The sequence below is a fragment of the Macaca mulatta genome, chromosome 10 (assembly GCF_049350105.2).
Source record: "Macaca mulatta isolate MMU2019108-1 chromosome 10, T2T-MMU8v2.0, whole genome shotgun sequence".
Lineage (NCBI taxonomy): Eukaryota > Metazoa > Chordata > Mammalia > Primates > Cercopithecidae > Macaca > Macaca mulatta.
Window position 1 is genome coordinate 66,249,640 of NC_133415.1, and position 60,948 is coordinate 66,310,587.

Sequence of the window (60,948 nt, forward strand, 5' to 3'; positions counted from 1 at the left end):
CCCAGGCTTGTTCCCATCCTTCCCACACTGACTTAATATATCTCAGAAATGACTGTTTCTGACAAATGCCCCCTCTGGACCAGGCAAGCTCCAAACGCATTTCTGTGATACCACACCAAGAATTCCAACTAAACTCTATCCACCAAACCCAAATATTTTTGGAGTATCTACTATGTACAATACAATGGGGTCAGCTTTTGTGACTTTGAGAGGGGCTGTGGGAAAGGATGCCCAAGGAAGATATTGAAGGGATGGGAACTGACAACTGGGCTAGGAGCCTCTGTTTACCATCAGAAAATGGGGAATGGAATAGAGAGAGAGAGGATAAATCTTATCCACAGGCCTCTGCTTAAGGACACCAGAAAGTCTTCCTGCTCCCTCCTCTCTTCCTGGCCATCCTCACTGACCTGAGGGTGATTTAGACTCACAATCATCTCCTGAACCCTAGGGCAAAATGTCCTGACTGTGGCAGCCTCACTGGAAGAAGACAGAGAGACTAGAAATGTGAAGGTTTGTAGGATACGTATCTATTAGAATTGTGTATGTTGTTTTGCTTTTTAAAAACAAAGCTCAGAAACGAACAGATATTTAACCAAAGAGGATATACAGATGGCAAATGAGCACATGAAAAAATGCTCAATATTTTTAGCTATTAGACAAATGCAAATTAAAGTCACGAGAAGATATTATACACCTATCAGAAAGGCTAAAACAGAAATTAGTGACAAACACCAAATGCTGGTGAGGATGCAAAAACCTTGATCACTCACTCATGATTAGTAGTCTTTACAATGGTACAACCACTGTGGAAAATAAGTTGGCAATTTCTTTAGAAAACCAAACATGCAACTACCATGTGACTCAGCAATTGCACTCCTAGGCATTTATTCCAGAGAAATGGAAACTTATGCTCACACAAAAACCTGGACACGAATGTTCATAGCAGCTTTATTTATAGTAGCCAAAAGCTGAAATCAGCCCAGAGGGACCTCATCCAGTGAGTGGTTAAACTGTGGCACATCCATGCCATGAAATAAAGGAAAGAACCATTGATACATGCAACTTCAATGAATCTCCAGGAGATCATGCTAAGAAAAAAGCAACAACAGAAATTCCCCCAAAGGTTACATACTGTATGATTCCATTTACATAACATTTTTGAAATAATAAAGTTTTATAAATGGATAACTTATTAGTGGTTACAAGGAGTTAAAGGAAGAGTAATGTGGAAGGAAAGAGGGTGTGGCTGTGGAAGGGCAACATGAGGGGTCCCTGTGGAGATGGAAGTGTTCTGTATCTGGACTGTGTCAGTGTCAATATCCTGTGGTGATGTCGTACTATAGTTTGGCAAGATGTTGCCAATGGGCGAAACGAGTGAAGAGTACAGGGAGTATCTCTGTGTTACTTCTTACAATTGCATGTGATTATGTAATTATCTCAAAATAAAAATAACAACTGCCCAAAGGCATTACAGAGTGAACAAAAGCAGGCAGAAACAGGAGGAGGCTCTGCACTTGGAAGAAAGGAATGGCGTAGAAAGAGGTTGCTGGTTTTGTTTTTATGACTTTTAGCCTAAAAGCAGTTCTCAGCCTGAACTATGCAGGGTGGTCAAAATTCCTATAGAAAACCTGCCGTCTGCTGGGCTCAGTGGCTCTCATATGTAATCCCAGTACTTTGGGATGCTGAGGCCAGCAGACCACTTGAGGTCAGGTGTTCGAGACCAGCCTGGCCAACATGGCGAAACCCTGTCTCTACTAAAAATATGAAAACTAGCTGGGCGTGGTGGCAGGTGCTTGTAATTCGAGCTACATGGGAGGCTGAGGCAGGAAAATTGCTTAAACCCAGGAGGTGGAGGTTACAGTGAGCCAAGACCACACCATTGCACTCCAACCTGAGCAACAAGAACGGAACTCCGTCTTCAAAAAAAAAAAAAAAAAAAAGAAAAGAAAAGAAAAGAAAAAAAAGAAAACTTGCCATCTTTCTGGCTTGGACAGCCAAAAGTTAGAGTCTGGGCAAACCCAGCTGCTAGAAAGTAAGAGGGGAGCCCCAGAAAGGTGAGGACCAGTGAGGAGAAGCCCTGAATTCTGTGTGTTTTCTCTGTACAAATCTCTGGCTGATCCCTCAACTGTGTATGTGTGTGGAAGACTTCCAACAGCCCAGTCAAGACTAAGAGAACTGAGCTGAGGTTCAACTTGCTGCCCGAGAGGCAGAGTTGGCAGCTGGAGTGGAGAGAGCCAAGTTTACAGCTTTATAAAACAAGTAAGCAGACAAACAAGCATCAATGCTCTTCAGAAATATAATAGAATCCAGAGTCACTGCTAAATAACATCCACAATGCCTAGAATACAATTCAAAATTATTAGACATGGGAAAACCTAGGAGCTCTCCTTGATTCTTCTCTGTCTCTTGCTTTCTGCAGTCAATCCATTCATGAGAGCTGTCAGTTCAACCTCAATACACAGCGTCACTTCATCTTCTTCCTGTCTCTACTATGACCTTTTGTCCAGTCACCACTGTCTGTGACCTGGATTACTATAGGAGGCTCCTTACCAGTGACCCTGCTTCCACCCTCACTCATCCCCCGCACATCAGCCAGGGCCGTCTCTTTAAAGTACAGGCTTCCTTCCCTGGCCCACAGGCCCTGCAGGGTAGCCCACCTGCCTCCCCAGCTTCATCTCATTTCACTCAGGCCCTTCCTCACCACTCTGTACTTTCCCCAACTGCTGTCTGCTCCTCCAGCCTCCTTAGCACCTTTGTTCTTGCTGTTCTGTCTGATCCTCCTGCTCTTGTTAAGGTTTCAGCCCAAATATCACCTCCTGAGATAGACTTCCTTGATTCTACCACTCCCCAAGTTGTCCAACAGTCACTCTCATGGTCCCTGGTTTTATTTTTCTAAAGCATTGAGTCACTGCTTCAGTGCTTGTTTTCATTATCTGTCTTCCTCAGTGACAGTGTTAGCCCCACAAAGCGAGGGACTGTTCTACCTTGCTTATTGCTTATCTGCAGGGCCTGGAGTAGCACCTAATGACAGTAGGTTCTTATTTCAGCCATCTATTATGCATAACGGCCTTTTCAAATGTAGAGGTCTAAAACAACAAGCATTTTATTATGCCTGCAGATTCGGGCAGGGCCCAGGAGGAATAGCGTGTTTCTGTTTCATGATGTCTGAGACCTCATGAAAACTGGACTGGCTGGGGGTGACTTGAAGAGCTGGGACTGGAGGGTCTACTTCCAAGAGGTCTACCTCCCTCTCTTGGCTGGGCCCTGGGCTGGAATGGCTGAGACACTGGGCTCAGTTGGGAATGTGGACTGGGACCTGCAGGTGGCCCCAGCCTGGCAACCTCACGACAGTCAGATGGCTTACCTCTCAGGGAACTAGGCTAAAGCTGTGTAGCCCTGAACACAAAGCAGAACTTCCACAATCCTCTGTTGGCCACAGTAGTTACTAGGGAATCTACACCTCAGTTACTGATGGAAAGACTGTCAAATAATTTGTAGCCACTGAAAAAAGTCTGCAATAGATCTCACAAAGATTTGTTGGATGAATGAATGAATCTGTGTGAAGATATCCCTAGATAATTGGTTTCAAGTATCAGCTACTGAAGTACTGAGGACTATCCCAAAAGGACGGACTTAGATAAATCCACTTTCCCCCTATACCAGCCTGATTAGAGGGTCCTGCCTGTCATCGGCTCTACTTCTTGTTTTTCCTATACGCAGGAACAAAATAGCGAATGACAGGAGTCACTGCATTACATTTTCTAACACCTTAGCTTCCTTCTCAAGCCAATGACAGTGGCTGCTGGGTCACACGTGAGCAGTGCAGCAGGTGGTGGCGACCTCTCCCAGACCGGATGTGGAGGTCTCCTGTCAATCTTGTGATGCAGTCTACGATAGAGGACGGCAAGGCAAGGCTCCATGACTCTAGCAGGTGGGTACTGATGATCAGTGCGCACGTGCCACTCTAGGTTACTTATCTGAAGGGAGAAGCAGAAAGATATGGATCCTGCCCACCCCCTCACCTCTAATGAAGGTTTAAAATCATCTAAGGACTCAAAGGGATCAAGAGCAGACACTCACTTCGTAAGCAGGTGTAAGCACTTTCCAAGAGAGAAAAAGTAAAAGAAGAGTAAAAGAGTAAAAGAAGGAGAGAAGGTGTTCTCCCAAAACTTAGCCAAGCAGAGGAAGTTGTTGACACACAAACACAAATTTTCTTTTCCCTTTTTTTTTTTTTTTTGTTTACCTGCTGGAATTAGAAAGCAGAAATACACGTTTTTAAATACCCATTGCACACGCAGCATTGCACAAGTGAACTGAAGGCTGAACAGCCTCTCGCTTTGGAGCCTACCTAGGTCTCTCCCTGGGTGAGGCAGCCTATAGAATCATTTCTACTTTCACCGTCTCCCCAGCCCCGCCTCCTGTTCACTCCTTACCCCACCCCAATCTGCCTCTGTCCCCACTGAAGTAATGCTTGCTAAGGTCACCAATGGCTTCCTTGTTGCCAAATCTCATGGACACTTTCAGTCATTTTCTTGCTTGACCTCGGAAGAATTTGATGCTGCCTTTTGGGAACTCTCCTCTCTCAGTGGCCCATGGAACTGCTCTCTTCTGGTCCCCTTCTGCTTCTCTGGCTCTTACTTTTTGGTGTTCTTTGTGCCTTCTTCTATATCCTTTCGCCCTGAAACCTTGGAGGTCCCCAGGATTCTGTCTCAGTGACTTTCCGCTTCCCACCTTCCCTGATGGAAACATCACCCACAGCCATGTCTTCTGCCTGTGTCCTAATGACTCCAAGTCTCTTCCTGCCTTCCAGACCCATAGAACCATCTGCTTACAGAGTGCTGACCCTGAGATGCTGCAGAGGTACCTCCAGCTCTATGTGTCCAAAATAGAACATATTAGTGTCCCCTGCACCTGAATCTCTCTCCTTTATTTCACGCCCCAACACCGACTTAGCTGAGACCCCACCATTTCTGACTTTGATTCATGCAATCGCCCCCCAATTCTGCCTCCCACCCTCTGCCTTCCCCCTGCTGTGGTCATAGTGACGTTACCCTCCCTGCTTAAATTCTGCGAGGTCTCCCCACCATGGTTGGAATAAAATGTAAAGATCTGAGAGTAATACGTGAGGTGTTGAATGAGCTGGCCCCATTCCACCTAAGCATAAGAAGGCTCTGATCCAGCCCAGGTTCCTCCATTGACTGACTGTGTGACCTTGAGCAAATAACCTCTCTATGTCTCAATTTCTCCATATGTAAAGTGAACAATAATAATTTCAACTTCTGTTAGGAAGATGCAATGAAAAATGCACACAAGTGCTTAATACCATGCCTGGCATCTAGTGGACTGTTACTCATCTCTCTCATCTTTCTGAACAATCCATGGTCTCTCTCCCCATCCCCCAGTGCTCCAAGCCCCTTTTTAATTCTCCCCACATTGCTTATGCCATTTTCTCTTCCCTGCCTGATGTTCCCTTCCTGCCCTTTCCCATCTTCTTCCCCTAGCTGTCTCCTTCTCAAGACCCCACTCAAAGATCACACCCTTCAGGAAGCTTCCCTTACCTACTCTCGGGCTGGGCAGGGCTAGGTTGGAGTCACCATGATCCCTCTACACATCTCAATTGAGCTCACCAGGGGCAGCAAATTTATGGTCTATATGGCAGATTATAGCTATTGATGTGCTTTATTTGCCCTGTATAGTATTTTACATTTATTCTGAATTTATTATGACTTTAAAAAGTTGAGAGATATCACGTGAAAATCTGGATGCAACTCTTGAAAAACGGAAGGAGATGGCAACCTGGCCACCACCAGCCAGGAGCTGAGTGTCAACTGCTACCTTTCAGGGAGCACAGAAGTTCACCACAGTCCCCACCATTCCCTATTGTATGACACCCAGCTGCTTCACACTGCCTTAGTGTGAATTCCCCCCAAACCAGACCCTGAGATGAGAACTTGGGTACAGGTAGTTTATTTAGGAGGTGAATCCAGGAAGCACAGGGGAGGGATTGGAGAAGGGAGACAGGGAGGAGAGAAAGCCTGTAAACAGGGTGCTAATGGACCAGTTATCCCATAGGAAAATGGGGCTCAATGCTACTGGGCACCTCTGAGAAACATCATAGAACATGCTTCAGAATGGTCCTACTAGGGGTGCGGTGGCTGGGGTATTTATTGCCAGCTGTCATCTCTTGTTGACTGTAGGCCACCCCTGGGGTGATCCATCCCTGGTCCTCTCAGCTTGCCAAGTATGCAAAGCACAGCAAGCCCTTAGAGAAGCAGGGAGCTGCAGTGCATCTGAGGGTGTTCACTGCATCGCCGGCGAGCCCCGAGGTGGGCGAGGGGACACAGCATCTGCCTGGCCCCCACAGACACTCACGTTTGCAACCTCTGAACCCAATAGCATTGCCCTTATCTGGTTATTTTTCTTCCCCAACCCTAAACTGTGAGCATCTTCAGAATAGGGACTGTGAACTTTCTCGCTTTAACTCTGGTGCCTAGCACTGTGCCTGGCATGCAAGTACTCAACTTTTTAAAAAAGTGTGTGTCCCTCAGTTTGCTTATATCAACACAAAGGCAGTTCCAGCTCTGTGATGGACACAGACGTACTCTGCAGGAGTGGAGCAGATCCTCTCAATTTGCCTCCCAAATATGTGAGTAGGGACAGCTCACCTTCCTGGTACTGCTATAGCTGAGGTAGGAAAAGCCAGTGGCTTGTGAGCCATGGTACGGATTCAACCGCAAGTTGTTGGAACCAGAGAAAGGGAGGAGACCCATAGGATCAGCTCCCGCCACTACTGGAAGCATGTTAGAATTCATCCAGCAAATACCTATGGGTTTCCTGCAGAATGCTGGCCACACTTAAGGGTGCTGGGGATATACCACCTTACATTCTGGAGATGGGGAGACAGACATTTTAGAAGCAAATCGAGATCTTTTTAGAGGGTGATAAGCACTATTAAGAAAATAAAGAGGGTGATATGACAGAGTAGCCACAGGAGGAGATGACTGGAAGGTGAGTGGTTAGGAAACGCCTTTTTGAAGAGACAACATTTGTACTTTATGCAGATACCAGTGGAAAAGGCATTGCAGGTGGAGAGAACAGAATATGCAAAGACACTGAGGCAGGAACTAACTGGTCTACCTCAAGGATCAGAAAGAAGTCTTGATGAAGATAAGGGGAGAGGCCAAGACAAGGTCTGAGAAAGAGACAGGCACAGGTCACATGGGACCCAGGGAAGCCCCAGAGAACTTCGATTTTACTCCAAGTGCAATGAAAGGGCATTGCAGTTTTAAAGATGTGACTGCATCATCTAATTTGGTTTTTAAATAATTCTTCTGGCTGCTGGGCAGCGGATCAAAGGCCTGGGGTAGGGAGGGGAATAGAAGGGAAGGTGTGAAAACAGGGCTGGTGGAGAAAAGTTGACATCTTCCAGCTAAAAGTAGTGTGTGGCATGAGCTATGGAAGTGGGAAGATGGGCGGTACATTCTGGAGTGGGAGTGGACAGGACTAATGTTGAACAGGACATGGGTGGGAGAGGAGGGGAGACTACACCTTTAAGGTTGACAAACATAATCACTTCTGGGCTGAGCCACTGGTAATTCCCCAAAAAGGGGCTGTTACTTGTCACCCCTTCATCCTCAATGGCCTGCCTGGGATATTAGGACAGTGCCTGGAGACCCTCCTGGGGAGGCGGCACCCTCACCATCACACAGACTTTTTGGAACAGGGGCCAAGCTTCTCTCCACGGGCATTCCAGATTCTTGAGGCTGAGGGAGAGATAGGTAGTGTGAGAGACTATTTCTAGGGATTCTGAGTGCCTGCATGAGCAGAGTACTCCATGGTCCCTCCCCAGCCCCCAGCCCCTGGAAAAGCACTGCATTCTGCAGCCCAAGTGTCTGCAAATCCTGGGAAAGGGAACTTTAACAGACCTCAGAACTGTCCTTTTTTTGTTTGTCTCTGAAAGCCCCTGGAAGATTGGAATTTTTGAAGCAAGCTTAGATGGTACAGGACTGATGTAGTAGTAGTGATATCAGACCTTCTGCTCCTGGTGCGTGGACCTGTTGGGCACTTACTGCCATGGTGCTGCCCTGATTCCAGGTACTGGGGATGTCTTTAGAGCCCCATTACAAACCCAGCACTGTAAGTAAGTACCCCCATTTTCCTAAGAGATGGTTTAAGTATTTTTTGTTTCTATGTCTTCTTTTCCCATTCCTCTGGTTTCCCACTTCCTACTTAGCCCTTTAGAAATGCAAATATATCCTTTTCCTCCCCTTCACCAGACTCCCTACAGGGCAAATTCACCTACACGCTGCAAGACAGAACTCTTGAGAGTTAACAGTCAATTTATAAACCAAAGCGTGCCCCTTAAGGAACTCTCACCCTCTAGGAGGTTGCCTCAAAAGAGAACAGCCTGCCCATTAGGGCACCAGCAGTCACCAGCTCAACCACCTGGTACCACCACCAGCTCAACCACCTAGACACCAAGCTAACACTCGGACCCCTCACTTTGCCTGCCTGCTTCCTCCTCTGCCTTTTAAATTATTTTTCTTTTTTTTTTTTTTTTTGGAGATGGGGTCTCACTCTGTCACCCAGGCTGGAGTGCCATGGTGCGATCTCCACTTACTGCAACCTCCACCTCCTAGGCTCAAGCAATCTTACAACCTCAGCCTTGCAAATAGCTGGGACTACAGGTGCACGCCACCACACCCAGCTAACTTTTTTTGTATTTTTTGTAGAGATGGGGTTTCATCATGTTGCCCAGGCTGGTCTCAGACTCAAGCAATCCGCCTGCCTCAGCATCCCAAAGTGCTGGGATTACAGGTGTGAGCCACCATGCCCAGCCCCTTCCCTGCCTTTTAAAAGTGCCCACTTTCTGCTCCAAAAATGAAGTGATACATTCAAAGACAAGGTGGACACCTGTGCTTCGTCCTGTAATCTAGCTTTGAACAGTAATCAATTTCTTTATAGTGGACCTCGCTCTTGTTCACTGGACTCTGCAGGTAGCAAGTGACTGACCCACCAGCCTTTTGGTTACAATGCGGGTGTCCCTTTCCTTCTTTTACAACCACACGTTAAGATTTTTAACAATGAAGACCATATTTCTAAATGCAAATTAAAACTGAAAACTGTGGCTGTGGTGGCACACACCTATAATCCCAGCTACTCCGGAGGCTGAGGCGGAAGAATCACTTGAGCCCAGGAATTTGAAGCTGCAGTGAGCTATAATTGCATCACTGAACTCCAGCCTGGGTCACAGAGCAAGACTCTCCCTCTAAAAAAATTTAAATTTAACTTTAAAAATCCTGAAAAATTTGTTGCTACTACACCTCCCCGAGAATTGACAAGACTAAAAAGACCGACCCACCAAGTGTTGATAAGGATTTGGGGCAAGCAGACTTCCCGTACATGGCTGACAGGAGTATAAATTGGTCCAACCATGTTGGGCATCTGTTTGGCAGTGTCCAATAAAATTAACATACCTACGCTTTGTTACCCAGCAATTCCACTTTGAAGTACGCCCAAGAAAAACGGGAGCATATGTTTACCAAAAGAGACACACAAGAATATGCTTAGTAGCACTGTCTATCATAGCCAATAAGTAGTCTATTCATACAATGGAATACTATACAGCCATGAAAAAGAGTGAATTATTACTGCACACAATATCATGGATGAATCACACCAACATAACATTGAAAGGAGCCAGGCACAGAACTGCACATGTTTTACGCACCCATTTATATAAAGTTTGAAAATAGACTAAACGATCTCTGTTGCTAGATGTCAGCTGTGGGAAGGTAGACCTGTCTGAGACAGGGCCCCAGGGGCCTGCCAGTAATGTCCTGTTCTTGACCTGGGTGGTAGTTAAGTGGCTGTGTTCACTTCTGAAAATTCATTGCACTGTTTGCTGATAATTTGTACGTCTTTCTGTGGGTATTACACTTCAACAGAGTTTTGTAAGAGACCATATTCCATAACGCAGTCACTCAACTGTTCTTCAGAAGACATGTTGAGAATAGATCAAATCGGTCGTCACCATGTTGAGACTAGTATAGAGAATCACTTTGGGGCTCTAGTGGCCATTCCAAAGGAGGAATTCCAGAATGTTCTGAGCCGGGAGTGGGTAGCCTCAGCAGTGGCTGGGTAACCCAGGGGCCTAGGTGGACAACATTCTTATGGGGAATGAGAGAGAAGCCCTTTGGCTCTAAGGAGGGGCCTGCTTGCCTATGGGTGACCCAGAGCAGCTCTGAATTTGCTTCCTTTGCTGAGGGCCCAACCCTGAGGCCATTAATTATGGGGCATTGTTTGTCCATTGACTTATGGACACTTTAAAAACATAACTGTATTAGGTTTGGGAATTTTGATCCTGTGCCTGCCCTGGAAGCCCAAGGAGCCTGGCCGGAAGTGTTACACAATGGGGAAGTTCCCGAGAGTTCCCCGCAGCTTTGCCAGACTCAGCCAGCCAAGGGATTTCCCTGCTTCCCTCAGGTTTTCCTCTCCCGCCCGGTTGCCTGGGTCACACTGTGGCTGTTCAGGAAACTGCCTGCTTTCAGGAGCACCGGGGGGCTGTCGGCTCTTGTTTGGGCATGGGAGTTTGATCCCTGGCAGGTCCTGGTGAGGTCACAGCACCTGAGTCTGCCCCATGGGCAGTCAGGGTCTGGAAGGTGGGTGGGCCACTGGGGTTCCCTGGAGGACTCTGCTCTGTGTGAGCCCTGGGAGGCTTTGCACGCCTCCCAGAAACAAACCTTTGCTCACCCCAGTCACCAGCGCATTTTTCTGTCAGGATCAACCTCTTCTAGGTTTCACCACAAGGCAGAACAAACAACCCTTGAGGCAGTTGTCTTTCTAGTTTGCTCCAGAGTTGAGTCAAGAAAGAACAGCTGACAGGACTCGGTGGAAGACCAGAGCTCCTACTGATGGCGGGGGAAGAGGGTCGGATGGCTGGGCGGGAGAGGCCCCCAGCTCTCAGTGCTGGCCATTGGCTTGATTCAACACTGACTTATTGCGTGCCTACTCATACTAGGCACAGGGCCAGGCCCTAGTGATTAATTTGAATGGGTTGACATAATAAAATAAGTACATTTTAAAATTATATTAGAAGATGATAAGGGCTGCTGTGAAGAAACAACAAAAATAAAGCTGGTGGCGGAGATAGGGGTGGTGTTTTTAATGAGAGGACCTCCTGAGAAAGTGTAAGCAGAGTCTTAAAGAGGTGAGTGAGCTGGGTGGAGGCTGGGGAAGGCTGTTCCAGGCCCAGGAGGAGCCGTGCAGAGGCTGGGAGGCCTCCATGCCGAAAAGCAGGTCTGGTGTGTTTGAGGACAAACAAGGGGCCAGTATGGCCAGGGTGGAGAGGAGATGAGAGAAGGAACAGGCCCAGATTGTGCAGGGTCTTCCAGGCCATCTTAAGAAATTTGGTTTTACTCTGAGATGGGGTAGGATGTCATCAGACTAACGTGAAGCCAGTTGCCAGGTTGGTGACTAGAAAAACCAGCTGCAGTAAGAATCAAAAGCCTTAAAAATGTCTGTGCTTTTTTATGTAGTTAAATGTATTCTTAGGCATCTTCCTTCAAAAAAGAATGGGAAATATTGCAAAGATTTCTATTTAAGAATACATTCATTCATTTTTAAAAAACACATATGTAGCTGCTCATAAAAGCTTTGTAATAGTGAAAAAAACTGAAAGCCTAAAAGTCAAAAATAGAAGGCACAAATCAACACATTATTGCACACACATTTGATGGACTGTTAATCACATAGCTGTTAAAAGCCATTTTTCAGGCTGGGCATGGTGGCTCACGCCTGTAATCCCAGCACTTTGGGAGGCCGAGGTGGGTGGATCACCTGATGTCAGGAGTTTGAGACCAGCCTGGCCAACATGGTGAAACCCCGTGTATACTAAAAATACAAAAATAAGCCTGGTGTGGTGGTGTGTGCCTGAAGTCCCAGCTACTCGGGAAGCTGAGGCAGGAGAATCACTTGAACCCGGGAGGCAGAAGTTGCAGTGAGCCGAGATCGGGCCAGTGCACTCCAGCCTGGGCTACACAGCAGGACTCTGTCTTAAAAAAAAAAAAAACAACAACCATTTTTCCAGAAAGATTTAATGAGGAGGGAAAATGTTTAAAGCATACAAATGAAAGAAACAGGATAACTTATGTTTGATATGATCATTTAAAAATTTATTTTATTTTATTTATTTATTAAATTATTTTTTGAGATATCTCTGTCCCCAAAGCTGGAGTGCAGTGGTGAGATCTCGGCTCACTGCATCCTCTGCCTCCTGGGTTCAAGTGATTCTCCTACCTCAGCCTCCTAAGTAGCTGGGATTACAGGTGTGCGCCACCAAGCCCAGCTAATTTTTTTTTTTTTTTTTGCATTTTTAGTAGAGACAGGATTTCACCATGTTGGCCAGGCTGGTCTCGAACTCCTCGCTTCACGTGATCCACCCGCCTTGGCCTCCCAAAGTGTTGGGATTATAGGCATGAGCCACCGCGCCCAGACTCTCAATTTGTTTTTGGAAATATACAGCATACATGTGACATTGATTTGCCTTGAAAACATGATGCTAAGTGAAAGAAACCAGTCACAAAAGACTACAGAGCATGGGATTCCATTTACATGAAAGGTCCAGGACAGGCAAATCCATAGAAACACAGAGTCCATTTGTGATCGCCAGGGGCTGGGTTGGGCTGGGGGAGTGGGGCAACTGCTAGGGGGATGTCTTTTTGGGGTGATGAAAATATTCTAAAATCAAATAGTGGTGAGGATTGTATCAACTCTGTGAATATACTAAAAACCACCAACTTGTACACTTTAAAAGAATAAATGTTATGGTATACAAATTTTATTGAAATAAAGCTATTATTTAAAAATGTACCTATATGCAATTGAAAAGAGACTCGAAAGAAATCTGACAAAATATTATATGGTAGGGTTTTTTCCTAATTTGTTCATTTTCTTCTATACATTCCTCTATATTTTCCAAAGTTTTCACAATGTAAATCCACTATTTATTCATCGTACCCACACACATTGGTTAAGAAACTCAGTTACTGTTGTAAATCTGTAAAAAATGAAGAAAAGGGGCAAACATTGCCTATAACAGAGCCTTCTCGGGGACTTCCTGTGACTGTCACCCCCACTCCCAAGATAGGTTCGCATGGTAGTGATTTGTGATGTTCACCCCAATTTTCCATTCTCTCCTCTCCCAGTAGACAGCACTACCTTGTCCCCTTGGGGTTGGGTGGGGCCATGTGACTGGTGCTGACCGGTGGTTTGTTAATGAAAGTGACATGTCACTTCCGAGCGAGAGCATTTAATGGATAACGTGAGACTCTTCTTTCTGCTAAAGTATCCTGCATGCATTCAAGATGAGGTTGCTGTGTCAGCTCAGGTCATGGAGGCAGGACAACACAGAGCTGTCCCAGCGGACCTGAGATGGGCACGGAATGGGCATGAGATAGAAAGCTTTGCAGTCCTAAGCCACTGAGCACCTGGAAGTGGTTGTTGTTATGACAGCACAGTGTAGCCTGCACTGACTCGTGCACACAGACGGTGAGGTCTGAAGAGCTGCCACCAATGTTAGTCATCTGCAGCTGCTGTCCAAAGTGAAATATATCGATAACTGCATGTTCCATTGCTGCACAGCACCTCACCTCCTTTGCTTTTTTTCGTTGTTGTTTTGTTTTGTTTTGAGACAGAGTCTTGCTCTGTCACCTAGGCTGGAGAGCGGTGGTGCGATCTTGGCTCACTACAGCCTCTTCCTCCTGGGTTCAAGCAATTCTGCCTTAGCCTTCTGAATAGCTGGGATTACAGGAACGTGCCACCACACCCTGCTAATATTTGTATTTTTAGTAGACATGGGGTTTCACCATGTTGGCCAGGCTGGTCTTGAACTCTTGACCTTGTGATCCACCCACCTCAGCCTCTCAAAGTGCGGGGATTACAGGTGTGAGCCACCGGACTCGGCCACCTCACCTCCTTTTCTATTTAAAATGCCTTCATGTCTACTTTTGAGCTTTCTTCAAAACAAAGCTAGGAGGTAAGAAAATCAGATATTTTTCTCATTTAACAGTCCAACAAACAGCAATGAGACAAATTAAGTGTTTTGTCATTGATCCCCCACCCACTTCGTGGCATTATCCGGCCCTCTAACTCTCTGCCCAGTGTCCTGGCTACAGTGGCTTCTCAATCTGGTCCAAGAAGAATCAATCACCAGGCCAAGCACCAAAGCAGCATAGTTTGTGCAGTTAAAGATTATCCTTAAAATAAACCAGAGACTTTACTATCCAGGGGGCACCATGTACAGCTGTGAAGAATCTTCTAGAAACAGGCATAAAGAAATGAGTCAAGGAAGACAGCCACTCTCCATTTCTCCAAGGTTACATTGGTCTTGGGAAAGTAAGCAGAGAATTAAAATTGGAAGGTGTAAGGCGATCCAAAAGTCTCCAAGACACAGAATTATAGGAGGAGCTCGCTTCGGGTTAGAAAGAGAGCTCCTGATGCGAAGCAGCAACACAGAGGGAGAAGGATGGGTGCGGGCCCACAGAAAGCTGTCCCAGGGCCTCATCCCCCTGCTCTCTACAGTTCTAATGCTTTGTGTTCCAAAATCGAACTGTCTGTCTTGCTTTTTTCTGATTTGTAAAAGTAATACTTATTGCAAAAATTTAAATGCTGGACTATTGCATAGAGTGGAGAGTGAAAGGGTCTTTTAATCACATCCCTCAAGGATAACCACTGCTGACAGTTCAGCATCTTTCTTTCCACAGTTTTTTCTATGCATGTATCATAGTACAGCCAGTATCTATGCTATGGATAATGGATATCTATCTATCTATCTATCTATCTATCTATCTATCTATCTATCTATCTATCTATCTATTTGTCTATCTATCTGTCTATCTATCTATCATCCAATCCATCTATATCTGTCTGTCTATCTATCTATCTATCTATCTATCTATCTATCTATCTATCTATCTGGCTAGCTCTTTATAAAAATGCATCCACCTTTCCACTGTCCTAGACAAGTAGCTCACACTTAATCTTTACTCCCCATTCGCATTCATAACCTGGCATCTTGCTGCCTGTTGCACTGAGAAAATGGAAGCTACCTGAAGAGAAATTCCTTAAACTCACATTACCACACCTTCTTCTCTGCATCAGGGCTGCCTGCTCTGCCTTCCCTCCTGTGGCCCACTGTGGGTGTCCTCCGAGCCAAGGTCAGTCTTTCCTTCTGTGTCCTGGATCCCAAACCTATTGTCTACTCGAGGACATGCTGCAGCAGCTCTTCCCTCTCTCCCGCATCCCCAAAGTTCCCCGCTTCACTCCCCCCACCTCAACCCGAGGATCTCTTGCATGCCCGGGGATCTCTTGCACAGCCTGCAAAAACACTGTCCTTCATCGATTCCCAGTCCTCCCCTTGTCTGACCCATCGGCAGCATTTGGCACAGTTGCTCGCTCCCTCCTCCTGGAAACACCTTCTTCGCACGGCATTCAGGAACCCCCGCTCCTCCTTGGTCATCTCTCTGCCTTTTAAACATTGGTATGTGCAGGGCTCAGGCCTTGACCTCTACTTTTTTCTTCCCACACTCACTCCAGGAGCCCTACCTTCAAAATAGATGCAGAATCTGATCACTTTCACCAGGACACAGCTCTCATCCTGGCCTAACCCACCGTCACTTCCCCCCTGGGTTCATGCCGTAGCCTCCTAACTGGTCTCTCTTCTCGTGCTTGCTCCTCCAGAGTGTTCTAAACAACATAAAGTGATCCTTCAAAAATCTATGTCTGATCTTGTGGCCCTCCAGTGAATTTCAGGCTCAGCTGGAGTAAAAGCCAATGTCTTGTCGATGACCCTCAAGGCCCCATGCAATCTCATCCCACCCATTTTCTTTTCAACTGGCTCCCTCCACTCCTTGGGCCCATCCCATCCCAGAGCCTTCGTGTGGGCTGTTCCCTCAGCCTGGAATGGTCTTCTCCCAACTACCCCACTGCTCTCAGCCTCACTGCTTACTTGACTCTAACCTTTGCAGTGAGGCCTCCTGTGACTACTCTACTTAAAACCCCCACTCTCCTTCACCTTCTTGACCTCCTTCCTTTGCTTTATTTTCCTCATAGGACCCATCATGAAACTAACATAGTATCATGTTGAACCATATGAAATGGCCTATATTCAGCTACTTTCCTTTTTTTTTTTTTTTTTTTGAGATAGAGTTTCAGTCTTGTTGCCCAGGCTAGAGTGCAATGGCGCGATCTTGGCTCACCACAACCTCTGCCTCCCGGGTTCAAGTGATTCTCCTGCTTCAGCCTCCCGAGTAGCTGAGATTACAGGCATGTGTCACCACACCCAACTAATTTTGTATTTTTAGTAGAGACGGGGTTTCTCCATGTTGGTTGGGCTGGTCTTGAACTCCCGACCTCAGGTGATTTGCCCGCCTTGGCATCCCAAAGTGTTGGGATTACAGGCATGAGCCACTGCACCCGGCCCTATTCAGCTACTTTCAACCAAAAAAGTGCCAATTTCATGATTCATATTAATATTTATTTTATTTAACCCTTCTTTTCTGCCTCATCCATAGAATGTCAGCTCCTAAGGAATGATGATTTTGTCTGCCCTATTCTCAGTTGCACCTAGAACTGTGCCAGGCACGTAGTAGGTGCTCAGTAAACATTTGTGGAGTGATTTTTAGTTAACTGCTTCCCCCTTAATGCATTCATGGTCCTCTTTCCATCACCATTGCAACGAGTCTTTCTCATTCCTTGCAATGCCTGTCTGTCCTTGGTCAGTGCTCCCTTCGAGATCCCAAGAGCGTCTCGGAATCACCAGATTGCTCCCCACCACCAATGGGGACTCTGCAGACAGCAGGCACAGCTTCAATGCCAGGCAGACCTAGAGTGAAATCACCAACCAAATCATCGTAGCTGTGTTAACCTCTTTGGTTAAGTTTCTCTGCCTTTGAGACGGAAAAAATACCCCTCATCTCAGTCCTGGGAGGCTTTGGGGGTGTTAGTAAAGTGTCAGCATCCCCAAAGCCTCCTGGGGCTAAAGTGAATAAAGCGTGGTGCTGAATAAAACCTTCACCTTCATGTAGAACACCAAATATTCAAAACTTATACATACATTTCCAGACACACTTGCTAAGGGTTTATCTCCATGAGTCAGCTTTCTTTCCGAGGTTTCCAGGAATAAATCACCCAGGCCACCCACAGCTGGTCACACCATCGATAACTCTTGTTTCACCTTCTGAGATTCAGTCACGGTTTTGTCCTACCTCCTTCTTCTGGGAGTCACGCTTTTTGAAAATGACTCTGTTCAGTGGTTAGCTTTTATTGCTCCGTCCACTCCATGCCCACTGCAGTCGCTTGGTTTCTGCCTGTGAGTAGTGGTGATCCTTCTATTATCATATGCCTGGACACCACCCAGGGTGCTCTCTAAAAGATAAAATAGGAGGTTCCCATTGATAGCAGGAGATACTCCACACTCTAAGGCTTCACATGGGACTTGTATCAGTTAGCTCTAGCTGTACAACAAAACACCCCCAAAATGTAGTGGCTTAAAACATTGGTTCATGTATATGAGTGTGTGGGTTAGTTAGATGGTTTTTCTGGTCTGTGCCAGGTTTGGCTGATCTTGGCTGGGTTCTCTCATGGATCTGAGGTCAGCTGATGTGTTGGCTGGTCTAGAATGTCCCCACTCACATATCTGGAGGTTGGATAACTGCTGGCTGAGGCCATGGAGACAACCGGGCTGTGTGTCTCCCATCCTCCAGCAAGCTGGCCCTGGCTTGTTCACATGGTTGTTACAAGGGTACAAGGCACAAGCAGGAGCCCAGGCTGACAGCTCTCACAGCGTCTCACCCACCATATTCTTTTGGCCAAAGCAAGTTGCAAGGTTAGTCCAGATTCAATAATAGGGAGTTAGACTCCTAGTTCAATGGTAGGGAGTTAGACTCTACTTCTTGGCTTGAGGAGCTGAGAAGTTGGGTAAAGGGTGTGGGTACAAGGAAGATTGAAGGATTGTGAGTATTTTTAGGATCCGTTACTACAGGATCTTTCTCAGGCATGAGGAGCAGGCCTGCCATGTTCTGGGTTGTCAGCACAGACGGAGTCCCTGATCCCCACTGACAGCTGCAGAACACAAACCTTTCCCCAGGATGGCAATCCTGCAATGACTGGCTTATCAGACTGCGCCGACTACCAGCTCACCTGCCACTGGGAGGGGAAGTGGGAAGAAGCCTCTTGGCCCTACAGGATTCAGCCCCACCCCTAACCTGTTCCTTGGTTCCCACAGCTCACTCCCTCTAGGCCAATTGGGTTTGTCTTCCCTGTCACAGACCTTTCTCTGTCCCTTCTCCTCCTCCCTCTTCTCTGTCCGCAGCTTATTCAACCCTCACCTCTCCTTGCTGTGTTGCCTAGGCTGGTGTCAAATTCCTGGCCTTAAGCAATAACCCTGCCTTGGCCTCCCACAGTGCTGGGATTACAGGCACCAGCCGTCACCCAGCCCCAGAGCTCCCCTTTTAACAGAAGCTTAAATGTCATTTCCAACAAGGAGCCTCCCCTGACCACTCTGGTCTGCACCAATTTCTCCTTTCTTTAAATAACAATACACAATCAGTGCCGTACATTTTTAAAGATTATTTTTTATTGACACATAATATACATATTTTCAGGGCATATGTGATATTTTGATACATTCATATAACGTATAATAATCAAATCCCCGATTGATAACCCTTAATTGAAATATCCATCACCTTAAACGTTTGTCTTTTGCTATGCTGGGAACATTTGAATTATTCACTACTAGCTACTTTGAAATATACAGAAGATTACTGTTTACTGTATTCACTCTACTGACTTAGGTCTCATTCCTTCTAATTGTATTTTTGTACCCATACATCAACATCTTCTCATCCCCACCTCCCCCATCCCTTTCCCAGCCTCTGGTAACCATTGTTCTATTCTCCCCTTCCATGAGATCCATGTTCTTAGCTCCCACATGTGTGAGTGAGAACATGCAGTATTTGTCATTCTATGCTTGGCTTATTTCACTTAGCATAATGACCTCCGTTTCCATCCGTGTTGCGGCAGTGACAGGATTTCATTCTTTTTGATGACTGAATAATATTTCGTGGTGTATCTATACCACGTTTTCTCTATTCATTCATCCGCTAGTGGGCACTAAGGTTGGTCCCATATTTGGCTAAAAGTAGTGCGGCACCTTTTAATACATAGGTTTTTAGATATACTGTGCATAAAGCTTTTACTGGGCGCAAGGATTTTAATCTTCCTAACACTTGAGCAGATACTATTATCACCATTCTACAGTTGGGCAGCTGGGCTGAGAGGGTGGTTTTCCAAAGGTCTCATAATGGGAGGGAAGGGATGGGTTCTGTTTTCAAAGCCAGGCCTGTCCTATTCCAAAACCCACCTGTGGCAGGGGCTGGCAGTCCCTCAGAGCCCCTTGCTACTTCAGGACAGGGGCCAGCCCACCTTCCACTGCCAAGGTCTGCATTTCTTTGCCTGAGCACTTGTTCACAGGTTCATTTCCCAGGTAGCAGGCTCCAGGAGCTGAGGAATGAACTTCCTGCAGGAGCAGCCTTCCACAAATGACTGGCAAGAGTGGTGCTTAGACATCCGAGGGTGGGGTAGCTTCCAATGCTTGTTCTACACTGGTTCCCAGAACAGCCAGCAGGACTGGACACCAGTTGCCCGCTGTGATAAGTGGTGATATCACCTTTTTTTGGCTGCCTCCCCTCTCTGCCTTACTCCCCTGCCTGCCCTTTCCTGGTAGCAGCTCCCAAATCCACCACCTTCACTCAGATCTTTGTCTCAGGGTCTGCTTCTGGGAAAGCCCAAAGGAAGACACACCTCTCAACCCCTTGGCCACGTGGCCCTGCATTCTCACAATCAGTCACCCCTGGAAGCCAGAGACTCACACTTACTACCCCTCCCTCTCCCACAGCGCCTGTGGATACTCACACACTCTGTAAATCCTAATCAAAATCATTGATTGATTCATGGATACCTCCAAACTACAGATATTAGGCCAGGAAGAGGCATCCAATCCCTCTTCCTTGAAGACATTTCATCTATAGTTTAAGAAGCTGGTCAAATCTGTGACAATCAAGAAATGTTCTCAGGCACTAACCCTTTCCCAAATAATCAATGGCCCCGAGAAGCAGAAGAGGTGCCACTGGCAGGACTGGGGGGGTGTGTGCAAGCCCACTCCTCTTGTGCACACTGCAAAATGTATTTGGGGATCAGTGGGCTAGTGGGACCCTACGAGACCACAGTCAAAATCTGAGGTAACTTGATTTTCATCTGTTGCTATTTCTTACCTGCCCATTAAAGAGTGTCTAGTCCTTAAGCTATACAGTGTCCAGTACTCACATGGTGGGACAAAATTGGAGTAGTTTGGATAAGTTGATATCTCGGCTCCCTTTCAACTCACAGCTGTGAATTCTCTCCCAAGGGCCATGAGAGGACCAAGAGTGCAAGAGGCAAGGACTGGAAGGAGAGCTCTAAGAAAACAGCCGTTAGTGGTCATTCATGATGTTCCTATTCACCTTATCTTTTATGTGCTTTCTTTTTTTTTTTTTTTTTTTTGAAACAGAGTCTCGCTTTGTCACCCAGGCTGGAGTGCAGTGGCGTGACCTTGGCTCCCTGCAACCTCCACCTCCTGGGTTCAAGTGATTCTCCTGCCTCAGCCTCCTGAGTAGCTGGGATTACAGGCATGTACCACCACACTCAGCTAATTTTTGTATTTTTAGTAGAGACAGGCCAGGCTGGTCTCGAACTCCTGGCCTCAAGTGATTCACCCACCTCGGCCTCCTAAAGTGCTGGGATTACAGGCGTGAGCCACTGTGCCTGGTCTACATGTGCATTTTTGTTGATCCACCTTGCAGGGCAGGGTTGTTACCTTCTTGACCCATTTTACAGATGAAGAGACAGAGGCTCAGCAAGGTTGAAGTAGCTCACCCAGGATAAGGTAGGGATTGGTAGAACTGGAATTCACACTCACGCCTGGCTGGCTCCAGAAGCAAAGTTTTTCACCCCACCCTAGGCTACTTCTCCATCTAAAGGTTGTGTTGGCCTTCGATGTGGCACACTTTGGCAGGGTAAGGACATTTTAGACTATAAAGAATGTATCCGTTAGCTATTGCTGCATAACCAACTGTCCCAAACATCACTGGCTTTAAATAGCAATCCTTTGTTCTCCTTCGCAAACCTATGAGTTGGCTGAGGGTTGGCTGATGGAGGCTGGGCTCAGTTGGGCGGCTTTGCATCAAGCTGCAGGGCTGGCTGGACTTGGGTCCCGGCAGCAGGTTGGCTCCGGTCAGCTTCACCTGGTTTCATTCCGAAGCCCAGGCTGAAGGGGCAGCAGTTATACAAGGGAGTAGCTCTCCTCTTGGAGGCACAAGAGAGCAAGTAGAAATGAGTGATGGGGCTCAGAACTGGCACACTTCCACTTTGGCCACATACCATTGTCCAAAGCAAGTCATATGGCCAAGTCTAAGTCAAGGAGCTGGGAGTTACACTCTACCTCTAGTGGGAGGAACTGCAAAGTCACATGACAAACATGGGGAATGCAGGGAGAAGGGAAGAATTTAGACCAATAATTATCTACAAAGATGACAAAAATCAACACAGGGAATGAAAGACTGATGGGGAAAGTTCCTAGTGCCTTTGGGAAGATGTTTACACTAAATAGGGAACAGCTACTCGTCTTCAATATCTGTGATAGGGTCCATCTTATAAAGGCTTTTCAGTCTTGGGGGCCCCATCTCTTCCAGGTTTCTCAGCTCCCTGGTCCTCCTACGTGATCCTGGACATCAGCTCGGCTAGAAGGATGAATTTCAGCAATGTTGGAGGCATGTGGAAATAGACTGAGAGATGAAGGTACCTCTCTCTTTCCTTTCCCTGGAGCCATCCAGCTTATGTCTTAGAAAATTAGTGACCTCTAAATACCATGACTATTTCAGTGAAGAATTAGTCCAAGGGTGGGCCATGCAAGAAGTAGCAAAGGAAAGCTTCTGGCTGTTGAGACCCAGAGCTCTCAGAAGATGAAGCTATTTTAATCTTTGGGCCACACTGGCTCTCCTGGAATTCTTGATTCTTTGGTTTCTCCTTGGAGAGAGCAAGAAAAGCAGAGCTAGAAAGAGCTAACAGACTCCAGTAGAAATATTCCAGTCACTTTACAAATTTAGGAAATATTTATCACCTTAAACATAACACCTGCAAGGCTTTCAGGAGAAAAATAATAACCTTTGGTTGGTTTCTGTTTTTTCAAGAAAACATTAGCAAGCAAAAAAGTTATAAACTTAATTGATGACAGTGATCTTGATTAGTGCTGCCACTAAATGTTCCGCCTTCTCCTGCATTCAGAAGGGACCTTGACCCTTTGGAGTTAGGTGTGGCCATATGATTTCCTTTGGTCAATGAAATGTGAGTGCAAATAGAATGTATTACTTTGAGACAGAGGCTTTTACAGACAGTAAGTATGTCATTCAGCATGGCTCCTTCCCACCACCGTGGTAATCATGGAAGTGTGTGTTGAGAGGGTATCTCCATTAACCAAAGCCTCAGAGTGACTACAAGAGACAGAGCTCCCTGATGACATGTACTGGACACATAGCATGAGAGAGAAGTCAACCTGTGTTGGATAAATCACTGAGACGTGGGGAAAGTTTGTTACAGAAGCAGAACCTGGCCTATTCTGACAGATAGATACACTGATGCAAGTCAACCAATAAAGACATTATCAAAATAAATAATTCAGGAATGACAAAGATATGATCTTTAAAATAAGGATACTAACAAGGATTGGTGATAAGCTCTTAGATATACAACTAGGACTAAACAATTGTGGGAAGAATGTAAATGCTATAAACCTTGACAAATTAAAAGTAATAATAAAGCCAATAAAAGTAGGAGGAAAGTAGAGAAGAATCATGAATATCAATTTCTTTTTACTTTTATAGCAGGAATTCATACCAGCTGTATTAGTCAGCGTTCTCTAGAGGGACAGAAAGGGGAGTTTATTAACTCATATCATCACAAGGTCCCACAATAGACTGTCTGCAAGCTGAGGAGCAAGGAGAGCCAGTCTGAGTCCCAAAACTGAAGAACTTGGAATCCGATGTTCGAGGGCATGAAGCCAGCATGGGATGTAGGCTGGGAGGCTAGGCCAATCTAGTCTTTTCACATTTTTCTGCCTGCTTTATATTCTAGCCTCACTGGCAGCTGATTAGATGGTGTCCACTCAAATTAAGGGTGGGCCTGCCTTTCCCAGCCCACTGACTCAAATGTTCATTTCCTTTGGCAATGCCCTCACAGACACACACAGGATCAATACTTTGCACCCTTCAGTCCAATCAAGTTGACACTCAGTATTAGCCATCACGTGATCTTTCACTGAAAACCAGAGTTTAAAATAAACCTAATGATATGAACCTCTGTTTTCCTCAATATTATTCTGAAATTCGAAGGAAATTGAATAATTTATGACTACACTCAGAGATGAAGAAAAAATTCATCAAATTTCAACAATTCTTTCAGTTTCAATTTTTTCTCTCATTAAAATAAAACTAAATTCCAACACTTTTGTCTTAGGTTGGGTTCTCCCAGAAACAGAACCTGAATCTAAAATTTGAGTATTTTCTAGGGAGTAGGAGTAGGGGGATGATCCCAGGAAACACTGGTAGTGGAGTGGGGAAATAAGACAAGGAAGGAAAGAAGTATGAGCTGTTCAAGAGCAGGTGACCACTGTGGGAAACTAGGGCTCAATACCACTAGGGAGCTCAAACAGACTGTCTCAGAGTTTGTCCTATCTGCAGGGTAAGCTAGCACATTTATCCATCATTGTTCACCCATCACTGTGGGCTCTACTGGGCATCAACTGCTTGCCACTTTCCCTCTGCCCTATGTGTGGGCTGATCCCGCTTTTGTAGCCAGAGAGACCCTCAGGCAGAAGACATTCAGGTGTTTGCTAGGGGAAGTCACTGGACTCTACCAGAACACAAATACCAAAAGGATGTGGGCCGGGCACCGATAGCATCTAATAAACCTTTTTTGAGTTTAAAAAGCCTATATAATAGACTAATCTCAGATGAATTATGCTAAGTGAGAGAAGCCCACCTGAAAAGGTTACATATTATACGATTCCATTTATATGACTTCCTGGAAAAATCTAAGCTGTAAGGATGGAAAACAGATTCATGGTTGCCAGGGGCTGGGAAGGGAGAAGCGATGACTACAGAGAGGCACGAGGGAACTTCCTGGGGTAATGACAGTGTCTTACATCTTGATTATGGTGGTGAATTTGTCAAAATTTATAGAATGCACACCTGAAAAGGGTAAGTTTTACTATATGTAAATGAGGCCTCAAGAAACTGTGATTTTAAAAATGTGCATGCATATTATTTGAAGAATGTTTCATTATCCTCCCTTGAGGACTTAGTGACTTGTTTCTAACAAATAGAATAAGGCAGAAGTGAGTATACTGCATGTGTCAGAGACAAGGTCATAAAAGGCACCGTGGCTTCCTGCTTGCTCTCTCTCTCTCTCTCTTAAGTTACCAGCTTTGGGGGAAGCCAGATGCCATGCCACGAGCAGCCCGATGGGAAGGCCCACGTGGTGAGGAACCAAGATATCTTGCCAGCAGCCATGCGAGGCAGCCATCTTGGAGGTGGGTCTTCCAGCCCTGGTCCAGCCTTCAGACTGCTGCTGGGCCAACAGTGAGTAACCTCATGAGAGACCCTGAGACAGAACCAGCTGGCAGGTTCCTGACAACTCTCAGGTTCCTGACCCTCAGAAACCCTGTGAGATAGCATCATTGTTTGTTTTGAGAAGCTGCTATATGTTGGGATTATTTGTTATGCAGCAATAGATCACTAATACACTGACTTAAAATTCAATTCCTGTTTTTAAATAAAATTATCCATTTTTTCATACAGATTTTTTGCTGAAAGATATTTGACACGATATTCATCTAAAGGGTGTGACTACGGTTTCTGGGTGGTGGGTTTGGGAGTCATATCTCTTGCATTTGTCCTGTGTTCTGTTCTTGACCCACTGTTTATAATGGGAGTGTATCATTACAATTAAAAACACAAATGAGGACTCAGAGCCTGGGCATAGGTGGAGAGGGCGTCATTTTCCCCAGGGGGTGGGGGGCAGCGATGAGGTTTGTGTCTACAGGAAGCAGGCGCACCACTCCTTGAGGCAGTTAGAACTCTGCTGGGCCTCACACTCAGTGGCACCACAACAGCAGATGAGCCACCTCTGAAACTCGGCTTCATTCTTGTGCATCAGAAGGAATTGTCCCAGCAGGATGTAGGCCTGGGGAGGGGATGAGGCAGGGAGGAAAGCGGGAAAGGTTAGCATAAGCCAGTTCAGATGCGCTCTTCCTCCCCAACCACCAGGGCTCACGTGACAATCAAAGGAGGGGGAGCAGGGCAGATTCAAGGGAGCCTGTCAGTCCCTGAAGCCCTGGCATGGGTCTTAGCCCCGGTGAGAGCTAAGGACAAGTTAAATGCCCATCTCTCAGGGCTGGTTTGCGGGCCGTTCAGCCTGGAATGAATCAGACCCTGCCCTCCTCGAACTTTAACAAGCACATGAATCATGTGGGAGCTTGTTAAAATGCAGGCTCTGGAAGTCTAAGTCCAGGGAGAGGCCTGCGTTTCTAACATGCTCCAGGCTGCTGCTGATCCAGGGACAACAGTTTGAGTAACCGGGGCCTAGCACACTCAGACCTCCAGTGAAGCATTTCTCTTAGAAACACATACACAGCCCAGACAGAGTAAGAGATGTTCCCGCCCCACTACTTCTGCAATTGTTTAGTGCGGGGTTTCTTTTCTTTTCTTTTCTTTTCTTTTCTTTTCTTTTCTTTTCTTTTCTTTTCTTTTTTAAGACAGAGTCTTGCTCTGTCACCAGGCTGGAATGCAATGGCGCCATCTCAGCTCACTGCAACCTCTGCCTTCCGGTTTCAAGCGATTCTCCTGCCTCAGCCTCCCAAGTAGCTGGGATTACAGGTGCCCGCCACCATGCCCAGCTAATTTTCATATTTTTAGTAGAGACAGGGTTTTGCTATGTTGGCCAGGCTGGTCTCGAACTCCTGACCTCAGATGATCCACTTGCCTTGGCCTCCCAAAGTGCTGGGATTACAGGCATGAGCCACTGCGCCCATAGCACAGGGTTTCTAAACCTCGGCACTATTCGTATTTTGGACAATGCTTGAAATGTTAGGGGGGGCTGTCCTGTGCATTGCAGGATGTTCAGCAGCACCCCGATCTCTACCCATGTCAGTGACACCCTCCCTCCCCCACCCAAGCAGTGACAATCATAACCATCTCCAAACATTGCCAAACGTCCCCTTGGGGGCAAAATCTCCCTGGGCTGAGAACCACTGCACATGGGGCTGACAGATGAATGGCATCTTAGCATCGATTTGTTTTTACAAACCACCTGTGTGATCTCAGGCAACACATGTAACCTGAAGTAAGAACCCACAGAACCTGGATCTCAGTTTCTGCACCTTCCTAAGGCACATGGTGTGCTCTGCAAATTAAATTAAGTGAATTAAATGGGAAGGCATTCAAAAAATGTAAATTCCTCTCTCATACTGGGAGCCATAGCCCTGCAGGAGGAGCATAGAAGGTTTAAAACATGCTAAACCTTGTCCACCTTCCCCTTCCTGAGTCTCTGTGGATGAAAAATACATGGAAGATACACACTCAATGCACCATGATTTATATTTCTGTGGCATTCTCAAGCTTTCTAGCTATTAATACTTGCCCCCGAGGCTTCTAATTCATTTTTTATAGTTTTATTACACCATTATTGACAAGGCACAAGGACCACATGGAGGAAGGGAATTCCCAAGGCCACGTAGCCAGGAACGAGCCAAGCCACTAAATGGTGGAGGCTGGAGATCTCAGGTCACATTAAACACCCATCTCGGCCGGGCGCAGCGGCTCAAGCCTGTAATCCCAGCACTTTGGGAGGCCGAGACGGGCGGATCACGAGGTCAGGAGATCGAGACCATCCTGGCTAACACGGTGAAACCCCGTCTCTACTAAAAAATACAAAAAACTAGCCGGGCGAGGCGGCGGGCGCCTGTAGTCCCAGCTACTCGGGAGGCTGAGGCAGGAGAATGGCGTGAACCCGGGAGGCGGAGCTTGCAGTGAGCTGAGATCCAGCCACTGCACCCCAGCCTGGGTGACAGAGCGAGACTCCGTCTCAAAAAAAAAAACACACCCATCTCTCAGGGCTGATTTTGGGGGCTCTCCAGCCTGGAACCAACGAGAACCAGCGTCTAGCCATGCCCGAGTTCTGGGCCCTTTCCAGGAAAACCCACTGGTGTCTGTTTACTTTTAGTTATGTAAAACTAAGTTATGCTCATCTTAACCAAAAACAACATATTTTTTAAGAAGAGAAATTAAATAAAAGCTGAATCCCAGTCATAAAATATACCCAAGCATTGAATTTGGGGGGTTTTATTTTTAGTCACGGTCCAGTTGTTGACAAGAGAAAAAAGCCAGGTTTTTGTGATGATTTTGAACTGCTACTTTAATCTTTTTTTTTAAAAAGCAATTTAGTTGCTTGGCGTGATCTCATTTTACTTTATCAGTATCCTCCCATTTTGAATGGTTCATTTTACTGAGATGTATTTAAATGAATGTTTTTGAAAAATAACATTTATTAAGTGTTAATTGAGCCAGTAGATGTAGGTGTGGGAGATGCCAAGGTGAAGGTAACAGAAACAAGAGACATAGAGCCGTGTCCAAGGAGAGAGAACATTGATAATAATTAACAATAATTAATAGTAAGTGGTTTACACAAAGCTTTCTCCATAAGGAGAAACGTTCATGATAATACTTAATAATAATGATGAATGCTAAGTAGCACTTTTTAGCACTTCTGTCGGCCACATGCTGCTAGACACCTGACATGTTTTAATCCACCTGATCCTCACATGCACTCACCCCCCTCATTCCCCAGGTAGAGGCACTAAGTCTCCTATTTTCTTCTGCACTGTTCTTGCATGTCCCAACTGTCTGCAGTCTGGCCTGGAGGCTAATGCATCCCCTGCCCATCTTAGAAGTGGCACTGCCGGCATCAGCTGGCCTGTTAGTGAGAGCCTCCACGTACCCACAGGCTCAGCAGCCAGGATGCCTGGGAACATGTGGACCCTGGGCAAACCTTCCAGGAATGCTACAGGAAGAAAGGCCCCCATCTTGCAGCCTCTGGAGCCAAGTGGCCACCTGACACTCCCTCCTCAGTTTTCCCTCCTGTCTCCTGTCTCCATCGTCCAGGAGGGAAAGTTGACTTCCCTTTTCCCTGCATCCCTGAGCACTTCACCCTGCTCCCCAGGGAAGCTGGAGTCGTGGGCTCCCATCACGGCCCTGCCAGATGCCCGCCTGCTTTCTCCCCCGGCTCCAGAAAGCCCCCTAATCAAGGAGAAAAGATGCTGCCCCTTTCCCTCCTTGGGCCACAGCTCCCCAGAATTCAGTTACTGGGGTGGGAGGGGTGACATAGAAACACAGAAACCCTGAGCAGATGTCCCTGTCCTGCCACCCTGTACAGTGGCCGTGGCCATGGCCAAGCCAGGGAATTACATTCCTTCCTGCAGCAGTAAGATGAGGGGCTCAGTTAGGCGCAGGGGCTCATGCCTGTAATCCCAGCACTGTGGGAGGCTGAGCGGGCAGATCACCTGAGGTCAGGAGTTCAAGACCAGCCTGGCCAACATAGTGAAACCCCGTCTCTACTAAAAATATAAAAATTAGCCTGGTATGGCGGCAGGCGCCTGTAATCCCAGCTACTTGGGAGGCTGGGGCAGGAGAACCCGGGAGGCGGAGGTTGCAGTGAGCCGAGATTGTGCCACTGCACTCCAGCCTGAGCAGCAGAGTGAGACTCTGTCTCGAAACAAACAAACAAAATAAAGGATGAGGGCTCAAGGGCAGGATGCCCCTCAACTCCAAGTGCAAACAGTGAGGTTCCTCCAGAGGCCAGCCCCCAAGCAGGAGAGGAATTACCCTCCAGTTTGCAGTGCCCACTCCTTGCTAAACAGCAGCAGTTTGAGCCTATGCCAGGGTTGGGTTCCCTTGCTTCTGAGCCATGTTTTCACACAGCACCTGGTGCTAAGAGCCCCCTCCCCACCTGGTTTAACACTCGGCTCTTGGCATCTTGAAATTTTTACTAAATTTCTTTTTTTTTTTTATTAAATACTTTTCTTTCTTTCTTTCTTTTTTTTAAATGGAGTCTCCCTCTGTCGCCCAGGCTGGAGTGCAGTGGCACGATCTTGGCTCACTGCAACCTCTGCCTCCCAGGTTCAAGCGACTCTCCTGCCTCAGCCTCCCAAGTAGCTGGGATACGGGTGTGTGCCACCACACTTGGTTCATTTCTAGTATTTTTAGTAGAGACGGGGTTTCACCATGTTAGCCACGATGGTCTCGATCCCCTGACCTCATGATCTGCCTGCCTCGGCCTCCGAAAGTGCTGGGATTACAGGCATGAGCTACTGCGCCCAGCCTACTTTTTTTTTTTTTTTCCTAAGAGACGGGATCTCATCACCCAGGCTAGAGTTCAGTAGCGTGCAGTAGCTCTTTGCAACTATAAATTCCTGGGCTTAAATGATCCTCCCACCTCAGCCTCCCGAGTAGCTGGGACTACAAGCACGTGCCACCACACCTCCTAATAAATTTGAACTAGAGGTCTCGAATTTTCATTTTACAGTGGGCCCTAAAAATTAAATAGCTGGCTGAGATCCACACTCATTAAAATGCTCTGTCCTCACCATAATGCCGGGCCTTGTCAAACAGAGATAAGCTGTCTCGGCCCTCTCGTGTTCTCTAGCTGCTTACAATGCCCTCTGCCCAAGTCCGCAGGTCCTGAGCACCTGTGCTGAACGGACTTCAATCACCATAAGACTCCATGGTGCAGTGACACAACTTTCTCTGATTCTCTCTCGCCAGTCGCCTAGGTCTTCACGTCATTTCAGGTTTAAACTCTCTCCTCCTCCTCCTCCTCCTCCTCCTCCTTCTCCTTCTTCTCCTTCTTCTCCTTCGCCTAGGTCTTCATGTCATTTCAGGTTTAAACTCTTCTTCTTCTTCTTCTTCTTCTTCTTCTTCTTCTTCTTCTTCTTCTTCTTCTTCTTCTTCTTCTTCTTCTCCTCCTCCTCCTCCTCCTCCTCCTCTTCCTCCTCCTCCTCCTTCTTCTCCGTCTTTTTTGAGATGGAGTCTCGCTCTATTGCCCAGGCTGGAGTGCAGTGGCACGATTGCAGCTCACTGCAACCTCCACCTTCCAGGTTCAAGTGATTCTCCTGCCTCAGCCTCCCAAGTAGCTGGGATTACAGGCATGCGCCACCATGACCATGCCTGGCTAATTTTTGTATTTTCTGTAGAGACAGGATTTCACCATGTTGGCCAGGCTGGTCTTGAACTCCTGACCTCAAGTGATCCTCCCAAAGTGCTGGGATTATAGGCATGAGCTACCCCGCCCGGCTTAAACTCTGTGTCTTTAGTGTGAACCCTCACTTCAGGGAATGTTTACTCCTTCTTCCTCCTCCCTGTCTTTTAATTTTACACTAAGAAAATTATTTGCTTATCTGAAATTTAAATTTAACTGCACACCTTGTATTTGATCTGGCACCCCTAGGCAGAAAAACCCCAAACTTACGTGACTGGCCCCTTGTGGGGCTCAGACATCAGTCAGTGGAGCGCAGCGCCTCACCGCTCACCCAGCAGAGTGGACAGAAAGGAGTTGGAGCCTTCAGAGGCTTCGCTGTGGAGACCTGGGGACATGATGGAGGCAGGGCCTGGCCACGCTGGGGCCTTCTGGTTCTGAACTCAGTCTCGCTCCTGTCCACCAATGGCCACGAAGCAACGGAGGGAGGAGATGGGAAGTCCCTGCGCATGGAGAGTCTACAGGTGGGGCTACGATTGGCTGCAGGCAGACATGCCAGACAGAGCAGAGCCCCTCCTGTAAGGAGGTGAGGGCGAGAGGGAGCAGAACCTCGCGGTAAGGAGGTGAGGGCGAGAGACAGCAGAGCGAGCCTTGCAGGTAAGGAGGTGAGGGGGAGGGAGACTAGAGCCTCGCTGATAAGGAGGTGAGGGCGAGAGAGAGCAGAGCAAGCTACGCCGGTAAGGAGGTGAGGGCGAGGGAGAGCAGAGCCTCGCAGGTAAAGAGGAGAAGGCGAGGGACAGCAAAGCCTCGCAGGCAAGGAGGTGAGGGCGAGGGAGAGCAGAGCATTGCCGGTAAGGAGGTAAGAGCAGCCAGGCGAGAAACACCTTCCTCAGTTTCAGTTTCAGGGGCAGACGGCACAATGGCTTAGTGTCCAGACCCTGCAGCCTATCCGCCCAGATTCAAATTTCATCTCTTTCACCCCATGTGATCTTGAGCAATCCACATGTGGTCTCTATGTGCCTCCACTTTCTAATCAGGAAAATGGAAATGAAATAGTGTACTTTGTAGGATTGTTTTTTACAATTAAATGAGATAAATATACGTAATGCACTTAGAGGTGCTTGACATGAAGCAAATGCCAAGTGTTGCTTCTCCTCCAGTCTCATCCTCCAGGCAGCTCTTAGGAGGAAGATTTAGGCTCAAGGATATGGCTTTATAGCGTCTGCAAAAAGCATTGAACCAAACCAGATTCTCTGCGATGCTAAACTTACTTCTGCACTGTGGGAGAACTCAAGCACAGGGCCCTGCCCCACAGTTCCGCATTCAGGGGATGTCTGGAAGTTCACCTACCCCTAAGTGGGGTTTTCACAGGGAGAAGAGAAGTACAAAGAACACAGACCCATCCTCTGCCTCCAAGGAACTTAGGGAGAAAAGCAGAGGCAAGTTGTGCCTCTAACATTTTGTGGACTCTTGGGGCATGTGCAGAAAAACTAGAGTCGACCTTTATTTTTTTATTTTATTTTATTTTATTTTGAGATGGAGTCTCCCTCTGTCACCCAGACTGGAGTGCAGTGGTGCAATCTCAGGTCACTGCAACCTCTGTGTCCCAGGTTCAAGTGATCCTCCCACCTCAGCTTTCCAAGTAGCTGGGACTACAGGCACGTGCCATCACACCCAGTTAATTTCTGTAGTTTTAGTAGAGACGGGGTTTCACCACGTTGGCCGGGCTGGTTTCGAACTCCTAACCTCAAGTGATCTGCCTGACTTGGCCTCCCAAAGTGCTGGGATTACAGGCGTGAGTCACCATGCCCAGCCAGAGTAGACCTTTTGTCGGATGTCACAACAAGGGGCTCCCACCAAAAACCCAAACTGCTCAGAAAAAGGACCCTGTTGGGTGGGGTGGCAGAAAGAAGGCTTCCCAGGGGAGGTGGGCTGTGAGTAGGGTCTTGAAGGGGATCAAAACCTGTTTCAAGAGAGGCTCCAGGTTAGCAGGAGGGTGGTTCGTGGACAGTCTGGCTGTAGTATAGGGGTCAGGGATGGGGTGGGGGGACAGAGAATATAAGACAGAGCTAGAGCCAGGCACAGCAAGCCTCATTGCCATGTGCACCATTAATTTTCTGTTTCCATAGTTCCTTTCTCCCTTACAGCTCTTTCACTCTTACATCTAGAGCAGTGCTGTCCAGCAGAAATAAGTGAGTTAGCCACATATGTGATTTTGATTTTCCTAGTAGCCACAGTAAAAAAGGGGAAGGAAACAGGTGAAATTCATTCTAATAACATATTTTCTCTCATATTTCCAAAACACTATCATTTCAACATGTAATCAATAAAATAATTACGGATGAGCTATTTTATGTTCCTTTTTCGGGCTCAGTCTTTAACACTGCAGGGTATGTTTTATATTTCTAGTACATCTCAGTTTGGACGAGGGCACAGGCACCTGCGGCCGCTGTCTGGATCTAGATCCTCAGGCCACAGCCGATTGCCCCTGGGAAGGGCAGATACAAAACACCCAGAAGAAGGCCATCACATATGGCTTTTAAGCTCCTGAAGAGGCTTAGGTAGATCCATGGCAGAATCAATAGTTTTGAAAGTCCTGACTTAAACCAGGAGCCGGAGACCAGTTCATGCCATGAGCCAAAGCTCTGGGGAAAATGGGGACAGGCAGTAAGAACAGTCCCCTCCCAGCACCCCACATCTTCCATTAAAAAAAGCTGAAAGACCTGTGCGAGAGGAGGAATGGAGAAGGTACTCGATGTAGGGGTTGGTAAGAATTTGAGAAGGGGGCTCCCAGAGAGGTGACAGGACAGCCAGATAAATTGGTGGTGGTGGGGGGTGGCAGTGTCTCATCTCCCCCAGGGCATCTAGCACCCTGGGGTCTCTGGAGAGAGCCGATGGCTGAGTGAGGAGCCCAGGGAGGTAAGTGTGAGGGTGGCCCACAGGCCTGCATTCCAGCAGGTGCACAGAGAGGGTGCAGAAAGGGCTGAGAGAGCAGAGCCCATGGGATGAGGCCAGGAACGCTGTCATAAGCAAGGGTGGAACCCAAGGTGGCTTTGTGCACAGCAAAGAAACTGAGGCTGAGCCCCAGCCTGGGGTGGGACGGGGAGAAGGGGAGGGTGATGGCTGCACCTTGGCAGAAGCCAGCAAAGACAGGAGGTCGCGTGAGGCCGAGAAAGATATCCCTCTCTGTGCCAGGATTAGGTCTCCTGCAGGCAAGGTATGAAAATACAAGAGGCCGGGCGTGGTGGCTCATGCCTGTAATCCCACCACTTTGGGAGGATCACTTGAGCCCAGGAGCTGAGACCAGCCTGGACAACATGGCGAAACTGTGTCTCTACAAAAAAATAAAACAAAAACAAACAACCAACCAAAAAACCACAAAAAATTAGCTGGGCATGGTAGTGCATGCCTCTAGTCCTAGCTACTTGGCAAGCTGAGGTGGTTGCGCCCAGGATGAGGAGGTTGCAGTGAACTGAGATCACATCACTGCACCCCAGCCTGGACAATACAATGAGACTGTCTCAAAACAAAAACAAAACCAAAAAAAACAAAACTAAATAAAAACCACCAAGAGCCGGCATCTTTATTGGCTGAATCTGAGAACCCTGTCTTGCCAGGATCTGCCCGCCCGGGATGCTGTCATTGCTGGCCCTGACTTCAGATGGGTCCTCACCCTGAAGCACTTGCCCATCTTGGAGGGGCCACATCTGGGTCTCCTCCTGGGTCTCACTACAGGCCCCGCCAGACTCCAGACCCTGATACGGGGTCTCACCGCCAAATTTAGTGTAAGCCTCCTCCCTGCTGGGCATGACCACCTGGCCATGGATCTTCTTGTGCAATTTGTGATGGTACAATCCACGGTTGCTCCAGTCCTCACCTGGGAGCGGACAAGGCACTACTCCTCGGAGCCCTTGTCTCCTCATTGGTAAAGTGGAGAGAGGGACCCTCATCTCAATCACAGGTGTGGGTGCCTCAAAGCAAAGAATGCAGGTGACAGCCCCAGTGCCAGTGCCTAAAATTAGCAGCTCTAGGAAAGTGCTCACTGCACTGGCCAGGAGGTCATGGACACAAGAGGAGCACATCTCCAGGGACCCGGCTGCACACAGACAAACCGTCCCCACAGCCCTGGCTCTACAGGCAAGTTTTCAGATGCCTGACATTTTTCCATTATTCATTCATTTTTTGTTCTAAAACCCACCCACCTATAATCCTCATTTAAAACACAGTTAAGCTATTCGTACACACAGACTTAAACTGGAAAAGGCAACACTACAGAGACAGAAAATAAACCAGTGGTTGCCAGGGACTGAGGCTGGTGAATATGAAGAGCACAAGGGAATGAGTATTTTGAGCAACGGGATTGCTCTGTGTCTTGACTATGGTAGCAGCTGCATCACTGCATGCATGTGTCAAAACTCGTAGAACTATGTACTACAAAGGGTGAAATTTACTGTATGTATGTCCATTATACCTTAATAAAAACATTTTTAAAATAATGAGTACAGCTGAACAACAACAACAAAACCCCACAATTATGGACACGTTTAATCAATGGTGTTCGACATCAGAAGAGTGGTTACCTCTAAGGATAGGGGATAGCCTCGGCCAAGAAGAGGCACAAGAGAACCATCTGGAATTTTGGAGACATCTGATTGCTAGATCTGGGTAGTGGGTACATGGGTGTACATATATGTGTAAAAATTCATTGATCTGTACCCTTTTTATCAACACATATTCTCCTAGGTATGTTACATCACAACAGGAAAGTAAAAAGAACAATTATTTCTTTTTCTAAAAAAGGAATTTTTGCTGGGCCTGATGGCTCGCACCTATAATTCTAGCACTTTGGGAGGCCGAGGTGCATGGATCACTTGAGTCCAGGAGTTTGAGACCAACCCGAGCAACATGCCAAAACCCTGTCTGTACAAGAAATACAAAAAATTAACCAGGCGTGGTGGCACACACCTGTAGTCCCAGCTACATGGGAGGCTGAGGTGAGAGGATCGCTTGAGCCTGGGAGGCAGAGGTTGCAGTCAGCCTAGATGGCACCACTGCACTCCAGCCTGAGCAACAGAGTGAGACCCTGTCTTAAATAAATAAATAAATAATAAAAGTACACAAATTTTTTTCATTTAAAATTTGTTCCCTAGGGAATAGTTCTCCCTCCTCCATCTGGAAGGAAAGAATCCAATCTATCCAATAGGGCGCTTCCGTTTCTGACGATAGCATCTACTGGACATTAAACTGGCTCGCAGATTGGGGCGTTATTCCGAATATTTACCAGCTAGTGCAGAGCTGTGGGGTAATCAGAAAACCACAGCTCTCATGGTTCAGATTTAGATGCAAACCAAACTCGTCATCGGTCATGTGTGCAGTAGTTCCCAGCCTCTTTGGGTGTTTCTGTAACACTGTCCTGCCTGGTAGACTGACTGGGGCACAGAGGAGAATGAATAGCAACAGCTCTAGTTGGTGCCTCTCCTGACCGGGCGTGCCATGTTCTGTGAGTTCACAGCCTGCCTTGTCTATGCTCACTCTCTTTGCGTTTTCTTTGGGACTGTCTCTTCCTCTCCTGAGGCCCTAAGCAGCTTTTTAAAAGCCCCATAAAAACAAACAATGATGGCCGGGCGCGGTGGCTCACGCCTGTAATCCCAGCACCTTGGGAGGCCGAGGCGGGCGGATCACGAGGTCAGGAGATCGAGACCATCCCATCCCGCCTCACACAGTGAAACCCCGTCTCTACTAAAAATACAAAAAAAAAAAAAACAACTAGCCGGGCATGATGGCGGGTGCCTGTAGTCCCAGCTACTCCGGAGGCTGAGGCAGGAGAATGGCGTGAACCCGGGAGGCAGAGCTTGCAGTGAGCCGAGATCACGCCCCTGCACTCCAGCCTGGGCGACAGAGCGAGACTCCGTCTCAAAAAAAAAAAAAAAAACACAAAAACAAACCCCCCCCCCCAAAAAAAAAACCCAACAAACAATGACATAGAAAAGGATATTCCAATTCCACTGGATATCCTTGAGGTCATTCTTGGGCTGAGAGTGACATCATAGAATAACTCACTCTGGTGTAGACCACAGGCTCCTGTTTCTTCACTTGCTATTGCCAGGCTGGTGCCCTGGCAGGGGCAAGCGAGATGCCATGGGTCCCTTCATGGGGGTGTGGAGTGCACTTAAATCACCCATTCTGACAGTTCGCCTCAGACCCCGGCGGCTGACCTACTTCTGTTGACCCCTGAGTGTTTGAACACCAAGTGAATCATGCCCAGCCCAGCTGCTCTGAGCTGAAACCATTCTGTGTGTATGTGCCCATCATCTGCAGGCCCTTGAGGCTGCCTGAGCATGTGGGGTCAATAGCATGAAAGCATGTGGCACCCCGCCAAGCGGCAGCTTTGCTCTCTGATGGCCCTTCACAGGGACACGTGGCAGGAACTGCCATCTGGCAGGACTAGGGGAAGAAAGGTAAGGAAGAGAAGTCAGAGAAGTAAGAAAGAATGAATTACCTTGTTGATACCTTTGGTGACCAAATTGATTGCGAGCTCATGGCTGATGCCATCCACCCAGCAGACATCCTTTTCTCCAATGGGTTCAGAGAGGAAGGCTCTCAGCCTGGGAGACATGTGGTCCATCTCCTGCGACAGCAGTGGGGAGAGAGGAGGATTAGCAGATACCTGACTGCTCCCAGTGTGCATGGACACTGGGGAACTCCCTCAGCCCACCAGGGACTGGGGCAACAGATGGCAGAATTCTTTCCGTCATCCAGCATTTCCTGGGGTCTGCTAAATGCAGGTGCACCTTCACACATCCATTCCTACCTGGATGGACCAAGAGAGGCCTAATGATGGCCACAGATGAGTTGAATAAATTTCCATGAAAATAGTGTGCTTAATATTAAGAACTGCGGTGGGTTTTTTCCAACTCACTCCATTCTAAATGCCTAAAGCAACAACTTGCTTCTCTTAGCTAATTAACCCACCTTCTCTCTTAACCACCCAACACTTTAGTCATACTTTTATTTCAGTGTTCATCACACTCTATAATAGTGTAAACTCGCTAGAAACTCTTCACACTGGCTCAAATCGTAAAGAACACATTCTAGAAATCCAAAGCCTGCAGGTGGCAACGGGTCGCAGCTTCATTCCTTGGGGATTCTCCAGCTTTCCCTCCTTGTGTTGGCTTTATTCTTGCTTGGCTCCCCTCACACTGGTGAAAGAGCTGCTCCGGCACTCATCGGCCTCACCAACTCCACCCCGAAAGAAGGAAGAGAAGATGGCTTTTGCTTAAGTCGCCTCATTTGTTGCCTGTGCTCCAACTTTAGCCAGATAAATCAGCTTTCCCAAACAGCAGGACTTGCTCAACAATTTCCTGCAACTGCAGATTGCAGGCCCCAGGCAAAAAGACTCTCTCTCTTAGCAGAACTATTTTCATCCCTCTCCACTTTTAAATGGACCACCATCTCCCAGAAGTTGAGTTTCCTAGGACCTTAATGAAGACTGCCAGAGGTAGCCAACATCCTGAATATTTCCTGGAAGATCTCAAAATATCATGGGCTCCATAAGCATTAGGTCTGCATGCCGGCAAAACTGGCCATTTTGTTAAATGAGGGTTACCATCTTCCTAGTTTTTTGTTTTGTTTTGTTTTTGTGATGAAGTTTCACTCTTGTTGCCCAGGCTGGAATGCAATGGCATGATCTTGGCTCACCGCAACCACTGCCTCCTGGGTTCAAGCGATTCTCTTGCCTCAGCCTCCCAAGTAGCTGGGATTACCGGTGTGCGCCACCGCGCCTGGGTAATTTTTGTATTTTTAGTAGAGACAAGGTTTCACCGTGTTGACCGGGCTGGTCTTGAACTCCTGATCTCAGGTGATCCGCCCACCTGGGTCTCCCAAAGTGCATTACAGGCATGAGCTACCGTGCCCGGCCGCCATCTTCCTAGTTTGATAGAGACATCTTTGCTGCTCTCCGCCTGAATGTCTCTTAACCAATCCACGTTTAAGGTTTGTTCATTGTAGCATCCCCTTCCTGGTACAAAATTCTGTGCCAGTTTGGACAGTTTATGATGAAAGTATCAGAAAACTCAGTGTAAATCAGTTTACATAATAAGGAGGTGTTATTAGCACATACTACCAAAAAGTCCAGAGGTAGATCAGATGTGGCTTGAGCAAGGCTCCAACTTGATTTCCCGGCAGCTCTCTCGACTCAGTCTTTCTTTGTGAATGGGCTCAGTCCTCAGCTTAACTCCTTCGTGGAAGTAACTGGGCTGCAGCATCGCTTTTGCAAGCCACAGCCTTCTCCCCAAAAGAAACACAAAGCTGTCTTTTCCTAGAGGCCCCCAACAAATGCCCTCTCTGGTTCAAACCGTAATATGCCAACCCCTAAAACAAAAATTATGGTCTGTGTGTTCTACCTCTGGGCTCAGCAAGGCAGTCGGTGCCCCTCAAAGCCCATGGGTTGCAGAGGTGGGGCTGGGGGAACCAAAATCAAGATAGTTCTCCTGTTCCTGGGGATAGTTACCCTACACCATCTGGGACTATGTTACAGGAATGACCCAATGTCCTCCACACATTCCCCAGTAGATCATGAGGCCCCCAAGGGCTGCAGCTGCCTCCTAATGGCCTTTGCTCCCCACTCCAACACCAGCCCCTCTGCCGAGCACATGGCAAGTATTCGATGACATAAATGATCAGGTGCATCCAACGCCTCCCTTTCACAGCCCCGTCCCCTCTCCTGTCCCCACCCTCCCCATTCTCCTCCAGACCTTTCTATAAAGTCGAGCTCCTCGTGTATGCCTTCTTGCCCCGAAGTACGTTTTGTAACACTTCAGAAGACACTGAACTCTCCCAGAAGAGATGAATCCAAAGGCACTGATTTTGGTAGTCAGGGGGCTCCTAAGAAAAGTGGCCTTGATGTGTCAGCAGATTCTAGGAAGGGGAGCAAAAGACAATGAGAGGTTGTTCAGGGTCCCCTGACTCTGTGGGTCTTAAATCCACAGATGTGTGAGCCAAGGGCATCGACCTCTCTTCAGCAGCTAAATAGGAATCTGTCTCTTCATCTGTGAAAATATGTTTCGTAAGTACAAGATGGTGTTTAACACAGGTGTTAACAGGAGAACGCCTCAGCACCCATGGCTTTATGGGATGATGAATTGGGATTGAGAATTGGGGTTGATGAATTGGGTGAGAATCCAGAATTTCTGAGCAAGTAAAAGCCTGAAAGTCTCATGAGCCGCTCTGCCTTTGCTGAGGGAAAATTCCATTCACTATCCATGCTGGCCATCTGTTAAGTTAAACATCTCTGCCTATGAAATCTAAGAATAAATGGAAACTACAACATTGCTATCAATGCATCAGCAGCATCAAAGACGGGTAATGGTTAGTAACACCTTGTGTGTGTTTGCTTTTCTCACACACCTGATCTCACTTTGATCCTTGCAACACCTCTGGGGCGGGGACATAGGCAGTGATTTTTGCCCTCCTGGGGCTCTCCAGCAACGTCGGAGGTCAGAATAAAAAGGTCTTCACATTCTTTACCACTCCTTTGGCTGCAACAGTCGTGCTCAACTGGGGGCCATTGGCCCCCATCCCCAGGGAACATTGGTAATGTCCAGAGACATTCAAGTTGTCACGCCTGGGAGAGGGGGAAGGACTATTGGCTCTAGGGGGCAGAGGCCAGGGCATGGCATCCTGCCATGCACACAACCAACACACAACAAAGAATTATCTGGCCCTAGGTACACAACCACCCCACAACAAAGAATTATCTGGCCCTAGGTACACAACCACCCCACAACAAAGAATTATCTGGCTCTAAGTGTCAATAGCCTAGAGGTTAAGAAACCCTGGGCTGCAAGTAATGAAAAATCCTGCCTCATGTGGTCTGAAACAATAAATGCATTTCTAATCTCATATGACAAGAAATCCTTTGATGAGGTGGACCCAGGATCTTATCAGTCAATAACTCTGTGTGAACAAGGGCCAGGATAGCTGCTCCCAAGGTCCCAAGATGCCTCCAGAATTTGCTTGGGTCCCATTCCAATGTGCAAACTTCCAAAGAGGCTGGGCGTGGTGGCTCACGCCTGTAATCTCAGCACTTTGGGAGGCTGAGGCAAGCAGATCACTTGAGGTCAGGAATTGGAGACCAGCCTGGCCAACATGGTGAAACCCCATCTCTACTAAAAACACAAAAATTAGCCAGACATAGTGGCATGCGCCTGCAATCCCAACTACTCGGGAGGCTGAGGCAGGAGAATCACTTGAACCTGGGAGGTGGAGGTTGCAGTGAGCCAAGATCACGCCACTGCACTCCAGCCTGGAAAACAGAGTGAGACTCCGTCTCAAAAAAAAAAAAAAAAACTTCCAAAGGAAGGAGAGGCAACCTCTCCCAGAAACTCTCCAGTGGAACTTCCTTTAGTTTCATTGGCCAGAACCAGGCAACATGCCCACCTGTAAAGCAGCCACTGGTCAGGGGAGTGGGACCGCTATGGGGGTGGATGAGGTGAGCCCCCTCTGAAACATGAGGCTACTCAGAGAATGTCAGTTTCTGTAAGAAGGAAGGAAGGAAGGAAGGAAGGAGGGAGGGAGGGAGGGAGGGAGGGAGGGAGAGAGGGAGGGAGGGAGAGAGGGAGGAAGGAAGGAAGGAAGGAAGGAAGGAAGGAAGGAAGGAAGGAAGGAAGGAAATGAATGCTGGGTAGGCAAACAACAATGTCTGCTACATCTTCTGATCTCCTAAACCCTGGTCTAATATTTGGTTCATTACAACTCTAGCACTTCTCAAAGTGGAGTGAGTGCACGAACCACCTGGGGGTTTTTTGTTTAAAAATGCAGGTGCTGACTCAGCAGGTCTGGGACAGGCCTCAGATACTGTGTGTGTGACCAGCTCCGAGGAGAGGTGACGCTGCTGCCCGCAGACCTCACTTTCACCGGCAAGACATTCATGATGCCACTTACTCTTTGTATGTTATTGCGTGAATTGTGGTAAAATATATCTAACATAAAATGTCCCATTTCAATTATTTTTAAGTGCACGGTTCAGTAATGTGAAGTGCATTCACATTGTTGTGCAACCGATCTCCAGAACTCTTTTCAACTTGCAAAATTGAAACTCCATACCCATTGAACAGCAAGTCTCCATCTCTCCCTGCAACCCCTGGCAACCACTATTCTACTTTCTGTTTCTGTTAAAATGACTACTCTAGATACCTCATATAAGTGGAACTTACATATAAGTGGAACTGTGTAGAACTTGCCCTGCAGGTAATTTGAAAAGAAAAAAAAAATTTAAGTGGAATTATATAATATCTGTCCTTTTGTGTCTGGCTTATTTCACTTAGCATAATGTTCTCAAGATTCATCCATGCTGCAGCATGTCTCGGAATGTCTTGCCTTTTTAAGGCTGAACTATATTCCATTGTATGTGCACAACACATTTTGTTTATTCTTCATCTATTGCTAGATGTTTGCGTTGCTCCCACCTTATGGCTATTGTGAATAATACTGCTACGAACATGGGTACACAAATATCTCTTTGAGAACCTGTATTCAATTCTTTTGGGTATATACCCAGAAGTGAAATTGCTGGATCATATGGTAGTTCTATTTTTAATTTTTCGAGGAATTGCCATACTGTTTTCCAAGCGACTGTACCAGTGGCACTTATTCTTAAACTTGACAGCACATTAGGCCTCACATGGGGAGAGTTACAAATTACTGATGCTTGGATCCCACCTCCAGAGTTTGATTTCATTAGCATAGGGTATGCCCTGGACATCAGAAGTTTAAAAAACTCCCCAAGTGACTCAAGTATGTTGCAAAATTGGAGGACCATGTCTTGTCCTTTGCTTCTATCTGATAAAATTCCAAGCAGATTTGCTGGGATGATGGGGTTCCAGCTAAATGGGCCTTAGTGGTGGGATCTGCAGCGTCTGTGCTGCCATATGGTGCACGCTCGCAGCTCCCAGGCTGCATCTACCCCCAAATCACCAGGCGCATCATGTCCTCATTAGCCATCAATAGGAAGACAACTATGACCCCAATGGCTTTGAAGTCAGAGAACTTCAGAGAAGACAGACCTCAATAACAAGCTGCTCCTCTTTTTTTTTTTTTTTTTTAATTAAAAAAAAAAGATCTTTACTTCAAAGGAAATTTTACCTGGAATTCCTTGATATAAAATAGATCAAAGCAGAATTACTCTCTGTTGACTTGGGAATGAGAAGAGGGCACTAGAGCCCCCCAATACATGATGCCCTCCCCATGCCCCCTTTGTGCTCCCCAAAATCCTTCTCTAATCTAGCCTAAACCCCTCATTTCTCCCATAAGAAAACCAAGGCCCAAGAAAGTAAATGACCTGTTCAAGACAATGCACCCGGGCCGGGTGTGGTGGCTCACGCCTATAATCCCAGCACTTTGGGAGGCTGAGGTGGATCACCTGAGGTCAGGGGTTCGAGATCAGCCTGGCCAACATGGTGAAATCTCGTCTCTACTAAAACTACAAAAGAAAATTAGCTGGGTGTGGTGGCAGACACCCGTAATTCCAGCTACTTGAGAGGCTGAGATGGGAGACTCACTGGAACCCGGGAGGCGGAGGTTGCAGTGAGCCGAGATCAAGCCATTGCACTCCAGCCTGGGTGACAAGAGTGAAACTCCATCTCAAAAACAAAACAAAACAAAACAACAACCATGCACCTGGCAAAGCACACTAGCTCTCCGTCTTCCAGGGGAGCGCCCCTCTTCTAAGGCATCCCTCTTGTAACCCTGGGTGAGCTGCAGGGTTGGGTGCATTATGGACAGCTTAAGCACTTGGCCATCATACAACAGAACTAAGCAGATGCCTCAACATAATCCTGCCCTGTAAAAGTTCTTGTATTACAGGGTGTTCTGTCAATGACCCTACTGCATTTTGAACCACAAAGTCCTGTTTGGGGAGAACACAACGGCAGGGAATGACCACAATCAATTCTGGTTTTAGGTGCTTAGAGAGTCACCTTTTTAAAAAAGGAGTAAAGGAATCAGTAGAATTTAATCTCAATTCCTAAAGGAATGATCTCCCAGTTGCAAATGTTTGACATCCTTTAAGGTTATTTTTAAAAGCTGTGTGACAGGTCTTCATAAGGAGGTGATCACAAATATTCCCCCTCTATCAGATAAATGGGGTGAGGATGGGGGAACTGCTCTAATGCCATACAAATGGCTATTTGGGGCTTGAGATACAATTTCCAGTGGGGACATTATACATGGATTCAAAAAGGGACATCTCTTCCACCATTGGCTGGAAGTGAAGTTGTTATTCTCTAAAAATTCTATAACGCGTGGTAGCTCATGCCTGTAATCCCAGTACTTTGGGAGGCCGAGGCGGGTGGATCACCTGAGGTCAGGAGCCCTGTCTCCACTAAAAATACAAAAATTAGCCAGGCGTGATGGCGGCTGCCTGTAATCCCAGCTACCTGGGAGGCTGAGGTAGGAGAATTGCTTGAACCCGGGAGGCAGAGGTTGCAGTGAGCTGAGATCTCGCCATTGCACTTCAGCCTGGGCAACAGAGCGAGACTCCATCGCAAAAAACAAAAAAATTCTACAACACAAAAAGTGACTCCCATTAGAATACCATTGTTTTTGCAAAAGGTCAATGGGAAAAGTGCAATATTTTCATATATTATTTTGCCATTAACAGATTGCTGCATGAACATTTCTAAATATTATTTTATGTAATATGTGATTTCAAATGTGTGTAATTAAATTATGAAATCAAACGGTAGATGTAAGACTTTTTTTTCTGTATCCCTAAAATTTATATATTCAAGTGGCCAAAAAGCATTTTTGGAGATTTTCTTGCTGAGAAACTGTGAGATTATCTTATTTTCCATGTTTGCTTTATATTTAGACACATATGGTATTGCCTACCCCAGGAAAGTGGGATGTTAATACTTAAAATTAGTGTTTTTCCCTCACCTATTATAGAGGGTAGTCACAAGGTATATTACAGGGGTTGGGCAGGGGAATCTGCACCTGTGGGAACATGGTTGAGACTGTTGCTACTCACATTTTGTTTTATAAATTATCCCACATGACATATTTCTTTTGGAACTTAATACCAAGAAAAAAGCATGCCTTTCAAAATTGGTATATTTCTACCTTTATGATAAAAAGTAATTTGTAAAGATCTTATTTCCCTTTTTACTTGGCCTACTAGGAAGCTCTGAGCTAACCCTAATGACGGCATAGGGAAACTAGCCTAGATGAACAGCTCTTTCACTTTGTAGTTAAATTTGCTTCTTTTGCTCAGTGCCTTCATTTTCTGTTTCTGCTTTTATTTTAAAATGTAGATTCATATATTCAAAGCACTGACATCCATTATTAAAAGCTACTTTATTACATAGTTAACACCTCAAAGATATGGAGAATATAAGTATCTCCCAAATCAAGCAGATTTATAAGAAAACAGAGCATCTACCCCTATGCCCTGGGAACACTCCAGTCTTGTAGCACCAAGCGGCAGGGAGAGCATGAGGGTAAGAATGACCCCAGGGTTGTTCCTTGGAGGCCTGCTGTGCCTTCAGTCTGCAGTGAGAGGACAAAGGGACCTCTGCACTGATGGAGTAGAGCCCAAGGGAGCCCAGATGCTCACCCCTCAGAATCTGAAGGAATACTGTCTGTCAATGCTGCTTCCTGGCTCCCTGTACCTCTACCCACACTCCCCAGAATTGCAGTTTCTCCCTTCAAATGACCAATGTTCTCCCTTCAAATGACCTGAGAAAGAATGAAAATGAGGGTGGCTGGCCTGGTGCCGTCACTCACTCCTGTAATCCCAACAATTTGGGAGGCCAAGGCAGGAGGATCATCACTTGAGCCTAGGAGTTCAAGACCAGCCTGGGCAACCGAGCAAGACCCTGTCTCTCTTTTTCTTTTTTCTTTCTTTCTTTCTTTTTTTTCTTTTCTTTTTCTTTCTTTTTTTTTTTTTTGAGACGGGGTCTTGCTCTGTTGCTCTGGCTGAAGTGCAGTGGTGCAATCTTGGCTCACCGCAACATCTGCCTCCTGGGCTCAAGAGATTCTCCTGCCTCAGCCTCCCGAGTAGCTGGGACCACAGATGCACGCCACCCCACCTGGCTAATTTTTGGTAGAGACAGGGTTTCACCATGTTGGCCAGGCTGGTCTTGACCTCCTGAGCTCCAGTGATCCACTCTCCTCGGCCTCCCAAAGTGCCGGGATTACAGGTGTGAGCCACTGCACCTGACCTGTCTCTTTCTTTAAAAAAAAAAAAAAAAAAAATAGAAAGATGGGTGAACCTGGGCAACATGCCACAACCTTGTCTTTACGAAAATTACAAAAATTAGCCAGGCGCGGTGGCACACACCTGTGGTCCCAGCTACTTGGGCAGCTAAGGTGGGAGAATTGCCTGGGCCTGGGGAGGTAGAGGCTGCAGTGAGCCGTGGTCTCACCACTGCACTCCAGCCTGGGCATAAGAGGGAGACCCTGTCTCAAAAAAAAAAAAAAAGAAGAAGAAGAAGAAGAAAAAGAAAAAGAAAAGAACAGGGGTAACCTTCCTATAACACTGAGGGTCGGACTCTGAAGGGCCCTCTCCCACCTAGGCTGTTAAGGGTCTGAGGAGACCCTGTCAGGCTGCACTCATGCATTGGAGGGAGAAATGCCCCCCATTTTGGATGGAAGCTCATGGCCTCAAGAGCTTCCACAGGGCTCCATTTTGTACAATCCACTCAGGAACTACTTTTCAGGGTGTACCACGCTCACCACAGTATCCTGGGGTGGGCAAGTGACCACCCCTCACTTTCTTGGGCCATGAATCACTTCCTGTGAGGGCTGCTTGGCCTGAGCCTGCTGTGGCCATGGTTGCCACACCTGTGGAGAGCTCACCTGAGAAAGAAGCCCGTGTGGAGGAAAGCAGCTCTGAGAGAAGGGAAGAGACAGATTCCCCAATAATCATTTGCAGGCCTGGATTTAGACATGCCTGAAGGCGCCTACCCTTGGACTTTTCAATTATGTCAGGCAAAATACACAAAATAGGCATTTTTGCTTACTTCAGTTTAAGTTAGGATTGTGCCTTTTATAACAGAGTTCTAACTAATGACCCCTAATACTCATCACTCACTCACTCATGCAACAAGTGTTCTGGGCGCACCCTTTGTGTACCGAGCACTGTGCTGGGCACAAAGGCTTCCCCATTCCACCCAGAGGGATGGGGCGGGGTCAGGCCCATGGCTTAGGCATCAGGAATGAAACAAACCACTTTCCAAAGACCGTTAATGCTCGTTGTTCAAAAATAAAGCAATATTTGCCTTCCTCGCCGTTAGCTCCGATTCTGCAGTGGGAAACAAGATCTTTTCTTTCTCTGCTGCTTGTTGGCTGTCTTACATATGGCCCTTTGATGATACATCCTTATCTTGATGGGTCTACAGGTGATGAATAACCAAATACATTCCACAGTTCCTCAGACGTCCACTGAGTGCCATCTGTATGCAAGGCCTTGAGCTAAGTGTATGAACCCTCGGGACAATGTCTTCTGCAGATACCACTCCCAGAGAAAACAGAACCAGCCCACGGTGGGGCACACCATACATGGTATACTAGCCATAAGGAGGCATTCCCAAAGGCAGGGCTCCCTTTTTCAGGGAACTAGGATGGAGGGGGCGGCTCAGCTTCACGGACTCTGGGTCTGGAGGTTCCTGTTAACTCCTGCTGGAGGAGCTAGGCTGAGGGTAGGAGATCCTTGTCTGACCTTAGCTCCACCAATGTCCAGCAGAGCGACCTTGGGCCAGTCACCTCCATTTCTTATTTATAAGATCAGCGTTGAATTCACTGACCTCATCCTTCTGGTTCCTTCCTACATTTTGTCTCTGTTCTTTTACAGTCTCTAGATGATATAAAATTCATACAGGTCCACAATCCCTAAGCTACCATTTTTATATCCCAAATGCTCTGAAATCCAGAAATTCTTTTTGGGGGCACAGGGCGGGGGGAGACTTACTTGGCAGCGAACGCTGGCCTGAACTGACATGAGGCTATTTATAGTCTTTATTATCCCAGTTAGTGTGAATATTTATACACTCCACCACAGGAATATTAATGGGTTTACAGGGTGCTGAGCCAGGCTCCACTAGGAATGTTCTGTAATATACAAAAGAGGCATCACATTGCACATTAAAAAAAAAAAAAAAAATTGAGTTCCCTAGAACTTCTGGCCCCAGCAATTCTAAGTAAGCTTTTATGGATGTGTGCTAAGATCACCGTGCCTGCAGCCAAGGTAAACTGCAAGGATCCATGAAGAAGCCAGCTTGTCTCCCAGCTTGTCCAAGCTCCACCTTTGTTGTCCCAGGACTCTGTCTCCCAACCTTTGTGAATAGCATTGTCCCTTGTCTGTAAAATTCCATCTAGGCTGGACATGCTTGTCTGATAGTGGTTCTAGCTAGGACTATTTCTGGTTGCATTTTTCCTTCATGAAAATATTCCCTTCCCTTTGGGGCCCTGTTATCTGCAAAGGATCAGGAGCTGATGAAATAGAGTAAGTCATATAAAGAATGGACAAGCCTATTAGTTCACCTTCCATGGATGAAATATCTACATTTGTAACAGATGTTTTTTTTTCACCTTTTATTCTTCTTTTTCTTTCTTTTTGCTTTCTTTCTTTCTTTTTTTTGTTTTGACAGAGTCTCACTCTGTCGCCCAGGCTGCTGGAGTGCAGTGGTGCAATCTTGGCTCACTAAAATCTCTGCCTCTTGTACGTAAGCCTCCCGAGTAGCTGGGATTATAGGCACCTGTCACCATGCCCGGCTAATTTTTGTATTTTTGGTAGAGATGGGTTTTCACCATGTTGTCCAGGCGGGTCTTGAACTCCTGACTACAGGTGATCTGCCTGCCTCAGCCTCCCAAAGTGTTGGGATTACAGGCATGAGCCACTGCACTCAGACCACTTTTTTGTTCTTAATTGTGGTAAAATACACAACTTAAATTCTTACCATCTTAACATTTATTTATTTATTTGATATTATTTATTATTTATTTTTTATTTTTTTATTTTTGAGATGGAGTCCCACTCTGTCACCCAGGCTGGAGTGCAGTGGCCTGATTATAGCTCACTGCAGTCTCAAACTCCTGGGTTCAAGCAATCCTCTCGTTTCGGCCTCATGAGTAGCTGGGACTATAGGCACGAGCCACCACACCTGGGTAATTTTTTAATATTTCTGTAAAGATGAGGTCTTGTTATGTTGCCCAGGCCGGTCTCAAACTCCTGGCCTCAAGTGATCCTCCTGCCTCTGCCTTGCAAAGTGCTGGGATTACAGGCATGAGCCACTGCGCCCGGACTATCTTAGTCACCTTTAAGTGCACAGTGCAGTAGTGTTCAATGTATTCATGTTGTGCTAATCTTCAGAACATTCTCATACCTAATACACAACAGCTCACCATTTCCCCCTCCTCCTAGCCCGACAAACACCATTCTACTTTCTGTCTTTATGAAGCTGACTACTCTAGATGCCTCATGGAAGTGGAATCACACAGGAGTTGTCTTTTGGTGATTGGCCTATTTTACTCAGCTTGATGTCCTCAAGGTGCATCCATGCAACAGGATCTCTCTCTGTCTCTCTGTCTCTCTGTCTCTCTCTCTGTCTCTCTCTGTCTCTCTCAGTCTTTCTTTTTAAGATGGAGTCTTGCTCCATCACCAGGCTGGAGTGCAATCATAGCTCACTGCAGCCTTGAACTCCGGGGTTATGTGATCCTCCATCCTCCCGCCTCAGCCACCCGAGTAGCTGGGACTACAGATGTGCACCACCATGCTCAGCTAATTTTTTAATTTTTTTGTAGAGATTGGGGGTCTCCCTAAGTTGCCCAGGCTAGTCTTGATCACCTGGCCTCAAGCAATCCTCCCTCCTTGATCTCCCAAAATACTAGGATTACAGGCATGAGCCACCGTGCCCAGCCAGGATTTTTCCTCTTTCTAAGACTAAACAACATTCCACCGTATACAGCACATTTTGCTCCTCCATTCATCCATCATGGGAACCTGGGTTACTTCCACCTTCTGGCCATTGTGACTAATGGTGCTATAAACACAGGGGCACTCTAACATGTTTCTAAACCTCTCAATGTACACCCCCTTATGAGTAGAGCATTTTGATCCCATCTTTCTCTGCCATTATAACCCCACAGAGAAGGAGAAAGCAATGTTGGCTTGAGGGAGAAGGAGTTTCCCCAGAAGAGAGGAAGGGAGAATCTACCTTCTCCGCCCCATGGATTCTAGAAAGAGGAAGAAGGCTCACCTCAGTATCCACACTACCCTCCCAGGGAAGGTGGAAGAGTAAAGAAAGATGAATGTTCATGGGCATGGGGCTTGAACTTCCCTACCTGAACAAACATCCAGAAGTGGGCAGACTCTTTAGATTCCAGTGGGTAGAGTCGGGAAGGTTGTTGGGCTGTGGGAATGGTGCATGGGACTTGGTGGCTTGCCTTCCGGGACTTGGCAGGAGATGACAACAACGGTCACTTCTGAAGTGTCTTGGGCAGCAGTGTAGCAGCAGTAAACAGTGGCTGGGAAGATAAGCTTGAGCCAGTGCCCTTGGCTTTTTGCAGCAAAAAGTTCAGGGCATGATAGGGCAGAAGATGCTTTAAGCCCTGATGGATGAACAGAAGCCTGGAGTCAGGATGAAGAAGTCCCATGCATGGGGACCATACCACCATGGGCAAATGACCAGGCCACAGGCTGCAGCAGTGGAAACTAAGATAGCCCTAAAAGACAAAAAGGGGCTGGTCACCCCTCCACAGCAGGGAGCAGATTCCAGCAGTCACACTGCCACAGGCTCAGGCCATCATCCTGCAGATCTCACGAGTATTCAAAGTCCCCTCTCCCCACTGCCTTGAAGACACAGTCAGCATCTGTCTCCACACACAGCCATCACTCTTTAGGAAGGACAGAGGAGGGGCAGAGCAGTCCCTAAGGAGACTGCACCTCCCAATAGGGACTCTTTAACGCAGCCTGGAGAGAATCTGACTATTACATTGCAAGGAGACAGAGCCTAGTAGGTGCCATCGGTGCCATGCCCAGGTCTACTGGACCAGTTGGTGCACCCAGCTGCTACCAGTGTTGCGGGGATCCTCAATGTGTGGTCGTGGCTTTCTCTGGACTGTCACCTCTGCTGTGGAAGCTGCTACACCTGGAGACACCTGGGAGGTTGCAAGGCCCAGCCCCCTGCCTGAGGGCAGCTAATGGCCTGTGGATGCAGAAGCACAAAACCCTAACTCCCTTGTCTCAAGGTGGAGCCAACTGTCTGGTACCATTCCGGCTCCAGAGCCCCCCAGGGGGTCAGACAGAAGCTGAGTGCCCCGGTCCACACCTCTCAGCTCCTCCCCTGCCCTCTCCTGCTTCCTTCACCAGATCAGGGGCACTGGAACCCAGGTCTCAGGCTCTGCTTCCAGGGAACCCCACCCAACACATACACAATTTGCAGCTACTCTGTTCTTACCACATTGTGTGGAGGTGCCTAAGAATAAAGAATCGTATTTTCTTTCTACGGGTAAGTGTGGTGAGAGTGAATCTGTAACTGATTCCACTGTGTAGTTAAACAATGTCTTCAGGCAAAAGTGACTCTCATGAGGGCTTTACAGGCCCTGGAGGGGATCCCGAGGAAGGCCATCTGGGGGCAGGCAGTGGCTCCACACTGGCCTTTGCCTGCAGGACGGTTGCTGTGCTGATCTCTAACCCAGACCTCCCAGGAGGTTTGTTCTCCGTTCCCACCAGAGTAGTGTTGCCAGATTTAGGTCATAAAAATGTCAGATGCCCAGTGAAATTTGAATTTCAGATAAACACTACATAACTTTTTAGTATAAGTATGGCCCAAGTATTTCCCAGACTGTACTTATACAGAAGGGGTTTTTTCTTGTTTATCTGAAATGTAAATTTCACTGGGCATCCTGATTTCATCTGGCGGCGCCCCTGCCCCCGCCACAACATTCCCACACAGTCTGACTCAGCAGAAGCCCCCAGATCTGCCCACACACCCAGCCCTGGGAAGCTGGGAAGCTGCAAGGGTCCGAAGTTCTTTCTGCTGGGATTCCACTCCTGGCTCAGCCGCCGTTAGGCCGGCCGGTTATTCTACCCACTCTGGATCTGATGAAAGCCACAGACTGTTGAGACTCAAAGCTAAGGTGGAAACAGGATGATAATACCCAGCTTGGGAGATCACTGCAACAGCCTGTCACTCAGAAGTCACCTGGGAGGCAAGCACTAGTCTCGATGTCAGCTTGTCCCTGCTCACATGGAAAGAAGTCTGGTGCCGGCCTGGGCTCACCCCGGGACTAGAAACAGAATAAGGATCACAGGCAAGCAGGAGAAATGGAACCAAACTGAGCTGGTGAGTAAGGGGGCTCACGGTAACCGAGCACCTACTACATGCCTGCGTCTGTATGGCCATTGTCACACAGAGTCCTCAAAAACAGTTCTGCAATGTTAGAGAATTGGTCCTATTTTAAGAGATGTGAAAATGGAGGCCCAAAGAGGCAAAGGGGGCCACCTATCTAGTAAAAGGCTGTGATAAGCTACAGGCTGAGGTCTGGGTGGTTCCAAAGCCCAGGTCTTCCCTCTCCAGGACAGGAGTCAGAACAACAAGGACAGTTTTAGCAGATGCTGTCCCTGCCCTGCCCATGCCCCCCAGGGCTCACGGTTTCCATGGGGGGCTCTTTGCCCTGCAAGTGGGCAGGGCTGGGGACAAGACACCCTGGGAGCAGCCCTCGGCCAGGATGTGAGTAGGTGGGTAAGTATCCAGCCCCACACCCCTCAGGTGGCACAGCTCTGTGGCCTGTCCCACATTAGGTGATATCCAGACATCCCCAGCGGGAGGGAGCCCCCAGTGCTCATGGCAGTAACTGCTCAAGACCACCTTCCCTTTCCGGTCTCACATCCTCACTCCCTTCCTCATGGGACCAGGAACCCTTTCCATATCAACTACTTGCGCTGCAGTTAGATTATCAGGTCAGCAACCGGGAAATCCACCTAAGAAAGCAGCTCATGCTTATCCAGGCTTACCAAGGCACCGTGCTAAGCTCCGCACCAAGATCATCTCATTTCATCCACCCACCTGCCCTTGGGATGAGATAGGTTCTATGATTATCCCATTTCACAGATAAGATAAATTAACTGACCTATGGCATTGCCAGGCCTCAAACCGAGTGGGTATCAGCCTATTATCTGTGTTCTCAACCACTGAGGTATTAATCAAGGCTTCCATTGAGCTTCTGGACAATCATTTTCTCTCCTTCTAGCTTTGGACTGACTTCCTCTGCTTGGGTGCAAATATAAACAGGGGACACAGCAGTCGGCTGCCCCAAAACAAGGGGACATCTTGTGTACAGGTGGAGCTGTGTGGTGGTGCAGTGTTTTAAGCATTGCCTTCATTCCACTCATAGGATACTGAAGGCCCACGTGCCATGTATTCACCTCCCGTTCTTTGCTGGACAGAATGCCTCGCCCAAGATTTAATTTTCCTTCATTCCTCTGCTCTCACATTTTGTGCGTCCTGCCCTTGCCTGCTGGGCCTCAGCACAGTGGTTCTGGAGCCTCCTAAGGACCAAGGCAGCTGAGTTCCTCCAGCCCTCCAGGTCCACATGTCTCCGGATACGCAGGTGTGAGTATGCGCATCTCTGAGTCTCAGTTCAGAAATCGACTCTAAGTGACTTGCCTGATCTTCCCAAATGCAAAGACCTACTTAAGACCCTTTCAAAAGAAAGCTAGGCTTGTTGGCTCTGGCTTCAGAAAAGGGGCCAGAGCAAGAGTTCTATCTGTCTGATTTGTCTCCATTCAAAGCCAAATTCTCAAGGTTATAAAGAAAGGATTTCCCAGATTGTCATTGCTTTAATTGATTGCATTATCACCTGAGCAGTATCTTGCAGAGACTACAGATAGGAGTTTCAGTAATTTCTAAATAGCTTTTGGTGTTATATAACATCAGAAGATAAGCTTGCCATTTGTAAACATGCCCTTGGACAAACAGCATATACATATTCCTTAGGAGGAAAAGAATCTGTGTTTCTGGGCCTGGGAAAGGTGGTGTTCTGCCTCTACTAAGGGTCGGTTTCAACACTGGATTGTGGGGAAAGAGTTTAAGCTGGAAAAAAGATCTCAGTTTCAATGATCTTCTTAAAATCAGCCACCCTTTGAGCATCTATTAGAAGTTCAAATCATGGGTTGCAAATGAAAAAGCCAGAGGGACCAGGCAAATTAAAAAAATAAAGCAGTGAAGAAAACAGTGCAAGGGTGCTGGCAAATGAGGACCAACATTGGACATCCACTGGGGAGGTCACAAAAGTGCTATGGACTGTGTAGCTGACTGTGGTCCCACACACCCCATCTAAAGGAGGCCACCCATTTCTGGAATGTGGGTCCCACGTGACTGGATCTTGTGAGTCTTTTCAAGAGGAGCCCAACATTTAGATTTTTATGTACTAGTACCCAATTTTTAAATGTTGGGAGATCATTCAAATATTCATAATGCTATGTGGACCCAACAAAACAAAGCCATGCCACAGTTTGCCTCTCCTGCTATGCACCTTCCTTCAGGAAAAATGTCCCCTTGCATATATAAATACAATTTGACATCATATTTCAGGCTTTTGTGGATCAGGGATCTCAGGTTTTTTTCTGTTCGTTTTTGTTTTTTTCAGACATATCACTTTGTCATCCAGGCTGGAGTGCAGTGGCATGATCTCAGCTCACCACAACCTCTGCATCCTGGGTTCAAGTGATTCTTCTGTCTCAACCTCTCGAGTAGCTGGGATTACAGGCATGCACCGCAACACCTGGCTTTTTTTTTTTTTTTTTTTTTTTTTTTTGCTTTTTTGTTTTGTATTTTTAGTAGAGACAAGGTTTCACCATGTTGGCCAGGCTGGTCTCAAACTCCTGACCTCAAGTGATCCACCTGCCTCGGCCTCCCAAAGTGCTAGGATTACAGGCGTGAGACACCATGTCCAGCCTGTAGTCAAGTTTTGATTCTTAGAAAACAATCTTGACTGGGGCTGGGTGCAGTGGCTCATGCCTGTAATCTCAACACTTTGGGAGGCCAAGGTGGGTGGATCATCTGAGGTCAGAAGTTTGAGACCAGCCTGGCCAACATGGTGAAACTTCATCTCTACTAAATACAAAGAAAGTAGCCAGGTGTGGTGGCACATGCCTGTAATCCCATCTATTCCAGAAGCTGAGGCAGGAGAATCACTTGAACCCAGGAGGTGGATATGGCAGTGAGCCGAGATCATGCCATTGCACTCCAGCCTGGGCAATAAGAGCAAAACTCCATCTCAAAAAAAAAAAAAAAAAATATATATATATAGAGAGAGAGAGAGAGAGAGAGAGAGTCATATGTGGTCAGGTGGTTCTCATCTTGAATCTTGGACATGGTTTCCCTGGGACGTGTTCTGACCTTCCCTGTGAAAAACATCTACAAACATGGACTGCCATTCTTGCCTCTGCTGTATTTCCATCTTCCTACTCAGGGGCCACATGCTACTCCCAGGTCCCAGCATCTTCCCTTAAATCCCTGCTGGGATTTTCTTTTCTTTTCTTTTCTTTTTTGAGACAGAGTCTTGCTCTGTCACCTAGGCTGGAGTACAGTGGTGTGATCTCAGCTCACTGCAAGCTCCGCCTCCCAGGTTCACGCCATTCTCCTGCCTCAGCCTCCCAAGTAGCTGGGACTTCAGGTGCCCGCCACCATGCCTGACCAACTTTTTGTATTTTTTTTTTAGTAGAGACGGGGTTTCACCATGTTGGCCAGGATGGTCTCGATCTCCTGACCTTGTGATCCACCCGCCTTGGCCTCCAAACAAAGTGCTGGGATTGCAGGTGTGAGCCACCACGCCCGGCCAGGATTTTCATCCTTAAAGCATCCCTGGTGAAGCTTTGATTTCCAGTGCTTGCAAACCCATCTGAAAGTGCCAAGATGTGGTCCCTGGTCTCTGCCCTCTGCGTGGCCCTTGGGTGTTGGTGGCATTTAGATGTTGATCAAGTCATGCCTGGCCCGGGCTCTGCTCTAGAGGTTTGGATATGTATATTCCATCCTGCTCACAGCGTCTACTTTTCTGCATGGACTTTGGATAGAGTCACCTGGAAATGACCAAAGATACACGTATGCCATCCCTCCTTCTTTGCAGAGAAGATGAGAAAGCCCTTTGCACTGATCTGCACTCTGAGCCACTGCCATCTGCTCATTGAATGCTCTGCCTCTCTTAGTGGCAGTGAAGAGGGAGAAGGAACCACAGCTGGCTGGACCTGTGTTTCATCTTGGCTTTACCCTTTACTTGGTGGATCTGTTCCTACCTCTCCATTCCTGCCATCACCTAAGGATACCCTACCACGGATGTGCTAGGTGTCTTGCTAATTCACAGACATCTTATTTAATCCTCAAAACAAAGCTATGATGTGGGAACGTATCTGAGTCTCATTTGCCAGACAAGGAAATGGAGGCTCAGACAGTTTAGTAACATGTCCAAGATCATGTACTTGGCGAGGAGAAGAGCCAGAGCTTGAATCCTTCGTGTTTAGCTCATACCCATGAGTTCAGCCAACTAACCAACAGCTACTTTTCTCTTCTTGATCTATATGGGTCATGATAATCCCCAGCCCGGGTCACTGAGTGGTTTAGATTGAGTTCATATGAAGTGCCCAGATGAATGAGGGTCTCAAAGGTAATGTTGCTATAACAGTCGCCCTCACGTCAGCACACCCCAGCCCTGACCGACAATCTCTCCCTATATTTAAAGTGTGTGCTTGGCTCTAGGAACCTTCCTTTCCCTCCACCCTTCAGCCTGGCACTCTTGGTGTCTGTCTGTGCTGACTCTCCGGATTTGGCCAACCTTCAAGCCCCTTCAACCTCATGAATGCCGTCACCTTGCCAGTTGGGTGGCTGTGTTTTCCTAAGTACAGACCCATGTGGTTTTCTGTGCCTCTCAGTAGTTCCCTCAGGCATGCAGCAGTGAGGGCCATGTCCCAGGCAGGGGTTGGGCACTCTGGGTGCCCATGGGCCCTCGCAGGAGCAGTGCTGTAGAAGCCCACAAACCCTTATGCAAGGATATGTGGGAGAAAGGAAAACGCACACACTCCAGACAGCAGGAGCACAACCAGGAGGACAGGGCTACCCTGAGGTACAAACAGATGCTTCTGCAGAGCATGAAGTATGTCTCAGCACAGCATTTGGGGTAATCCCAGGATGAACTAGTTGCATAACCTTGCCCAAATCACTTTCCCTTCTTGGCCTTAGTTGCTTCATCTATAAAATGGGGAGGAACAGAGTTAGGTTACTAATTTTCCAAACAATGGTCCCTAGGCCTCCCCCATTCTCGGGGATGTACACCAGCCTATTTACGGCTCTGAAAAGTCCTATAAAGCAAGGAAACTGCTGACCTGGCCTAGCCCATTGTCTTTTACCTTTCCTAGACCAGACAGCCTTTTAAGTAACATCAGTTAGCTTCCCTTGAACCAATGTTCTGTGGAACATGCGTTGGCTAATTTCCAAGATTCTTCTGGTGCTAAAGATCTTTAATTCGACAGCCCCTTTAAGTCTGTGCTAGGGGTCGGGAGGCCTGGTTAGCTGTGGGCCCTCTGGAATTTATGAGGTTCCTTCCCTCTGCTTTCTCAGCCATCACACAAGGACTCCAACACCTGTTCTCATGATCAACTGGGACAATTTTTTAGCTTCCTAACTGCTCTCTCTTCTCTCCAATTTTACATGGAGAATCACCTCTTCCTGCTTTCATCCAATGTGGCTTGGGTGGGGCCAGTCTCCCACTTAGCTCCAGGGATACACACATGACCAGGCCTGGCCAATGAGGTAACACATCCTCCTGGCCACAATGACTGCATCATTGTGGACACATGACCTCAGCTGGGCCAGCCAGAGAGAATCCTGGCACTTTTGCCAGAAAGATTAGGCAAGAAGTGGTGCCCCCTTCTTGCTGGGGTTGCTAAGCGAGTGTTCGTCTCTTCTTTCACTTGTGGGGGATCCTGTCAGAGAGATCCTGGCGATGCAGAACTGGAGATGGTGACAAATAGTTTCTTAACAACATCATTTGAGGGCCTAGATACAGCCAGTCCTGAAGCCATACATGCTCCAATCAATCCTTTGCCTTTTAACTAGTTTGAGTTTAGTTTCTAATCCTAACTGAAAGAGCCCCATTCCACCACGATGAGAACGAAATGTTAAAGAAGGAAGGGGCCTTAAAGCCTGGTAAATAAAGCAAGACATGAGAAATGCTTGGGAGGTAGAATGGGACGGTTACCCCATGGCATCATGTGGGCACAAGTCCAGATGCCAGGGAAGAAGGGACCGATCATGTAGACCTCAGCAACAATGGGTAACGCTTAACGCGAAGAAGTGATGTCCACTCTAGAAGTGGAATTGGGGGCCCTGCAATGTCAAACCTAAGCACAGGTTCAGATAGGATGCGTTCTAATACAGCCTTGCTACTCCACGTGCAGCCTGTGGGCCTGCAGCTTTGATGTCTCTTGGAGTTTGTTGGGAATGCAGAATCTCAGGCTCCACTCCAGACCTACTGAATCTGCATCTTAACCAGACCCCAGATGGCCCATGTGCATGATCAAAGCTGAGAAGTACCACCACAGCATTGTTGAAGTGACTGTGTAGTGTGTCCATAGATCCCTTCCTGCTGATATGAACATGCTGCCAACCCACCAGGAGGTGGACAGTTTCCCCTCCCCTTTTATCTGGGCTCTCACCCTGTGGCTTAGTTAGCCGGGTAGAAGGTGATGAAAATGGTGCTGCCAGTTCTGCGCCTGGTAGCCTCTGCTTCCTCTTTCAGAAGCCAGATGGGTGCGGTGGCTCACATCTGTAATCCCAGCACTTTGTGAGGCTGAGGCAGAGGCTTGAGGTCAGGAGTTCAAGATCAGCCTGGCCAACATGGTGAAACCCCATCTCTACTAAAAACACAAAAATTAGCTGGGCATTGTGGTGGGCACCTGCAATCCCAGCTACTCGGGAGGCTGAAGCAGGAGAATCGCTTGAACCCGGGAGGCAGAGGTTGCAGTGAGCTAAGATCATGCCACTGCACTCCAACCTGGGCAACAGAGCAAGACACCGTCTCAAAATACAACAAAAAGTCAGCCTACTTGCCCTGAGACCTCCATGCTGTAAGAAAACCCAGACGAACCACATAGAGATATTTCCTGGAGGGCCCAAAAGTCCCAGCTGTGTGAGTGAGGCCTTCTTGGGCCACCCCGTCCAGCCCAGCCCCCAGCTGAGTGACCCTCACTGACACAATGTGGAACTGAGTCCTGCTCACATTCCAGACCCAGAGAAGTGGAAGAAATACGAATCTTTGCTGTTCCAGGCCACTATGCTTGTGTTATTTTGTCACACAGCAGAAGTTACTGGGGCTGTGACTGTCTTTCCTCCTCACTGAAGGAGGGGGCTGCCCTGCAGAAAGTTCCTGCATTCTGAGAACCATACTGAGCACTTTCTGCCTGTCAGGCACTGTTCCAGGCACAGAGATGGAGTGGAAGAGGGCAGACTGCATCCCTGCTCTGGTGAAACTGGGATTTGTATCCAGGGAGAGGGCAGTAGACAAGAAAACAGACAAACACGATAACTTCAGAGAGATAAGGAGAAATTTGGAATGGGGCTGGAGACACTGTTAGATAGAATAGGGAAGGTCTTTCTGAAGACACATACTTGATCCAAGGCCCTCCTGTTGAACAGGGGCAAGCCATGAAATGATCAGAGGAAAAAGTGATGCTGGCAGAGAGAACAGCAAATGCAAAAATCAAAAAGTGCAGGAGGTCTGGGAGTGAAGGCAGAGGGAAAGGGAAAGCCAGGAGAGGGGAATGAGATCAGAGATGAAGTCACAAAAGTCAGCAGGGGCCAGAGCAGCAGCGTCTAGCACACCAGCCACCAGCCACCCACGGCTCTGTAATCTAAGCTTCCATTTAAACAACAAGTGCAACTCCTCAGCCCCACTGGCCACATCCCAAGTGCCCAGTGGCCCTGTGTGGCTAGTGGCTATCATATTGGGCAACACAGAGACAGAATATTCCTGTGACGGTTCTGCTGGCTGAGATGGCTATAGAATAACTCAGAAGCAGATCAGAACCAGAGTTCAAGGTCAGACCATGTGCTCTTGGGCTTAGTATTCCATTAAATTTCTGGACGTTCCAGTTTTCCCCAGGGTTAAATGAGGCTTTTGCAGCCTGACAGTGAGTCCAAATTATCCACAGCAAGAAGCCAAGTCCACAGACAGTTGCACACGGGTCCTACCCAAGGAACATCATCAGCAAGGCCTCGTCCATGGAAACTGGTGGCAGAGGTCTGTGTAACTGACTTCTTTGCAACCTCATTTAAGTTGCCAATTGGGGCTCCCTGATGTGAAAAAAGAACAGAGCATGGCTACTATTTCAGGGCACCACGCAGAAGGGAGAGTGCCACAATTAGCCAAAGCTGCTTTCGATCAGCAGATTTTCTTCCTTGGTGTATAACATCTGTCCGTGTATAGACATCGCTCCATCTTGCCCTGTCAGAGTGAGGGGCTGGGCCAGTGAACCAGGCGGGCCCACAGGGAGTTCAGCATCCATCAGGACAATGTCCAGGAGGGGCTGGAAATAGGCACTGTGGAACTTGGCACGTCAGTGGCAGTTTGTCTTAGGAAAAAGCTAAGAAAGGAGAGTGCTTCCTGCTTCCTTGCACAAGCTAGGAGGCGGCAGATGGAGACAGAAGTTTTCCTTGGGGTTGGAAAGACCTGCTTTGTCATGTAGTATTTATGACATCTCCACAAGTACCTGAACCTCTGGGGTGGTTACCTAACCATGCTCATCTGAGAAACGGGGCCGATGACACCCACCTCATGGAGTTGGGGAGGAGTATGTGAAATAATCTCTGGAAACATACTTGACATGCAGCAGGTATTCTGTAAATAGTGGCTGAATCATAATCTTGATAGGAAAGAACCAGATGAACGAGAGAGATGGGCATGGGGACGTTTGATCAGCACTCAGACCTGGCTCCTCCATTTGTTCAGTCGACACAGGTTAACTCTGCAGATTGGCTCTGGAGCCTTGGAAAACTCCCTCAACCAGTCTAGGTTCCTCTTTCCTACCTGGGGCCCGTAGCTGATCTCTGTGGTTCTTTGCAGTTCTCCTTGCCTAACAGAAAGTTTGCAGCTGCCCTTAAGGCGTGACTCATCTGAGTTCAATCGCAGAGGCTGGGCAAAGTACTAAGACCCAGAATCCTACAATCTTGGATTTGGAAACGGCCTTTAAAGATCTTTTGGTCCGGCTCCCAGGTGATGACAAGAATCCCGTTCCCTTCCATGCTGACTGAAGAACCAGGGCCTGCACACTCTTGCTGCCTTGCAAAGCAGCCCATTCTCTTTTCAGAGAGCTCTAATGTTGGGGATGGTCGATAGGGAGTGAATGCGTGCTCCAGGTTAATGGCCCTCTTTACACGTGCCACCAGCACAGAACAGTCTTCAGTTTCTGTGTCTGTAGAATGAACCTGAGAACACCTGCTTCACAGAGGTCGGAATTAAGAGCGACAACATAGGTGGCGGGTCTGGTATGGGAGGTTCAGC

General features: G+C 47.4%; 1 protein-coding gene across 2 annotated transcripts; it reads right to left on the reverse strand.

Moving 5' to 3' along the window:
* Window positions 1-25,047: 25,047 nt before the first annotated feature.
* BANF2 (BANF family member 2) lies at window positions 25,048-37,027 on the reverse strand. 2 transcript variants are annotated; one of them, XM_015149508.3, is made up of 2 exons: window positions 36,899-37,027; window positions 25,048-25,335 (listed from the first exon to the last, which is right to left on the reverse strand). In XM_015149508.3, the coding sequence occupies exons 1-2, from the start codon at window positions 37,022-37,024 to the stop codon at window positions 25,189-25,191; spliced, it is 273 nt and encodes a 90-aa protein (XP_015004994.1). In that variant the 5' UTR covers window positions 37,025-37,027; the 3' UTR covers window positions 25,048-25,188. The 2 variants fall into 2 exon arrangements, 1 of the variants encoding a protein (XP_015004994.1); XR_013399738.1 differs by lacking the exon at window positions 36,899-37,027 and adding an exon at window positions 30,673-30,809 and having other exon boundaries at window positions 25,218-25,335.
* Between the last annotated feature and the right edge of the window lie 23,921 nt (window positions 37,028-60,948).

Coding starts and splice junctions, on each gene's coding strand:
- BANF2 (XM_015149508.3), bottom strand. CDS start 37,024: ATGGACCACATGTCTCCCAGGCTGAGAGCCTTCCTCTCTGAACCCATT. Junction 25,336..36,898: donor TCACCAAAGGTATCAACAAG/GTAATTCATTCT, acceptor TCCCCTCCCCAG/GCCTACATCCTGCTGGGACA.